This window comes from Arctopsyche grandis, chromosome 5 (assembly GCF_051622035.1).
Source record: "Arctopsyche grandis isolate Sample6627 chromosome 5, ASM5162203v2, whole genome shotgun sequence".
Taxonomy (NCBI): Eukaryota; Metazoa; Arthropoda; class Insecta; order Trichoptera; family Hydropsychidae; genus Arctopsyche; species Arctopsyche grandis.
The window spans coordinates 29461441-29533529 of record NC_135359.1 but is presented as its reverse complement, the minus strand read 5'-3'; the positions used below and the strand labels follow the sequence as shown (position 1 = coordinate 29533529).

The 72089-nt window shown below is 33.0% G+C and overlaps 3 protein-coding genes across 6 annotated transcripts; 2 read left to right on the top strand and 1 right to left on the bottom strand.

Annotated features, from left to right (window-relative positions):
* The first annotated feature begins 23232 nt into the window (after positions 1-23232).
* On the top strand, positions 23233-61456 carry LOC143911589 (uncharacterized). Its single transcript, XM_077430543.1, has 4 exons — positions 23233-23459; positions 53582-53668; positions 53762-58091; positions 58836-61456. The coding sequence occupies exons 2-4, from the start codon at positions 53592-53594 to the stop codon at positions 59706-59708; spliced, it is 5280 nt and encodes a 1759-aa protein (XP_077286669.1). The 5' UTR covers positions 23233-23459; positions 53582-53591; the 3' UTR covers positions 59709-61456.
* On the bottom strand, positions 61445-64019 carry LOC143911590 (dnaJ homolog subfamily C member 21-like). 2 transcript variants are annotated; one of them, XM_077430545.1, is made up of 7 exons: positions 63720-64019; positions 63458-63602; positions 63239-63386; positions 62944-63158; positions 62670-62873; positions 62304-62594; positions 61445-62235 (listed from the first exon to the last, which is right to left on the bottom strand). In XM_077430545.1, exons 1-7 carry the CDS (start codon positions 63908-63910, stop codon positions 61627-61629), a joined length of 1803 nt encoding a protein of 600 aa, XP_077286671.1. In that variant the 5' UTR covers positions 63911-64019; the 3' UTR covers positions 61445-61626. The 2 variants fall into 2 exon arrangements, with proteins under 2 accessions (XP_077286671.1, XP_077286672.1); XM_077430546.1 differs by having other exon boundaries at positions 62304-62591; positions 63720-64003.
* Positions 64020-64758: 739 nt separating this feature from the next.
* Positions 64759-68685, top strand: LOC143911541 (uncharacterized). Of its 3 annotated transcripts, XM_077430449.1 has the most exons (4): positions 64921-65121; positions 65271-65390; positions 65469-65582; positions 66295-68684. In XM_077430449.1, exons 1-4 carry the CDS (start codon positions 64999-65001, stop codon positions 67420-67422), a joined length of 1485 nt encoding a protein of 494 aa, XP_077286575.1. In that variant the 5' UTR covers positions 64921-64998; the 3' UTR covers positions 67423-68684. The 3 variants fall into 3 exon arrangements, with proteins under 3 accessions (XP_077286571.1, XP_077286572.1, XP_077286575.1); XM_077430445.1 differs by having other exon boundaries at positions 64759-65121; positions 65271-65582; positions 66295-68685; XM_077430446.1 differs by having other exon boundaries at positions 64837-65121; positions 65271-65564.
* The last annotated feature ends 3404 nt before the right edge of the window (positions 68686-72089 follow it).

The following is a 72089-nucleotide window of genomic DNA, read 5'->3' as shown; positions in this document are numbered from 1 at the left end:
AGTAACACTGACGCAATTACACCGAGGCGATCTCATTACCGATTGTGAAATTGGTTTAATTTGATTCGCAGCATCATTTCCAATTATTTTTTATTTTATAATGCACAAGTCTCCCCCCGACTCTGCTCTTTCGTTTTTTAATTTATTATTTAGCCGTTTTTGCATGGGAAATTCGTGTGGAAATTGTACCGTTCAATTCGAACTGTCGAATTGAACCGTGACGATCTGTGCAAACTGTTTGATGTTTATGCCTAATTTATTTTTACATCACTCTCTGATCGGTCTGCTGGAGATCGTGGATCACGGACCTTGATCTTCAGAAGCCGTGCTTTTAATAATTTTTATGCCTTGTGTCAACGGTTCGTACACTTTCCGGTGAATAAATAATTTATAGCCGTTGTAATGTGATACGCCCGAAAAGCCCCCCAACTGGTCGTTTCGATGTTACAATATTTTTAAATATCGCATTAACGGGTTTTCTTTTAAATTTATCGATAATAAATCGACTGAAACTTTTAAAATACATATTACTCACTCTTTTATATATTTACATATGTATTCTGCATTAATATAATATACATATGTAATGCTTATGGCGATATTATAAAAATCTTGCCATTTCTTCATACATACATATTATATATACATAAGTGGTTCAATAAAAATTTCAAAAATTAATTAATTTCTTTTTGTTACCTGTTAATATTTTTAAGACGAGTTGAAAAATTGGAGATGGGACATGAACTTGAAATATATCATATCATACAAGTGCATTACCGGTTTACCAATTAACCGTTAAATCATCAAAATTTTGACGTCAGTAATTATCGGTAAATTGGAAAATTTATCGGTTATTATTTTATCACGAATTAAGTAATACATATATATACAGACATATTATTGCATTCAAAATCATAATTTTTTTTAAAACCAGCATGCATGGAAAAGTATGGAGGAGCATTGGTGAAAAATATGCAAAGCAGTATTTATTTATTTATTTATTGAAAAATCAACAGGCCTCAGATGTAGAAATCCATAAAAATAAATAATAAATATAAAAAAATAGCATCTCAGCTCAATTAAAGATTTTTTACAAAATACATAATATATCTAGTACATATATAGACAAACAAATGAAAAAGAAAAGGATGAAAACTAAAATATGACTAAATAGTGCATAATTATACATAAAGTGATATAATATAATTGAATAAAGAATATATAATAGAAATGGATCAATCAATCAAGACTCCCCTGATGGCACTCCTGAATTGATGTAAGGAAATACCGAATAGATCAACCTAATTCAGCTCCCCGTTAAGAATACGATAAACACGCTGTAGATAGGAATATTTTAGGGAATTTGTATTGAAAGGATCAAGTGAAAAGAGTGCAACGTGTCTAGAACAGTGGCGTAGCCAGGATTTTGTCAAGGGGGGGGGTTTTGACAAGAAAAAAGGCAAGATAATTTATATTTAATTAATATAAAATCACAACATATAAAAAAAAAGTAAATACGTAATAAACATATGGTATGAACAAAATTCAAATAAAATAAAAATAATGAATACTTTAAAAAAGTACGAAATTCACAGATCCAATCTTCGCGTATTTATCTAATATTTTTTCTGCACTAAAATTTTTATCCCTATGATTATCTAATAAAGCAAGTGCATTTAGTCGATTTTCCGACATCGTATTTCTTAAATATGTTTTTAGTCATCGTAGTGTGGAGAAGCTCCATTCACTTGTGGCTGTTGTCACCGGAAGTGTTGCTAGAAATTTTAGAAGTATGTAAATATTGAAGGATTTCAAATTACAATTGCAGCTAGTGCGTTTTTTGGTCGATTTTCACTAGTACTTATATATTGCCACCACATTTCCAACTCTCCAGTTAGAATGCAAGGTCCACAAAATATGTCTTGGTTGTAAATTTCCCCCGAAGTCTTTATCTTATTTTTTAAAACACTTGATGGTTGAGAGCTTTTTCCATCAGGAAGCAAACATTGGAAATTTTCAAGTACATATACATATGTTTACGTCCTAAAAATCTGTCATGGATTTGGGATAGAAAACTATCCAAAAATGATACAAACGATCAATTGCGACAGGTGTGGGATATTTTGCTGCCGACTGCACTCCGCCAAGGGGGGGGGGGGGGTCCAGACCCCCTGGACCCCCCCCCCCCTCCTTCGCTACGCCACTGGTCTAGAATACCTAACTGGGATCCTGAAACCAACTGGTTACTCAATAAATCGGAACAATCAATGAAACCATTTAGGAGCTTAAAAAAGAATGTAGCATCAGTACCTTTTTCCTTCCTATACCCATTCTACTGTTTCCGACATTTTAAAAATCCTTTCTTTTAACAATCTTTCTGTCAGGCGACGACATACTGATGCTATATTCTTTAAGCTCATAAATGGTTTCCTTGATTGTTCTGATTTACTGAATAAGGTTAATTTCAGAATCCCAGTTCGGTACTCTAGACGCGTTGCACTCTTTTCACATGATCCTTTCAATACTAATTCCCAAAAATATTTTTATCTGCAGCGCGTTTATCGTATGTTTAACGGAGAGCTGAATGAGGTTGATCTATTTGGTATTTCCCTACAATTCAGGTCTAACATCAAGAGAATCTTGACCGATTGATTCATTTCTTCTCCTATTCTATTTTTCCAATATTTCCAATATTTTTATACTTTATTTTAGTTATGTAATGTGCTATTTAATCATATTATAGCTTTCATTATTTTCCTTTTCATTTGTTTATTTTGTATTTACCTTTTTCATTTGTTTTATATTTGTAAATTTCAATTTCTTCTTATATTCTATTTTATAACCTTTTCCAAATATTTTAATACTATAGTTTAATTATGCAATGTTCTACATATTTTGTCATGCCTTTATTCTTTACTTTTTAATTTGTTTTCCTTATATTTATCTTTTTCATTTTTGTAAAAATCTATTATTGGACTCGGATGTTACATATATTATTTATTTACTATTTGTTTTTTTATACATATCTATGTACATCCTGTCTGTTGATTTTTCAATTAATAAAATAAAATAAAATCAGTGAGTCGTCGCCTCACTGATGAAGTATGACGCCTTTATCCAAGAAACTTAAATAAAATTTCAAACTGATCGAATATACATATGTACATACGACGTGGAAGTTCATAATGTCAATGATGATTTCAAAGATCATCCAGTAAAATGGATCGTGAATCATATTCGCCAATGGAATCCGAGAGTCGCACTACAGTGCGGCGATCCACCTGACACTGTAGTGCTAATAAATTCCTCGGATAGATAAGGCGCTGGGCATCATCAGGTGTGTGTTGAGGTCATTGTCACGGTGATGTACGTAAGATGGGTGTACGTCAGTGACCGATGCTGGTGGGTCGGCCTTCACGGACCGACCGCGACCGGTTAATGACGCCAACCAACACATAACTATTATATTATATATATACATATCCACTCTTGTCCGTAATATCTCTATACTATTCTTTGCTGTTGCACTTAAACGTTACGTGTGCATGCACTCGTTTCCTTCCTGGACCTTTCCGACTCGTCGTCGTGCTGATTATTATCATCGTCATCGGATGTGGTTTACATTGGTCGTCGACGAGTGACTTTGATCTCGTGGCATTGCCGTTTAGCGGTGTTCCTCTTTGACGTATTGAATTTCCTGTTCTGTGCTTCTCATACTATTTTGTTTTGACTAGTGCATACATATGTTGTCTTCAGTGGTGTAGTGCTAAATAAAAAAGAATCAGGGTGGTGATTAATTTTTAATACCCCCCCCCCCCTCCCTCTTTCATCACTTAAAAAATATGTATACTAATACTGGTAGTTCAAATATTCATAAAAACAAATATTCTTGTTGAAATTATGATGTTTTTCATATCTTCTAGAAACTTCATAACTAAAAGAAAACAAAAATATAGAAAATATACTGGAAAGAAGAATTACAAAAATCTAAGTTTAAGAAAGACTTCTATGTAGCTTGTTTTTAAAAATATTATGGTTTTCAGAATGTACTACATTGTTGGGAAGATTATTCCAAACTTTAACCACTCTGTTTGTAAAGAAGGAATCTCTGATCAATTTATTCAATTTTTTTTTTTGGAGTCTGATAGTGTGACTTCTAAGATGAGTGTTTTCATTGAATGTAATGAGTAGAGGCCGGATAGCCAAGGGGCCGCGTATTGTTCAAATGTTGTAAATGCATTTTTAAAGGTTTGCCGAACCTTTTTTACAAAGGATTTACAACAATGGAACAATGAGCGGCACCTTGGCTATCCGGCCTCTAGTAATGAGTTCGGACAAGACAATTATGATGATTATTTACTATTTTAGACTTCGATTAATTATTCTCGTCTCAAGTGTTATTAATATTAGCCAAAATATTTTTTAATTTTACTCATAAAACAATTTTGATATCAATCAAAGTGCCAGGGCGGCGACCTGCCCCGACCTGGCCCGACTACACCACTGGTTGTCTTGTTGAACGGTCAGAAGCTGCTGGAAATCTTCGAAGCTTGGAATATTCCTTATGTGAATTATATGTTGTACCCGTTGATATTTCATCGGGTGTTTTTGGAAAGGGATTGATACATTTTTTATTTTATTTTACATAGATAATATATACCAGGAAGGCTTTACGGGAAGACCCCAATGCGTCTTCCTGGACAATTAATTACAAACAATGTAGCATTTTATTATTACATAAATCACTGTATTTCAAGAAGCTGAAGAACACGAAATTAACAATTAATTAATTAATTAATCCATTGAGACATCTATGTATGTATTTAGATTTGTATATAATTCTTACAAATTGTACGTACAATAAATACAGAAGATTTGTGACAACAGGAAAGATGATTTTTTTGCCAATTTTGAGGAACCGTTTCGACAATGATCAGATAAAATTGGAAAACTCTGATATAAGAAACGATCGATTCGAAGTCATAAATACCCCCAAATCTAACCAGCAGTATAGCGGATCGAACCCACTGATCACTTGGTGCTAAACATACACGCTACCATTGAGCCATACTGCTAGCTAGCATGAAGCATACCCGAAGCTGTTGTCGCTAGCTAATTTTGATGATTTAATCAGAATGTTAGCTCACCAGATCATTATTTTTACTTTATCTATGTTTTTTTTTTAATTTACAATCTATTCTTTCCAGAAATCAATGAGAAATCATAACTAAATGGTAGTTTTTTTTATTATTATTACATTCTGTTATTTTCTACTTAACTATGAATTGAAAGGTGTTTGTAAGGTGGCTGTGGTACGTTCTTCGGATTGAAAGTTTTGTAAACTGTACTAAAATGCAAATGAGGTGACCCAAAAGTTTTTGAAAATTGGCGAGAGCAAATAGCAAATATTAGCGATAGATATTGAGACCTCGATTCACCTGGCTAGAAAGATTTCTAAAAAAGAAGTTAAAAGGAAGAAGTTCAATGAAGTGAGAACTTGTGGAAATTTAGCGAAGAAACATGGATATGTATATCAGAGGTGGTGTAAAATAAGTGTTATTTTAAAATAAAAACGAATCAAAACGAAAATGATTCATATAACATATTATTTGAGACATTGTACCTATTATTTTGTTTTTGTTCTATGTGTGTATTACGTAGTAGACATTTGCATCATAAAAAATATATATATGATATTAAAATCTTTATATAATCCAAAAACACACGTGTTTCACACTATTTTCTCAATTTGGAAATAACGTTATGCTAATTTCGAACTTGTGAAAATTTACCCACAAATACTACTTCATGAATGAGACGAGATGTCTACTTCCGAACCGTTGTGAAAATTTCCTATCCAAAAACACACACACACACACTGTCTAATTTTGAACTCCCGAAATTATAAACAATTAAAAACAGACATTACAAAACGCTCTATTGTTGGCGCGTTTTGACTTGGCAGAAATTTCCAGATCGATAACGATAACGAAACGTATCGACGGACGATGCGACGATTTTTTCCCGTCATTTCTAAAAGACGATTATTAGATCACACGTGATATAACGGTGAAAATTGTGGAAAAATCGATCGCGCAACGTTGAAATGTGTCGCAGACATTTTCCCATATGATAGCGATTTTTTTTATATAACTCGCCTAGCCGCGTAATAGTGAGCTTCCACTTTTGTTTTCTTCAGTTCTAATGTGTCAATCGTAACGGTATAATGATTTTCTAAGTGCCCGACATCCGTGCTAATTTTCCGAATAAAAATAACAACATACTTTTGAGAAAATATGCGTGTAAATCGGCTGAAAAGTGAAGCGTGCGCATTTGCGGTAAAATCTCCGAATAAACATGCACGGTAAAAGTCCCGATTTACGCCGCAAATTTCACCGGAGAATATCAACTATTCTTAATTCAGAACATTTTTTGGCAATCTGTTAATGGAAACATCTAAAAAAAACATCTGGCTATTATAATATGTGATTTATATTTTGTAAATCAATTCGAAGTATTTTATTTTGATTTTTTTAGTCAAAAAGCATACGATTGTCCATATCACCGTTACCTTAGGGAAAATAGTCACTACATTGTTCTGCAACTGTTCTTTACTTACAAGACTTTTTAAATAAATATAAAGAACTATAATGATTACAATATATTGAAATACGTAGCTGAAATCTAAACCATTTTTTAGATAATCTTCTATTCAGAAATAATTCGGAAATGTTGACGCTTCAAATGAAGATACCTTCTCTAGTATAGTTATTTTATTTATTTATTTAGTAGCAAATTGCTAATGAATATGTAACAAATTAAAAAAGTAACAAATATAATATAACACAATTAAGAAAACTATAATTAATAGCCATAACATAATATTATATACATAATGCCTGAAAATGAAGTCCTGAAGCTAAAGCTTTGATGTTTGAAATCATGCTCATTTTAAATCAAAACTTAAAAGAAAAATTTGTGAGGATTGGCTCACTGATGAATATATGTACATACAGTTACCTAATATAGTAAATTATTTTCAATATATTTGATTATAGAATCCGTTAGGTTGACATCTCACCTCAAAAATAACTGAATTTTAACTATCAAAGTGCGGTTAATTTAGTCTAACTAGTATACATAGTTAACGATCGTTTTTCTGTTACATAGAATGCGCACCGTATGAATTTCGAGATGTATTCGAGATATTTCTCCAATTTCTGTTAAGTTTTAGCTCGTTAAAATCGATCGGTTAGCGCCGATTCCGTTATAAACGGCGCGTTATGTTAATATGATTAAATAAACAAAATAATCGAACACCGTGATGCCAGATTTACGATGTTCTAACACGCGTCATTAAACATTCTAATTTCGAACGAACAATGGCCGCGTTATATAAATTATAATTGCTCAATCATGCTAATTATATAATTACGAATAGCGTGATTTACAATTTATAAAAATAATTTAAAAAATAAATCTACGTGTGTAATAAATCAGAGAGGAATGATATTAAAAAAGCTACCTCTTGTTTTCATATGTATGTACATACATTGTATGTAGGTACATATATAATATGTATATTACGAATTAAAATTAATTCTAAAAAAAACGAGTATTGATGCAATGATTGTGAAATAAAATTCTTCTTAAAACAATCATCTGTAATAAACTTTTCGAAACGAAAATTATTTCATGATTGAAAAATAATTTGCCTACAAAAAAGATGATTTCTTAATTTCCTCAGCATAACCTAAAACATGATTATTTTGTACTGAATCTTATTACAAAACTTAAATAAATGTATCCTATATATAATATTACACATTAATACGACATGATAACATTTTGGCATTACATGAAGAACCTGATGTACCACAATGGTCTACATAAGAAAACAAGAAAAAAATACAATAAATAATAATAAAAAAATCCAAAAGCAGAAAAATATGCCAAAAAAATAAAACATAAAAATGAACACAAGAAAAAAAACATAGATAAAGTAATAAACAGTAAAAAATATCAAATAAACGGAATATACATATATGTAGTATGGAATGTCTTGCATCCATAGCCAGCACAAATATATATATATATATATTTTTGAAGATTGGTTTTTAAATTGGCAATAATTTTTTCAACAACAATTAATTTTACAGTTGATAGCTGATTTGTTCTCAGTTTGGGTTTTCATTTTACCATAAGTAAACATTTATCAGAACAACACACAACATTTATTCGAAAATCATGGCTCAGTTCGCGAAACTTACCATGCGCCGATAAGCTAGAGACGATGGACGACTTGGAAGCCTTCGCCGCGTTATTGCCGATATACGGCCCGAGCTGAGAGAAAAGGTGGTAGAAAATTGGATTTCCAGATTGCGCTTTTTTTAACCAGCAGCCAGCAGTATGGCTCGGTGGTTGCCGGTATGTTGCCAGGTTCGATCCCGTGCTAATCTTTAATACTGCTAGTCAGACTTGGATATTTGTGACTTCAAGTCGATCATTTCTTATCAGAGTTTGCCAATTTATCTGATTTCATTGTTGAAACAGTTCCTCCATCAAATTGGCTAAAATCATCTCACCCTATATAAAATAAAATAAAAAAAATGTATGTCACAGTGAAATTATTACAGCAGTGAAATTATAATTACACTGACATTTCAGTGAAATCATATCAAATTACATTTTCACTGGGTATAGTTATATTTTCACTACGGAAATTACATATTCACTGGCCCCTATTAGTGAAATTATAATTTTTATATACTTAAGTTAGGGTTGGTAATATGACTCTCGCGTGATACATTAGCCTTAGAATTACAAATTCACTGAATTTGCAATTATATTGTTACATCCGTAAGTGAATTTGCAATTATATTGTTACATCCGTACTCACTTCTTGAGTCAGTGAAATTATAACCTCACTAGTGAAATTATAATTTCACTGGCAGTAAAAGTTTCACTATACATATTTATCAAATATTATATGTATATGTATGTTTAAAGAAACTTCGTAGAAATTTAGTACAAAAATACAAAGTAAAAGAAAAATACTTGCCAATTATTTCTCATTTTCAACATATACATACATAGCTACATGCAATTAAATTGCAGATTTACGGCATCTTAAAACGAAACGACTTTCTGAAGCATCTCGAAATATAGGTCTCGAAATTGGCGCATACCACTTTTGCGCGAGTTCGCCGAAATCGTTCAGTAGGACAGGACAACCCTTTCGGCGCTTCCTCCGCGACCTCATAATTATTATTTAACCAAAACCCGGTCTCGATTTACAGACTCGTCCGATAAAGACCGAAACTCGTTTAACACGACGAAAAAACGAGAAAACAACACGTAACCGGTAATAGGCACGTTATAATGTTTGTGTTTTGTAATAATATATGTGGACTCGCGAATGTAAATTAAAAGCACAAGATGCACTCCCGCCGAGCACGACGGAAAGGGTTAATCCCATCGGGATCGTAAATTGCCTGCATACATACACCTGTACACACCTGTGTTCGATTAATCGTCTCACGTGTAAAGTTTTATTCATTGGTAATTTATAAACACCAACAGTCGTTCGTTACTCGTCTGACTGTCATTTAGTACTTGCTTTATATTCCAAAGCTCTTATTGAACATTTAAATACATCGATAACTGATCAATTTCTATTAATTTATTAAAAATAGAAACATGCAGTATTTCAATATTTTTACATTGCACCAAAATATTTTATACATATTTATTTATTTATTTATTCGTCCAATATATAATAGCCATAGGTGACACTACAGGTTGCCCCAGGTGGCACCTATGATCAAACTTTTGTACATGAGTACCAAATACCATCATTACACGTAATGATTATACACAAAATATGAGTTGAAAACTGTGTGCGACAACCCTTGAAACTCAACTCTTCCATTGCGGAAGCAATAGTACAACAGTACATAGGTGATCCTCTTCCCAACTCATCGAGCGAAACGAAGGGGTTAATGACAATGCGCCTCAATATTGCTGCTGTTTCACTCGTCATCGTGAATACTCGAAAAATTAAAATTTTCAAATGAACTAATTAAATGCTATATACATATGTATAAATATTACAAGGTTTTTTTTTTTGAGATGATAAAGTTTATTTTTACTTTTATATTTACCATGGATCCTTTCAGGTTTGCCCCAAAGCGATACCTATGGCCAAATTTGTATATGTTTACATTATATAACTAATTAACAGCATAGATTAGTGGTGAGCATGTAATGTTTTCAAACCAAGTAGTCGTGGGTTCAATCCCTCCTATGCTGCTGGCCAGACCTTAGATGTGACTCCAGGTCGATCATTTCCTATCAGAGTTTGCCGATTTATCTGATTTCAATGAAATGATTCCGAACGAAACAGCAGCATAGCTCGGACGTTAAGCTTCTGCTTACCGTCAAGAAGGTGCCGGGTTCTATCCCTGAATGAAAATTAATTTTTCAGAGTATGCTGTTGGTCAGACCTGGATTTGTGACTCCAGGTTGATCGTTTCTTATCAGAGTTTGCCAATTTTCTCTGATTTCATTGTTGAAACGGTTCCCGGAAAAAAAATTGGCTAAAAATCCTTCCTACCTACTATGTCACCACTATTTGAAATTTGATTGATGTACAATAAAAATTTATGTACAATTCATAGATGTCTCGTTAATTTGCGAGTTTTTTCAGTGTATCGTAATTCAACGACTTATAATAAAAATGCTGCATTTGTATTTGTAATTGGCCAGGAAGGCGCATTGGGATTTACCTGTAAGGCCTTCCTGGTATATAGTATGTAAAATAAAAAAAATAAAAAAATAAATAAATTGACAACCTGTCCTGTCTCTCGCAAAAATACGAGTTTATAGCATCTCAAATTTGCTGATATATAAAATTCTGTAAAATTTTTTGTCAAATTTATCAATAGATGTCTCTATGATGCTCTGTAAAAATTGTTTATCAGTGTTTGTAATTGGTTAGAAAGGCATATTGGGTTTACCTACTAGGCCTTTCTGGTATATATGTACATATGTATAAAAAATATATATTTAACCCCACGCTAGAGGAATTTAATCATTAAAAACGCATCTTTCAGATCGATGCGATGACGGATGATTTTCATTGAAGAGGCCAATACATTGGCAACCTTGACTCATTTCTCAGAAATTTCAAGTTTTTCGTCATCTTGAATTTGCTAATTTGTAAAAAAGCTGCAAAAATGCAAATTTATCAAAAATTAGTCAAATTTATCTATAGATGTCTTTATGATCCTCTGTAAAAATTACTTTATAATTTTTTTATTGCTGTTTATAATTGACCAAGTAGGCGCATTGGGGTTTACCTGCTAGGTCTTCTTAATATATGTACATATGTATATCTAAAAATAAAATAAGATACAAATTTATAACATTGTTATAGTAAATTTTAAATTATATTCAAATAATAGTGACAAATGAGGAACCGTTTCAACAATAAAATCAGATAAATTGACAAACTCTGATAGGAAACGATCAACCTGCAGTCACATACATACATATATCCACAGTTTGACCAACAGCACCGGGCCATGGATTGAACACATGACCTCCAACTTGATAGCGTTATACGCTACCCACTGAGCTATGTTGCTGATTTTTTTTTGTACAACCTATATTGAATCGAAGAATTACAATTAGACATAATTTCTCTACACAGGCTGATATAATGGTATCAATGACCTCATTACTCACCGACCAAAGCCCGTGCGAAATTAATAATAGTCTATCATTTATTTGCACAGAGCCTTAGAAAATCAACCATTACACCTGCATACATAATCTCGACGATGATGAATGACCAATCAAAAGCTGTAAAATTCGGAATGCGTAAGATTGTTCTTCTAATTGCAAATTACACTGAACTTGAACCGACATTAGCGATTCGACGCGATCAATTTATGTACCGTCGAAACGTTCGCAGTTTTTTCCCCGCCAACACAGACACGATCATCTTTCGATGGAAAAACAGACAAAATTGCAAGGGGAGGGTGGGCGTGTAAAAAATTGATTGGCACGTGTGTCAGGAAGTGTCGGAAATAGACACGAAGGTGTTTCGGTCGCCACGTGAGAACATTGTCAACTTTGAACGGGAAGGGGGCGCGAGCGTTTCAAAACTTCGAGAGCCTTGGGAAACCGCGAGCCGCGTGACGTACGAGAACTAATTATTGTGGCCGAAGAACAATAAGAAGACACCGCAAAGATTGATTATTATATTATATCAATATTATGTACGAGGTGGTTGTAGGGCAGATGTGCGTAACCGTCCAATGACGAAACATGTGAAAAATATTGATATTGCGACGTAGATTTGATTTTTAAATGCTTTTTATTACTACTAAATTGTGTTCACAATACATCTTATATCTATTTTAATAACTACTAATCTACTGATCATTTTCTATTTTAAAATTTTAATTTAATTTTGTTAGTAATCATAGTATTATATTATTCTAATGTTAATCTACAGCATAATAGGAAAAAGAGCTCAAAAACCTATTTACAATTCTTATAAATGCTCATAATACATCTAATACATAATACTAATTAAAGACTCTCTAAAGTCAATGACCTAAAGAAATTGTGTTTAGGTATTCTGTGTTTATACCTGAAGGGTATAGACATTTTGTTGCAATCACCGAGACTCTTCACACGTGTGTTAGTATGGTTATTAGTGATTCTGTCATAGAATCTACTGGTTAGTTTGTTAGTAATGTCTGTAACAAACGGAATATTATATATGGCATGTAGTTTTTTCAAGTTAGTATATATGGGTGTATTATGAATTATTTTGTATTACTTGGAGCTTGGAAAGGTTAGTATTCTTTATTAGTATAATTTCTTTATTATATTATTATTAAATAATTACGTCTTAAGAATGTTACAACACATTGCATGAATGCGTTGAATGCGACTATAATATAAAGTCTTTATTAAGATGACTGAGGCATGTTCTGCGTATGTATTACAAATATAATATATAAATTAGAAATGGCCGAGTATTTTCGAGTAAAATAATGTAGCATAGAGAAATGTAGTCATTGAAAAATGAAAACTAATGTATGTATTTATCTAATCCATTCTCAGCAAATTAATTACAGTACATAATAAAAAAATTAATAACGCTTAATTTAATTTTAAAAAATTTGGTTGTAGACATTCGTTACGAATTTCACTAAAAATAAAAATCATTGTTTTATAAAGTACAAAATCATAGCGATTGTTGTTATTATTTGTGAATCTTTTGATTTGCCATGATCCGTTCACATACTTTCGGATTGTTCGGAACCGTTTAACCCGACTTCTCAGGTAGATCAGAATTCGTAACTCGACTTCCGTGCCTTCACCGTTATTCAATCAATGATGAAACTGAATAAATCGCGGATCGATTACAGTTTTAAACAACTTTCATACAATAAGGATACGATGCAGTACTTGCTAATGCAAATTTATAATATATATATAGGTATTAAACGCATACATTAGAAGTCCCTATATTACATATATTAACGAGGAGATTGTGGGATTTTAATACGACACGCAATTTAAGTTAATTTAAAAACTTTAATAAAAAGTATTTTATATATAATCCTAGTCAGTGTTTTAAAGTCGGAAAATGTATGCTTAAAGTACATATAACATAAATTATTATTTTTAAATGGTGATACTCTATATTCAAATTAGCAAAATTTTTAAATTTATTTCTTGAGATTATTTCATACATATCCGATTATTATTGTTCTTACCTTTTATTAATTTATACCTCCTGCCCGCGCAGTTCTTTATCGGATGGCTCCTATTCCATGAGCTATCCGACTTCATAATGAACGTTGCTGCCTTCATAATGAGCGTTATCAGATATTATTTTAGCCTATTTTTCTGGTAACCTGCGTTCAGAAATTATTGGTGCTGACTCTCGATGCCAGACATTTACAATTTTTCTCTTTATATTTAACTATTATTATATGTTTTGTGACTACTTCTATTATTTTTGAACTTTTACTGCTATTGTTTTTTTTAATATTTTTTTTAATAATTATTATATATTTTTCTCTGTTATATTTTCAACCATTGTGGTTCATTAAGAATTCATGTAATGTCATAATCGTCCAAACTTAAAATAAATTAATAAATGTCATTATTCTGTTCCTTTAAAATATCTATGCCAAATAAGTAATAAAATACCCTTGTAAGATTTCATTTCATAAAAATTATACACGATTTTTTTAAGTATTATAAAGCACTACATCCTCTACATATGTTTAAAGGTTAAAAATATGAAGAGAATTTTGAATTTTTTAAAAAAATCTTAATTTTTCTTATAAGGGATTTTTTAAATAAAATATTGTATATATATATATATATATATATTACATACATACATAAGTACTATATTCAAAATTTAGATCTATAGTAATGGCTACTAGTCCAGTGATCATTGTCCATTTTACATCTTGTTATTTTTTATAGTATTACTAACTGAACCCGAAATGCGTTGCAATGCCACAATAACACATGCAATTCCTGTTCCCGTTGCATTCCCGTTCCCGTTCTCGTTCCCGTTCCCATTTGTCGAACAATGGTGGGATGCGCAACAATAGTCATAGTCCATTTGTTTGCCACCAAATTTCGTCCACCCGTTTCGACGCCGGCTTGCCGTTTCCACGAAATGGTATGAAAGTATTACTTTTAATTTAGAGAATCAACCTTTATTTTGTTTTTCTAAGAAATCCTTTAATTTATTGAACTGAAATTTTATATCTAGAGTTTTAAGTTTAATACCAAGTTATGTATAAAAGTTCGTAAGCATCCATCAACCGGAAGTGGCAGTTTAATCTTGTTCAATTTTTTCTTCCACTATTATTTTCGACCCCTTTAACATGTGTGCTTTTCACGTAAAAATTGAAGTATAATTGCTGTATTAATGTGATGAAAATAAAAAAAAATCACTAAATATGAATTCCGGGATTTTTTCCTCTTAGAAAAGTCAAAAATGTTGTGACTACGATTCTTTCCACGCCCTGAACATATTTAGCTGAAAATTTATATTTGTATTCTTTTTTGGTCGGAATTCGTAAGCCGGAAGTAGAAGTTTTGTCTTGTGTAAGTTTTCCTACATTTATGTTTAATTTGTATTGAAAATTCTCATGGCCGGTATGAGTGAACGTGTATGTACATACATATGTTGGTTATCGAATTTTGTTTTTTATCCTTCTTATATTCCTCAAATACGTAGATAAAGTTGTAGATTGGTCACATCTGATTTTTTTACATAGAGTAAATGTAATTGAAGTTTTTTTATATTAAGTGGATTGTTTCGATGAATAATTACTAGACAAACTATTACAAACTATTTGTAAAAAACGAATCAATGAATCAAAGCAATGTTTTTTTACTTTATTTAATTACATTTTCGGATGTGTTTTATTTAATCTTAGAAATTTATGGATGCGAACCGAAAATTTAAAGAATGTAGCCAATCTCCCAAAATGAGTACGCCAATATGGAAGTATTTTTTGCGTGAAACATCGGGAGAGTTTGCAAAATGCAATTGAATTTTTTTTTTCTTATAGTACATTTGAAATCCCGGTGATCCCGGGATCGGAAATTCCCAGCACCGCAATCCAGGTGCTGAAGTAGCCTTCCGAGATTGGAAGCACTAAATTATGTACATATTACTTTTAACAGAAGGCTACATATAACTAATGTTGACGATCTACATATAATACATAAAACAAATAGTGCTATTATCTATAGAGTAATTGATTGGGTTCTTTTGTAGTCTAAATCAACAAAAAAACGTAATTGAAAGTTTAATGTTGATATTTCACATATGTAAGTTAAAAGAAAAAATGTCTCCCAAATGTTAAAGTCGCTCACGCGTGTCTTTGGCATATTAGTGAAAGTGTGAAGTTCTGGGTCACACACTGGCACTTGGACTCTGGTGCTTTCGTCCTATTCAAAAGTTTGACACAGTTTGAGAGGAATTCTGGCAGGGCGTATGTCCAATTTTACGCATGACTCTTTTCTAGAGAAGAAAATTCAAAACGGACAACCTCAAACGTTGTTTTAATAAACGAGTTGGGAAAAAGTGCGGTGGCAGCCTAACGACTTGCACAATGAACGCGTTCCAAAAATGCCTTTTTTTCCTTTACTCGTTTTGTTTTTTGTAGTGCAATTCAATGCATTCGACGACACGTTTGCATACATATTCAGACAGGAGGGGGCCTCCGTGTGCATTGTTGCAGCTTTTCACACGAAACTATCAAACTTCAATGTATGTAAGTTGGCCAAGCGAAGGTCAAATTTTGACGCGCAATCTGATCTAATTACTCTCACGTGGCTAGAATCAGAAGAAAAATCCAACAGTTACTACCAAAATTGCACGGAAGCTCTAATTTTTTCATCTGCGAAATTTCACATACCTACATACATATGTAAAATAAATATTTTGAACACTTACATACTTTTCAGTATAAAAAAAAACAGATTTTTCCATTTACATACCATGTGATGGAATGAATTGAGATGATTTCATTATCGATAGTTTTTTTTTAATACGGATGAAATAAACTATGGAGTAATATAATTTGGAAGTAATCCTAAATTTAGAGTTCACATTCTTTGGAGATAGAAAAAAATAAAGTAAAAATATATTATCGTCCAAATTTTGAAAAAAAACTCATTGACAGTATTTTTTTGTTTACTTCTACCAGAGTTCAAACTTAGTACTTCTCAATTGTAATATTTTGATTTTTAAAAGCTTTTTAATGTTCATGTATTATAATATTTTAATATTTTGTTCACAATGCATCTTAAGTCTATTTTGATAGCCACTGATGAGGAGTATCAAATGTTTGAATTATTCGAATATCGAATAGTATGCTTTAAAATATTTAGATAACGTTTTAGAAAAGTCAAAATATAAACAAAAAAAATCACAGAATCCTAATCTGATATATCCAATTGAATTAAATGTGATGTAGGTCGAAAATATAAAATATTTTATTTTAGTTTATTTATATATTTATGCCAGGAAAGCCTAACAGGTAAACCCAATCACAAAAAAAGTAGTAATCATAGAATAAATGAGAAAAAAAGTACATGTACATATACAGAAACATTTCTAAAAATACACATACACATACATATGTATATTTACTTACTTATATAAATACACAAATACACATAAATATTATATATATATATAAATCAAAATAAATTCGTATAAAAAGTATTCTAATCTACAATCTCAACTATAAGAAAATATTTAAAATTCAGCACACTTCCAGTTAACCCTTTTAAACGAAATCAAAAAATAGTGTGGCCAGAACACTATCCTAATAAACATGTTTCAATAGAAAATACTCAATATAATGTAGTATTAACAGTGGGAAAAAATCCCAAGTGAAAATACGTAATTTTGACTTTTGATTTGAACTGGACGACTACTTAGAGAGATTTGAAAGCTGAAAAGTACTACAAATGAAAGATAAAATACCCGACTGTAGATTCCAATATTCATTTTGAACAGAAAATTAACAGATTTTGAGAAATCGACCGAACAACACCAAGATATAGAAAAATCGCGCGATTTAAAAAACACATATATCTCCGAATCTCGAGCCAGTCAACACTTTTTATTACCAGATTCGTGTTTACTGGGCATAGATCTATAAGAAAAGTCATATCCCGTCTCTGAAACATTTTAAAAGTCGTCATTTGTCGAACAGTGTTATTTAAATATGACACACCTTAAAATTACATTAAAAATGTGAAAAAGTAATAAAACAATTATATATTATTTTGGTAGTCTAGGAAAAGTTAAACGGCGATTTGTCATTATATGAATAGTTATGTCAATAAATAAAACAATAATTCTTGAACATATGTACATACATACAAACGAATAGTTTTTTTTTTAAATAATCCATACATGGTATGTATTTGTATACAAGTTAAAATAATTGAGGTTAAATATCGAATAAGAGAACTTAAGTTTTATATGAAAATATTACAGTTAAAGTTTATATGAGAATAAAAAGGGTGAAAAGCATAAAAAAAATCCCATACATTAATTGCACCCAATAATTATATTAAAGCGAATTATATTTAACATGGAAATGAGCTTTCGCTGTGAAAATACATTAATTACACAGGCATGTAAGTGCATATAAACAGTTATTTTGTTAATTTGGTTCTCAAACTCAAACAGACAATTAACGGAAATTATAAATTTCGTGTAAGCCACTTCACATGGCTCACAATACTTCACGAAAGTCGAGTATGACCTTATAATCGAGTAGAATATTCGGCACATTCGTTAGATTCAACTATTGCATTCCGTTTTTTTTTTTTTTGGTACTTGTATGTTGAACTCTACGGAAAATTACGTAGCGCGTCTTTTGCGCGTTTTAATGTCAAATAGTTGAAGCAAAAAAAAACCACGGTTAATTGTTTTGAAATTTACTCTACAATACGGTGTGTTGAAAATTAGTGTGCACGACATTACTTTTTTGAGCACGAAAACGTTTCGGTTTCGTATACACAATTTGTTCTAATATTTCGTTGGGCAACAGTAATCGTTGTGACACTGGTGCATTTGAACTTGTTTGAATTTAATTTGCCTCACAGCTTCCTAAATTATTTTCAATCTATGTAGTAAGCATCGTGTTATATCATTTTATATGGCGTTTAAATTAATTAAGTTCGATGATTCGCATGTACATATGATTCAATAAAGTTTCACATTAAATGTCTGCATCTATCATATAAAAAATAAATAAAAAAAGTAGCATACATATGTACATATAATATAATACAGTGTACTCTCGATTACCCGGGTGCGGATTATCCATGCTTGAAAATTATTAGTTATTTTTTTTTAATTAATTAAATTTTGTTCTTTTATGATACTGAGACGCACCGATTGATTGCGACCATAAAAATCCGTGTTATTTGAAAAAAATTATACATATGTCACACAGAAATGTTTTTCATTCCCTTTTTAAATGTATTTTACTATTCAATTCTTTCAGTCGCTTTTGATCATCGAAGAAGTGCGTGTATTCGGAGCAGATTTTTTCGAACATACGTATGATTAATTATTATCAATTACTTTGTGTGTGAAATTATTTTCTTTTGCTATTAACTCGAAAATATTTCAGATTTACATACCTGTTCGAAATATATTTTAACAAAAAAATAAGTTAGAGGCGTTCACGAGAGATTGTGATAGTTCTTCAGGTCCTTCGAAATGAAAAAGTATGAAAATGTCAAGATACTAAGATTTGGATGCAGTTTTTCCATGAAAAATATATTATATTATAGTTTTCCATTAAAAATATTATACTATGCTCATAAATTATTATATTTTATAGTCGGTATTGTTACTTCGAGTACATAAATTAAGTTGAATATAAAATATTTCATAGTTTTAAAGTTGAATATAAAATGTTTAATAAATTGATATACCTATGTATGTATACCTGTTTAAATAATTAATAAATAATTCTTAATCTTTGCATAGCAAACTCGTCGCATTGGAACAATCTTTTAGACGAGTATGCATGATTGATTGAATAAATAACATATAATAAAGTACGATTTTCAATGCATTCAAAAGATTTTCAAAGTACAAAAGTACATATTTTCAAAGACTGGATAAAATAATAAGACTCATAAGTAGCTTTTTGACATCAAAAACTAAATGAATGTAAGTTATATTTGCATGATATATACATAATTCCATCATTAATGGGGTTCTTCTCATAATTTGATAGTTTTAAGTGAAAATTTCAATGGTTTTGAAGAATTTTATTCGATTTTATCGACCGCTTCCGACTTTCAAAGGGAACATGATCCAGAAATAGCAATGATTAGTATTAATATTTGAAACTAGTCAAATTGATAAATCGATTTTACTGCACTAATCGGAATTGACGAAGTTAAAAGACATTTTCTTTGACTACAATATATTATATGATAAGAAAAGTGGACTCAATTTACAATACGATCATGAATCTAACAACCTTACAATCAGATCTGTCTAAATCTCTCCAACCGTATCAACAATTACCATCATCATCATCATTATCACCATCATCACTTAAATTTTGCCTACATGCAACATCGACTGCTTTAAGTCACACTCATTCATCTCGCGCATTTGGATTCAACTGTAAAATTTAATGTGTAAAAAATAACTTTACAGTTTTTCATTTGCGTATGTATATTTATTTATGAAAACGTATCGGGGTAACCTTTGTATAAAGGCCACATAAGCATATGCTAAAATTAAAATAAAATATGACTTCATACATTTGTTTTAAGCCAGTCGTATATTGTATACGTAAGTATTTATACTCTACTTTGCTTTCTTCTGCATTCTCTTGGGTATCTCCCTTGTCCGTTTCATACTCAATATTCCACCCACACTTACATGTACATGTGTACTGTTCATTGCCTTTTCGCAATTTACTACATGCTAAATATATTCAGAGATAATCGATGTGAATTCATAATAAACCAAATAATTCTTAGTCGGTACGTATGCTTTAAGACTGCACTGAATATATGTAAAGACCTAATCAATATTTACTAAGTTTGACCAACTGCATTTGAATATGATAAAGATTTTTGCTGAAAATTTAAGTAATAAATAAGAATAAATTAAGTATGTCAGAGCATATTGAATTTCAATTTATATACAATATTAAATTTCAATTATTGTTGTAAATACATAGAATAAATATCAATTTAAAAGACTTTTTGTCACCAGTTAGCGTTTGCGTTCTGTGGTATTGAAAGTAAATTTTAATAGAAGTTTATATTATTGTTATATTATTATTATTATATTTTAAATATTTTTAGACTATCCATGATGGAATTTGTAAAATCGAGAAAAGGAAAAGAAAAAGAGATTAAAATACAATTTTTATTATTGATTACTGATTTTTATTGTTGGTTATTGATTGTTTATAAAAAATCTGATATATGTATTATAAATATCTGTATTTTTCTGGCTGAAATAAATTAGCATTGATACTGACTTTTTATTAAAGATACCGTCAATTTTTATAAAATGCTAGCTGAACCCGGCATGCGCTGCAATGCCACAATAACGCATGCAATTTCAGTTCCCGTTCCCGTTCCCGTTCCCGTTCCCGTTCCCGTTCCCGTTCCCGTTTCCGTTCCCGTTCCCGTTCCCGTTCCCGTTCCCGTTCCCGTTCCCATTCCCGTTCCCGTTCCTGTTCTCGTTTCAAGTGATGGTTGGAGCTCAACTAACGTGTCTTCAACGGGTTGGAGCTCAACTAACGTGTCATCATAAACCAACTGGTAACGTGGTTACCAACGAACACATTTCCTTGACTACACAATGGCGCTTCAAACTTTCGCATCGGTAGAATCGCAATTACCAATATTATTATTAAGAGGTTTTTTTTCACAGTAAGCGTCCCGGACATGCATTTAACAAATCCTGATAGTGCCATCGTAATCAGTTGAGTGGTTTAGGAGCCTAAACGAGACAGAGAAAAACAAACAGACATTCAATTTTATATACATATATGTATGTATAGATTTTTATCCTTGACGGGATTACAGACATTACTAACAAACTAACCAGTAGATTCTAAGACAGAATCACTGATAACTAGAGGTAGGACCGGAAGCGTGCCGTTTATTGTTCAATTGTTGTAAATGCTTTGTAAAAAAGGTTCGGCAAACCTTTAACAATACATTTACAACATTTGAACAATAAACGGCCCCCTCAGGGTCCGGGCTTTACTAATAACCATACTAACACACTTGTGAAGAATGAGATGGGCACCTCACATTCAAGCAGCGAAATGCAAGGCGATGCGGGGTATATCCTCAATATACCCAATATTTAATCGCCATAGTTCTCTATCAACACAAAATAAAATGAAACTATATCGCGCGCTCATATTATCATTATTAACCTATGCTTCACCTATATGGAATAACGCCTCGAATACTAACCTTTCCAAGCTTCAAATAATACAAAATAAATCCCTAAAAATAATTTATAACGCACCCATATACATATGTATACTAACTTGAAAAAAATTCATGCCATAAATAATATTCCGTTAGTTATAGACATTATTAAAAAACTAGCCAGTAGATTCTATGACAGAATCACTAATAACCATACTAACACACTTTTGAAGAGTCTCGGTGATTACAACAAAATATGTATATACCCTTCAGGCATAAACACAGATTGTCTGAACACAATCAGCTTTAAATCGTCGACTTTAGAGAGTCTTTAATTAATATTATGTATTCGATGCATTATGAGCATTTATAAGAATTGTAAATAAGGTTTTTGAGCTCTTTTTCCTATTATGCTGTACATTAACATTAGAATAATATAATACTATGATTACTAACAAAATTAAATTAAAATTGTAAAATAGAAAATTATCAGTAGATCATTTGCTATCAAAATAGATATAAGTTGTATTGTGAACATGATTTAGTAATAATAAAAAGCATTTAAAAATCAAAATCAATCTATACCATTCAGGTATAACACACAATCTATACCAATCGGTCATCGACTTAAGAGAGTCTTTAATTAGTATTATATATTAGATGTATTATGAGCATTTATAAGAATTGTAAATAGGTTTTTGAGCTATTTTTCCTATTATGCTGTACATTAACATTAGTATAATATAATATTATGATTACTAACCAAATTAAATTAAATTGTAAAATATAAAATGATCAGTAGATCAGTTGCTATCAAAATAGATATAAGATGTATTGTGAACATGATTTAGTAATAATAAAAAGCATTTAAAAACCGTTTGACCGGGGGGTATGTGTCCAGGGGGTAAGTGTCCTAAAGCCATACAATATGAAGTCCCTGCATTCAATATATTTGGAGAAATTAAATGAAACATAAGTAGTGGACGCTCGCTATCCATCACAGTGTGGCAAGTGTTAACCTACATATAGAGCACGTATGTATGTTGGATCGAATTACATACATATACGATTCGATTGATTGGTCGACCTTTGAATGGGCTGTAGGAGTGTGTCGCGAGGGGTGCCACATCGAGCCGGTTGACCCGCTCTTCGCGGGTCGATCCTCAAAGCGTGGCGCGCGTCCGCCAGTGGGTGGGTGGGTGGGGGGGAGTGGTAGGAGAAGGCACAGAGGCTGAGTGGACCTCGGAGCCGTCGACCGACAAACAGTTAACGACCAGAAGCCGAACCGGCTTGGGCGACGCGCGACGCTCCCGGAACTTTATTACCGCACCGCGATTCACGAAAAACCACCCTCGCCAACCCCCCGAGTGAAAAGTCGCGCGATAGTGAAGTTTCGTCGGAAAAATAGCAGGGGTCGAAACAATTGCGGTTCGCAATCGCAACAGGTGAGACACATTTCCACAACCCGCGACCTGAAAGCTCGCCGCAATCTGAAACACATACACACGCTAAAAACCTCCGCCGCTTAATGTGATCGGACGATTCAAATTTTGTAATAAACTACGGGCGATATATATATATATATATATGAAAGTATATGCACCAAATTGAGTGAAAATTTTGCAAATATAATCAAATAAACACTTTACTTTCTTCCGAAATTGAATGAAAATTATGCAATTTTTTTAATTTTATTTATTTATTAACATTTCATTTGATGAAATAAACGTTTTTTAAACAAAATTTAATGTTGCATATGTCATACATTTAATGTGCATATAAAAAGCTTAATGATTGAACAAATTTTCAGCAGCGAATTTAATTTATTAAAATTTGAATTGATTTTTAAATGCTTTTTATTACTACTAAATTATGTTCACATTACATCTTATATCTATTTTAATAGCTACTGATCTACTGATCATTTTCCTTTTTACAATTTTGATTTAATTTTGTTAGTAATCATAGTATTATATTATTATAATGTTAATGGTACAGCATAATAGAAAAAAGAGCTCAAAAACCTATTTACAATTCTTATAAATGCTCATAATACATCTAATACATAATTGAACGAAAATTATGCAATTTTTTTTTAATTTTATTTATTTATTAACATTTCATTTGATGAAATAAACGTTTTTTAAACAAAATTTAATATTGCATATGTCATACATTTAATGTGCATATAAAAAGCTTAATGATTGAACAAATTTTCAGCAGCGAATTTAATAAATTTGATTTATTAAAATTTGAATAGATTTTTAAATGCTTTTTATTACTACTAAATTATGTTCACATTACATCTTATATCTATTTTAATAGCTACTGATCTACTGATCATTTTCCTTTTTACAATTTTGATTTAATTTTGTTAGTAATCACAGTATTATATTATTCTAATGTTAATGTACAGCATAATAGGAAAAAGAGCTCAAAAACCTATTTACAATTCCTCTATTTACAATCTTAAAATTTAAATCAAAACCTCTTTATATATGTATTTTGTCAAATATGACTGAAATGATCTGATTAATGTTTGCAATATTTATATGTATGTTAATTCTGAATGAAAAAAATATTTTTCTCTATATATTTATTTATTTATTTACTAGTGGTTTTACCCGGCTTCGCTCGGTATTTGTAATATAAACAGCTTAAACATGGCAAAACAATCTACTATTAAACATTCATTTGTTTTTTTTATTAAATTTATTTTAATCGAAAAAAATAATATTCAACAATATCGATATCATCGTATAGAAACTTTAATTCTTTTTCGATGTTCCCTACAAACCTTACATACATACATACAAAGTTACAAAGTCTCTTTCGAAATTATATATTACATTTACATATTAGCCACAGTGACATTACATAATACTCTAACGCGTCACTGTGACCAGACATACATATGTATAAGCATAATACAAATACGATGTATAAGAAAATTAGCTAGAAATCTATATTATATATAATATTTTTATAAAAATCATATTCAAATAGTGGTGACATAGTGGTTAGGACGGTTTATGCCAATTTGATGGAGGAAACGCTTCAACAATGAAATAGGATACGATCGACTTGCCGTCACAAATATCCAAGTCTGACCAGCAGCATTAAAGATTTTACTCGGAATATTAATTTTTCAATCGCTGTCAGCTCACGAGATCGAACCCGGCGCCCTCTCGGTGCTTAGTATCAACAAAATAACCGAGCCACGCTGCTGGCTGTCATAATACGTCAGTGATTATGTTTAATATTTAATTTTATTATACCACTAGTGTACTATACTCGGTATTTGTCATACAAACCGCTTAAACTTGGCCAATCTAATTGTAAACATTTTATTTTATTAAATTTATTTGAATATTCATTTGTTTGTCTACGAACCAACAATAGTTACATACAAAGTCTCTTTCGAATTTGTATATTAGATTACATAGTATATTTTAAGCTTTCTGATAAAAATCAATTTGGAATATACAGTCAATGTATATTTTATTTATTTATTTATTTAATATATGTACTTGGGGGAGACGGCAAAGCCGATAGACCCAAGGAGTTTGATTTATACATATATGTAAATTAAATGAGAAAAAAATTAAAATACATTCAAAATGACAATATTAAAATATAAATAAGAGATAAAAAAAAAGTAAACAAGAAACAGAAATAAGATATTGGGAAAGAAGCATTACAGATATCTTTTAAGTTTAGGAAATTCATCAAGCTTATTCTTAAAAATATTAAGGTTATCAGAAATTACAATTTCATTGGGAAGTCTATTCCAAGCTGAAACCTCTCGGTTTGAAAAGAAGGAATCTCTTATCAATTTATTAGATTTTTCTTTTTGAGTCTAAGCGAGTGACCTCTGAGGTGATTGTTTTCGTTGAATTTAAAAAGATTGGACATATGACATTTATAATGATTATTTAGTATTTTCAACTCTTCGATTAAGTCGCCTCTTATTCTTCTCGTCTCCAGTGTAGTGAGATTTATATTTATATGTATATTTATAAACAATTACAATTCGACAGTTTGAGTTTGTATTAAAATTTGAAGCGACGAAAATTCTGCATCACAACTCATGCCTCTAATACCAGAACTGACGCGTTCATAATTGCACATTTCAAAATATCGATATGTTAATTCACTTACGAAACTTGTTATTAAGCATCAACAGATTCACCATATCGAACGCCTCGGCAAAACCATAAACAATTTTGATATACAAACATCGTTCAAATGTCAAACGAAAACCCGAAGCCAAATAACCGTTACACATTATTACACTGCAATGGCAATCGGTCAACATGGGTAATACATTGTTTGACCATGAAAAGAGAACGCATTCGCGACAATATCCTTTTCTGACTCCTGTCACCGGTAGTTTCTTTATGCAAATGCCAAATATTCTCGATCGCCATTATCGAGCACGTCTCTCTTTGAAATTATGTCGTATCGGAATCAAAATCACCCACTCGGCATTTCGCCCACGTATCGCGCAAATTTAGACTTTTAATATTCAGGCTGTATCGTCGGCTATATATATATACATATATATTCGACACGCTTTTGGGACACGCTGTACGTAATCAATGCCATACGGATATTACGGAGATTCAAGAGCACTATCTCATCTCTTCGAATGCGTGTAGTGTCTGTGTGTGACAACGGTAAACGATGAGGAAGAAAAAAATAAATATATATATATATATATATATGTATATACACACACATCGATAAAACGCAACCATAATTGGAAATTACATACCACAATGTAACGGTCGATGTAAATATTTCCATAAATTAACAAAAATTTATGTTCCATTATAATCGAAATGAGGCGAACCGTACGAGTTCTAACGCGCGTTTAAATTTGGCAATGTATGTTTGTATGTACTTCACCGTGTTTTTTCTCTTCTTTCGTAAAGAGTGCGATACGCATCTGGATTTGTATATTGTGAAAATTGAGAACGACCCCAGTGTATATAATAGAGTGTGTGAAAAGAAATTAAAAATGCATTTTCTCGCCACATTCTATTTAGCCACATCGTACACGTTCATATGTATGATGCAACGTGTTACGGCTGTGTGAAAAATATGATACTAATAAGTGATATATTGTATTCTTTTATTATTTAATAGTCGCAATTTGCGACGGGTTTCAATTGCAAAAACATCGTATCGAAGATGAGTGGGGTTCTATTATTACAAAACAACCATAATATCTCGTCATACGACAGTTGCTATTAATAAATTTTAGCCATTAAAAAACATCATCTTTTTCTTTGAAAACTTTTAATTAAAATTTTTTACGTTTTTCGTAATAACTATGTATTTGGTTTTCAAAGCTATACATACACCCTATATTTCTTGTATTCCTAGAATGAACTACAAGAAATTTATTTTAATAGATTTCGTATGATTTAGAAAAGGGGTACATCGTAAAAAAATACATTTATACATTTCTACGTTCCAAAGTATGATTGTCTATCACAAATATCTGAATATGATTTATGTACAAGTGTAAATACATAGATATTTCTATGGATTAATTCATTGATTAATTAATAGTTAATTTCGTGTTCTTCCGCCTCTCAAAATACAACAATGTAAGTAATAAAAATGTTGCAATGTTGCATTGGGGTCTTCCTGTTAAGCCTTCCTGGTATCTAAATATGTAAAATAAAATTAAAGGAAAAATTAAAGATCAAATTTCAAAGGAACTAAGAAAGAAGTTTAGAACTTTGTATTCTGAGCACAACAAGGAGATATAGGAAACGGAATAGATGGATGAGAAATATGACAAAGGTAGTTGATATAGTAGAGAGGGTGAAGAGATTGAAAAGGTAATGAATTGAATGGACGAAAGGTGGACAAAAGAAGTGCTGGAATAGTACCCGAGAGAATGTAAAAGGGTGAATGGAAAGCCGCAAGGAATATGTGCGGGGTGAGATGGATGAGAGTTGCGCAAAATAGACGAATGGACACGTGTTGGAGGGGCCTTCATCCAGTAGTGATATTGGTGAATGGCCCTAAATGATGATGATGATATGGAGTACTTAATTACAAACCTCTTACATAACATTGCCCGTACAATCGATTTAAAAAAAAATCATACGTGATTAAGAAATTGTCTGTATATCATTCCCAGATCTAATTTAGTGCATGAATGTAATTCGCCAATCATATTTTATGTAAACAATATGCCTATCATGCACTACATAAGTGGTTAACATTTACAATCAGATTTCGCGGTTTATATATATGTATATTGATTCGTAAAATTGAAAGTGGTACAATTATAGTCTTAAAACTCTTCTTTTTTAGTATTGGATTTAAAAGAACAAGCCCACTCTTATACAATGGCATTGTAAACTGGTCCTGTTTAATGCGGATACTGCTCTATAAGTCGTTGCAAACTTTACGATCGTCTGAAGATCAAAAGTGATGTCTGTAGCTATCCGAAATTGTCGGCTTCGTTTCGCCTCCGTCTTTTATATTATGTATGTTCGAATATTTTTAAATGATTTTGTAGGTGTGTGTATGTGGCGTTTGAGATAATGGAGGTGTGTGCATGCATATTGGTCGAAAATCGTTTGTGTTTGAAAATAATTGTGTAGAAGCGGAAATGGTGTTAAGGTTAAGAACCTCGCGCACAAAAAAATACTTACGATTTTATTCTGCTTTAAACCTGTTCTTAGTGACGATCGACTTCATAGATGATGTATGTACTTGTATAGCAGGTGCCGCATTGCTATGAAATATTCATATTAAAATGCACCGATGTACAATTCGAACAGGGGTGTGGATGTGGCGGTTTTTGACGATGGCAAAAAGTGAGCAAGAATATAAAAAGAAAAGAAAACAAGTGTACTGAAAATAAATTGCTACAGCGAAATACTAATAGATTGAATGGTGTAAAAAAATTGACAAGTACTAGTTCATTGTAAAAAACGCTATACGAAACTTGTTCATACGTAAATATATACATATGTATATAATCGTACATTCAAACAATATTATCTATATTTATAATAATCTAAAACTATTCTAATTGCAAAATGAATTTACATCTACATATACATAAGTATGCATATGTATAAAATCTCAAATTTGTTTATATGTATATTTAGACTTGACATATGTAGGCTAATCAGTAAAAATGTTTATATTTTTAAAATATTTAGCATTAACAAATGAATAACTGATAATTACTTATAATATATTTAAATATACATACATATATAATGCTTTGAAATGAGATATGTAAAAATATACATATTATTTTTTTATTTTATAATTTTACTTTAAATGTGATTCTATATGTATAGTGATATAAAAAATAAAAGCAGGAAAGCTCCTGATGTGTCTATAATATTTTATGAAGTAATTTTTATTTTATTGTATTCTATTTTATTTCATAGAAAATATGTAGAACACTTAAACAGATACAATACAATTAATCAATATATTATACATAAGAATTTCATACAATGCAAATTTCGCAGCATTTATAATCAAATTGGCGAACCTCAAGACGCTGAATAATTTGAGATTAGCAAGAGTGATAGGTAGGAGAAGCCAATTTTACAGGAACTGTTTAAATGAAAACAGAAAAATTGGCAAAATTTGATAACAAACGATCGACCTGTAGTCTCAAATCAAGGTCTGGCCTGCAGAGAGATTCTAGTGGGACTCGAACCCGTGACCACTCTGCTTGAAAGCATAATTTGCTAACCATTAGTCAACGCTGCTGGTTATAATATGAATATTATATAAAAGATTCCTTTGATTATCTTTTTTTTCTTAAATGAAAAATTAATATAATCATTAAATTTCTCTTATCAAAATCATTCAATTTTTAACGTATTTTATTGTACGCAATTCTAATAAATATTTATATTTAATTTTTTCAGCTGAAAATTGAATATCAAGGTCGCATAATAGGGGTTGATGAACGGCACAAAAGAGTTGATTTACAGCTTATTTTTTTCATCAATGATTAATTGTATTTGTCTAACAGTCGATAAAAACTACATATGCACGTACATAGTTTGATGTATCTTTTTTATATCATGTACATAAATAGTTTCTAAAAATTCATATGTATATATGTATATGCAGCATTCTGTGAGTCCAATGCACTCAAATAAGTATGGAACACTGTATGCTCATGTAAATAAGAAGAGATATGACGCGGAATACATGGGTGAGTAGTTTATACAGTGGAAAAATTGAAGACATTAAAATGGCATTGCTGTATCACATTGCTAAAAGAATGTATAATAGATGGATGAAAGAAGTTCTTGAATGGTACCCAAAAGAGTGTAAAGGTGTATATTTTGTCATGCCTTTATTCTTTACTTTTTAATTTGTTTTCCTTATATTTATCTTTTTCATTTTTGTAAAAATCTATTATTTGACTCGGATGTTACATATATTATTTATTTACTTTTTGTTTTTTTTATACCTATCTCTGTACATCCTGTCTGTTGATTTTTCAATTAATAAAATAAAAATAAATAAATAAAAATAAAGGTGGCCACAGGGAGATGGGTAGATGAAATTATAAAAATCTGTGGGATGAGATGAATGAGAGTTGCTTAAAAACAAAAACGAGTGGAAGGTTGTTGCAGAGGCTTTAAATGATGATAATAATATAAAAAGTAAGCCTTCTAAATATTCAAATAAAATTATAAACGTACGTACAATAGTTAAATTTCTGGTCATATAAAACTCTGCATACAATGATGAGAATCAACCGAATTGAATTCCTTCAATTCTAATTGCATGCGCTTTAAAGGTGATTTACTTTGAATGAAACGTACGGAATCCTTGCGAATTTTCATTGAACAATACATACATATATTCGTATTTGCCGTACTATTGAATTAAGATTTCATTGTATTATACAAATTTATACATATATGTATGTACATATATTAGAATAGAATTCTTTGGCCTTTCGCTACATAACAGTACATATTTCGCGTACTGAAATCACCAGCTTAGATATGTACGTACTCGCGTCTAACGAAGAAATGTGTTGTAGAATCCCTACACCCACCCACACTTACATATATAAATATGAAGAACAAGATTATGTCGGCATTCCTCCAGTTCCTTGGCTACAAATGGGATACGGAGATGTTGCTGATCATTGACCTTTCGATTTCATTGCCTTCGAGTGCCCAACACCATACGATGATGACTAATATGTTCTACGTAGCCGTTGCACCGACACCTTACGCAACACGGTTCAACCACCATTAAATTACACACATATTTGTTCACATTATGTACATACATATATATATCTTCTAATGGGCCCTCGTCATGGAGAAGAATGGATGCGTGAGATTTGCGGCAAACTGGCTGTAAAATGGCTCATTTCATCGGTCGTTGAATTTAAGAGTCGCTCGCTCGAAGATGTCCAGTTGTTACCGCAAAACGAGTATTGCGTGCGCATCCATAACCGACAACATGTTAAATTTTAACCCCTTTCTGACGGTTAAGGCTCTCCGAGTTCACCGTTTCGTTACTTGGAGCTGTAGCGTGATATCCTACACGATTTTTTTTATATTTTATTAGCGCGTCGTAAATTTGTGGAATGATATCCGATGGTCGGTTTTATTTTAATATAGAAGCGGTTTTATATGATGGAATTAATTTAATGAACATTTTTATATTAGGGTTGAAATATGGACGAGATTGGCAGTATTAAAATATTTATCTAAAACTTGATCGTGCGAGATTGTGGCTAGAATTACATCACAGTAACTTTATTTTACTTTTATATATCCCCTCATCATATTCGAATGGGAATCTTTCTCTTTTCTTCTGCAGTGAAACTTATCTTGAAAAGTACATAAACAATTATACATATAATATATACTATGGAATATCAAACCGGAGAATTTTTACCCCTTCTGATCACTCCTTGAATTCTAAAAGCTCTAAATATCGATCATTTTTGAAAAATTAATTAAAAATCTTAAACGTTCATACATACATATGTTACGAAGTGTGTGATTCAAACTATATTAAAAGTTAAAAATAATAATTATATTTTCACAATAGGGTTTTCCTATAACTGCTAGCTAGATTTAAATCAATTCAATCAAAATTGAAATCATCAAATCATTGTCTTTTTCCACTTTTCTCTAGTTCTAGAGTAATAATAAAAACGCTCTTCTAAAGTAGGATTGCCAGATGATAATTTGATAAAGGAGGGCAGATGGGTCTAAAAAGGAAGATTTTCTGTAAAAAAAGGAGGACATTCAGAAATTAAACGAATTTTTTATATTATTTTACTTTATTTTAATAATATTTAGCTGAGCTGCCAATTTTGGAAAGAAGTTCTTTTTTTTTTAACAAATAATTATAAAAATCTTCATATGTCATATTTTTAAAGTTGTATTGTGTAAGAATTAAAGATTTAACTGACTGCACACTTATTCTATTCCTCTCTTTGCTCCACTGAGTATTAATCAGTGAAAAAACTCTTTCCACATTTGCGTTATGTGCGCTTATACAAAAATAAAACTCGCAGATCTTGAGCAGTTCTGAGAAACATTCAACACTTTTGAAGTAGATTGTCCACTACTCGTGCAACTTCAAATCATAATATGCTTCATCTTCATCTGATTTTGATTTAAGAAATGAAATCAAGTTACAAAATTGATCGTGTAGCTTAACATCGCCAATCTCTACACCTCTGATGCTCAAGAACTCAATGCGTGAAACTAAAGCATCATAAATAATTCCCGCCCGATGTTTAGCAAAAAGGAGGACTTACAGTAGGTAAGGGAGGACAAAACACGGAAAAGGAGGACATGTCCTCCTTTTGGATACCATCTGGCAACCCTATTCTCAAGAGACTTTGCTAAATTAACATAACAGTACAATGCATTCAAAATTGAATCATTCGAGACCACGTTGAAGAGTGCAATAAAGATGCAGTACCTACTGTTTAAACCCTACATCAATTTATTTAAATATGTTACAAATGCACTCCATTAACCAAAAGATCACTCTAAATTTCAAATCGCACGTGCACATCAAGTAAATTGATAGTTTGGACTTCTTATATATAGCTCCGAGCGTCAAGCATCAATCAAACGTGCGCCTAATGGATTAATTAAAATAATGTGCACTGCATATATATAGCACGTACAAAAAATTCGAATGGATCGGCATTTGACACACTTCGAAGGGCTGAGAGAGCAAGAATCGGCACAGTGGTGCTCGTGGGTTATTTTCGGCCCAGGCATGCACCTGTCAATGGTTCGTCTTGAGAGGTCGTCGCGTAACGGTAAACCGAATGTATGTGTGTATATTATATTTGTAAAAACAGCAACAGCACCCACGTCTCGTTTGAACCCTCTCAATGGACCGTTTCAATCGCGGACCGGTCGTTAACAATCGGAAGATCCGCGTACGACGAGAGCCCGCTTGGCCCCGATTTACGAAAACGAAAGTAATTGTGGCCGACGCGCGTTATATCGTTAAATTATCACGCTAAATATAAACGTTACGATCGCCGATGTAAACGTGCCATATGCGGAATACTTTCAGGGCTATGGATGTCCCTATATATTTTGAATGTTTCCGGAGTCTTCTTTTTTGGATGCTTGCTGAAACGAGAAAATTTGGATTAAAAGTATGTTTTAACCATTGAAGGACTTGTACGAGTGTTCCGAACCGGGGTTGAGTAAGAAAATACAGATTTTTTCAATACAAATGGGTTCAATATATATCTTATTAATCATTTTATACATCAACATAAAAAAAGTTTTAGTACTATAGCATGTTTTTGACTATTTTTATATTAAAAAATAACGAGAAACATCGACATGCAAACTTACATAGGTAAGGCCAACAGGCGACTGCATGACTCAATGGCGATTTGGATTTGAGGCTTAGCCTCAATCTCAATCTCACTGATCTGAGGCTGCTGTACAATGCCCTGGTGAGAAGTATCATGGAGTACGACTCTTTGATCTGGAGTCCTTCGGCCAAAACTCAATCTATTAAACCTTTGAAGGACGGAGGGTCGAGTAAGACCCCAGTATTTTACAGTTTTTATCAATACAAATGGGTTCAATATATACCTAATTAATAATTTTATACATCAACATAAAAAAGTTTTAGCATGTCTTTGACTATTTTTGTATTAAAAAATAACTATTGAAGAGTATTCAGAGGTAAGTGGAGTCAGGTCGAGGTACAAGAAAACACGCAGGCAGGTTCCAAGTCTTTATTGCTGCTCGTCCGGTGGAGGTCAGGATCCGAATGCCCCCGATCGAGAGCGTACCATTCTTATATCATAGAGCGCTCAGCGCATACACGTATTATCATTGGTCAAGGAGTCTGGTGCAGCCATTGGCCGCAACGTCCGACTCCACCATTGGTCGGCGTCACCATGACGTCACCGGTCTACGGGGCGTCTCTCTATGTAACGTTACACTATAAACATCGACATGCAAATGTACATCGGTAAGGCCAACAGGCGACTGTATGACTCAATAGCCACGCGCCAAAAGCGACGAAAACAATATCTTACGAAAATATAGCTGTCTCTTTCTCTCGCATTGATTCATCGATCGACAAGAATATGCAAGTGAACAGTGAAAAACATGACTTATCGCTACCGCCTTTAAATCATACTTTAGAACGTAGATATTTATGAATGTATTTTTTACGATGTACCCCTTTTCTAAATCATACGAAATCTATTAAAATAAATTTCTTGTCGGTCATTCTAGGAATACAAGAAATATAGGGTGTATAGCTTTGAAAATCACATAGTTATTACGAAAAACGTAAAAATTGGGGCACTTGCATACCCCACTTCGGTGAGGGAGGATTAAAGCTTCAAAGTTGTCATAAATAAAATAAACTGAACGAATATCTTTCCAAGAATAGTAATCCTTTTGAATAATAATCGATTATCTGGTGGCAGCATATTCCTGACCAAGCTATTCACTCCTCTTGTCTTATAATATTTGTATGTGCCTTGAAGTAATGTAATCTAATAAAACTGATTCATGTGATCAATCAGATTGAAAATCTTAATTTTTTTTAGGAAACAATAGAATGTGCAAGTCCTTCTTGAAAAGGCACTGAAATCGAAGCTGTAGATTCGGAGTCAAATACTATTATTCCCACTTCATAATAAATATGAATCCAAAAATTAAAATGTGCTATGCAAATAGTGGCTATGTCATAATTCTTGTAGAAGAGTGTGCGGTAATAAAAGCCGGGAAAGGTATATATGTATATATGTATGTATTGGAATCCGAGTCAAAATTTTGAAGACTACAAAGTTTGTTTGATTTTCCATGAAGAAAAGCTCTAAAATTTCATTGCGCTTAAAGGAAACATCGACGCAAACGTATTAATCAAACCCATAATTTCCGATCAAAAGATTGTTTATTTTACATTATTAATAAAATAAATATTGCATCATTAAAGAAGATGTCTAAAAATTATCATTACATAATAATTATCGGTTATTCAAACGCGCGAGACCAATTAGCCGCGTTGAATATTCAACAACGCACAAAACCAGTTCATGGATTTTTCAAAGTCACGAGAATACTTTGTACTTTCGTTTGCATTGTATTATTTTTTTAAATGTAAATGTTCTAAAACATTTTTTTATCCGTTTGTAACAATAGCGTACATCTCATTTAATGCAAAAAATTTACATTAAACATCGTAATTGTTTAATCGTTGTGTTAAATGGAATCTGAAAAAAAATAATTTAAAATTAAATTATATTGGAATAAGAAAAATAATCAAACATCAAATTTTATATGAGGATACATGGAAGGTGATTCAATAGTTAGTATTTTATTGCATGAAACGAGTCGGAATCTTAGAGGTCGCTAGGAAATATTCAACCTTAGAATTATTTATCGACATAAAATTTTTGAATGAATAAATAGTTATTATAGCATTATGAATATCAAGATTTTTACAGCTGTTAATATAAAGTACATTTTTATTTAATAGTATTTCTTAATTAAATAAAATTAAACATTTATCTAATTATTTTTAATAAAATAAATTTGACTAACTATTATATAACGACTCTAAAAATTGATATCAAATACTTTAAAACCATTTATAGCACGCCCATATATATTAAACTAACATGAAAATAATACAGTTCCAAAATATCATTCCGTTAGTCTTAGATATTTATAACAAATTAATCAGGAGTTTCTATAAACCAATCACTAACAACCATATTAATCAACTTGTGAAAAGTCTCGACGATTTCAATGTGATATCTTTACCATTCAGGAATGAAAACAAACTATCAAAATACTATTTATTTACTTTAGATCGTCGACTTAAAATAGTTTTTAGTAAAATATATAATAGTTACAGTCGGAGTGTGTTTTCAGTTGTAATATACTCCAACTGGCGTTTTAGGTCTTTTTTATTCGAATACAATTCAACTAGTATATAAGTTATATCTCTACAAGCACAAATACACTTTCAACAATGTGCGCCAGTTGAATTTTGACAGCTCTGATGTTTTTACGAATGCTTAAGAAATCAATAATGCGTTAATATTTGCTAGGTATTACGAATAAAGGTAATGAGTGCCGAATTACGATAACTCTAAGAATGTGTTCAAAGCAAAAATGTGACTTTCCAACTCAATTTACTAATCGAGTGACGTTTTCACGAAAACCTAACCTCTCCATTAGACCTGGTACCAACTTATAATTGAACTGAATTTTCAGTTGTAATATCTTATGACCAGTTGGAATGTTATTCACCATATGAATCAACTTACGTGGTTTAGACGGAATATATTCCAACTTGTCAAAATATAATACAGCTGAAAATATAGGTCAACTATGTATAACAGTAGTTGGTACCAGGTTAGATAAAATATATTCCAACCAATCAAAATATAGCCAGCAGTATCAGTGGTTGCGTTTATGTTCAGCACAGCAAGAGATTATTGGGTTCGATCCCGGGCTAATCTTTAATACTGCTGGTTAGACTTGGATATTTGTGACTCCAAGTCAATCGTTATTATCAATTTGAAAAATTTATATACAAGTCTAAATCCATAGATGTCTCAATGGATTAATTAATTAATTAATTAATCAATTGTTAATTTCGTGTTCTTCAACCTCTCAAAATACAGTGAATTATGTAATAAAAATGCTGCCTTGTTTGTAATTAATTGTCCAGGAAGGCGCATTGGGGTCTTCCTGTTAAGCTTTCCTGGTATATATCTATGTAAAATAAAATAAAATATTACAGCTGAAAATACATACATATATTCCAACTAGTCAAAATATATTATCGTTCGTTACAGACATTACTAACAAACTAACCAGTAGATTCTATGACAGAATCACTAATAACCATACTAACACACTTGTGAAGAGTCTCGATGATTCCAACAAAATGTCTATACCCTTCAGGTATAAACACAGATTACCTAAACAAAATCTGCTTTAGATCGTCGACTTTAGAGAGTCTTTAATTAATATTATGTATTAGATGTATTATGAGCATTTATAAGAATTCTAAATAGGTTTTTGAGCTATTTTTTTTATTATGATGTACATTAACATTATAATAATATAATACTATGATTACTAACAAAATTAAATTAAAATTGTAAAATAGAAAATGATCAGTAGATCAGTAGCTTTTAAAATAGATATAAGATGTATTGTGAACGTGATTTCGTAATAATAAAAAGCATTTAAAAATCAAACACAAATTATTACAAACAATTATTACACAAATTTATTATTTTGTACCATTAACATTATAATAATATAATACTATGATTACAAACAAAATTAAATTAAAATTGTAAAATAGAAAATGATCAGTAGACCAGTAGCTATTAAAATAGATATAAGATGTATTGTGAACGTGATTTCGTAATAATAAGAAGCATTTAAAAATCAAAACATGTATTATAGCTGGAAGATACACTTCAACTGTAACATATGCACAATAACATGAAACAAAATACACTGCAACAAAAACTTATATTATACAGTCAAATAACACTTTCGAATATTTGCATCCATTCGATACACGAGGAAAATGTTGAATCGATATTGATTCAGGTCGGTCAAAGGGGGCGCACACTTTCCACAGGTCTGGTCCGCTTTTCATCGACTTTTCAAAACGAAGTTTGCATAACTGCTAAGGCCCGGCGATCGAATTAGCATACATTTGCGCTGCATCCATTAAACTTATGGCGATATGCACCTCACGCCCATTATAATGCAAAGCGCCATCGCTTCGATAATCCAACCGCAATAGAAGAAAAGCTCAGACAATAAAACGTTTCACGGTACGTACGTACATATATTTCAATGACAACAAACACACCGGGCTAAGTATTTGGCGCATTCAAACAACGCGTCGCTCGACTGCTTTTCGTGTCAACCGTGTCAGAGAAATGCCTCGGTTCGGAAATGGATCAAACCTCAACACGAGCAGTATATACATACATAAGTAGCCCTCAAGTGTGTATTATTCAAATGTTTAATTATTATTCAACATTGATCATTAATCAACGTCCGCCACGTTAGAGGCGAATTCAAACGCAATCGTTTAAATTCAAACCGGCATTATCAAATCATTTCGCCGGCAAACGTGAGAATCGGACTGCGGCAATGTGCACTTTTAATTAGCGTTCGAAAAATTTTGCGAAACTTTTTTTTTTGTATCCGTGCCGCAAGTATGGGTCACTTTTTCGCGTAAAATGTGATTTTGCGAAAAAAAATTAAAACCGCTATGATTCAACGAGCTCGTCCCCGATGACGCGAAAAGCGTGCGATTTGTGTTAAGTGACCTCGTTCGCTGCGTTTTGACAAATCGCAGCTTGTCCTCTTATAAATATTGATTTTTACTTTATCTATGTATAATAGATGACGTTTTGTGATCATGCGAAAATTCCAATTCGAGATTTTGACTGATTCGAACTCGGAATCGATCACTGATCACGTTTTCATGATCTAGAAAAATGTGTGTGTCTGTGTATTTTGAGGATTTTTTGAACACGGTTAGTCCTATCGAACTGAAACTTAGTATCGGTTACTGAAATTCTTATCGAAACGACGTAAGAATTTCACTATTGTGACCTGGAGTCACAAATTCAAGGTCTGGCCAGCAGAAACCTGTGGGATTTGAACCCGTTACCACTGCTCAAAGCATTATATTCTAAGTCTATTCTTCTGACGGGCACTGTTTTCGTTGTTTGAAATGGTCGATGATTTATTGAAATGTGCTCTGATGACTCTATAAGGTGTTCACCTTATTGTTGATGATTGGATTTGTATTTAAATTGAATGGACCGAAACGGAAAATGTCAGAATTTGGAGTTTGCGTGGGTTCAAATTAAAGTTCGACTTTTTTGTGATTCACAATTACTATACTATACTAAACGTGGATGACGATATTGTTTTTATATCTATATGGTAAAATTATTCAAATCACCGATATTATATAGCCTACTTATATTGTGAATAACTGTAATTCTGTCAAAAGAAACTGTGGCTGAAAAATCAGTACTAGACGACACATAAAAATAAAATGGCGTCAGAGTTGAATTAAAAAAAATTTCTACTTCGGTTCTGAATCATTTCTGATAGTGAAATTTACTAGAATTCAATTGAAAAATAATTCGATTTGATGTTGAATATAACCAGTGACGTGGACTAGTGGTTAGCATATTATGCTTTCGAGCAGAGTGGTCACGGGTTCGAGTCCCACTAGAGACCCGCTGCCGGCCAGACCGTGGTTTGTGACTCCAGGTCGATCGTTTCTTATCAGATTTTGCTAATTTATCTGATTTCATTTTAACGATTCAACGAATTACCATATTTCTCGCAAAGAAATTTGAGTTTTCAGCATCTCGAATTTACTGAATTATAAAATCCAAAAATGTTTGTTAAATACATATATCCATAGATGTCTCTATGATGCTGTGTAAAATTAATCTATAAATTGTTAATCGATGTTTATAACTGACCAGGAAGGCGCATTGGGGCTCACCTGTTAGGCCTTCGTGTAATCAAGTTCGTTCAAATATTCATACAAAATTATTCTTAAAGGTTTAATATTGTATATTTCGGAAAGAAAAATCGACGCGACTTATCCATTAGACCATAACATATGTACAAACGAGTCAATTCGTGACTCACATGTGAGTCACTGAAGAATAAGGGGCTTAACACAAGCTTTTAATTAGTAATAAATATAATGATAACTACTTAATATTACAAAATATATGTAAATATATTTAGCCAACAGTACCACTTAATGTTTCAGCACCAAGTGATCAGTGAGTTCGATCCGCCATACAACTGGTTAGATTTGGGGATATTTTTGACTCCAAATCAATCATTTCTTATCAGAGTTTGCTCGGTTCCTCAAAATGGGCAAAAAAATCATCTTTCCAGCTGTCACAAATCTTCTGTATTTATTGTGTGTATAATTTGTAAAAATTATGTACAAAATCTAAATCCATAGATGTCTCAATGGATTAATTCTGTAATTAATTAATTAATTAATTCTTATTTCGTGTTCATCTTCTGGAAATACAGTGATTTATTTAATAATAAAATGCTGCATTGTTTGTAATTAATTGTCCAGGAAGGCGCATTGGGTTCTTCCTGTCAAGCCTTCCTGGTATATATCTATGTAAAAAAAATGTAAGTTCGTGTTTTGAGTGCTTTATTTGAAATTTAGTCCAAAGGTTAAATCGGTGATTTCCAACCACTTCAGTTTTGCAATTTACTCTTAAAACACTTCTATTCATAACTGGTTGTCATGCATTAATTTCAACAGTATAAATTACAAATCAACGACATATATAAAACAATTGGTTTGATAAATTTTAATGTACTTTTGTGTCATGTATGAGTTAGGTAAATTTTATGAAATTTTCCTTGAATAAAAAAATGTTACGATTAAACCATGAAAAGCTCATTCAATTCATTGTACATAGATTGATAAATTTTCTAGTACTAGTGTTACGCTTATTAGTACGTCTAGTTTCAGCGTATCTGTTATGGTTGAAGTGTATCTTCCAGTTGTAATATATTTTGACTAATTAGAATATATTTTGAAGCTGAAAGGGTCTGTTGGGCCTGACGGTGTGCCCCCTGACGTATTAAAGGCATGCTGTAATTCGCTCTTAGAGCCTCTTCAGTTTATTTTTAACCTTATTCTGGATTCTGGTAATTATCCTGAAAAATGGAAATTATCTAGAGTCATTCCCATTCATAAAAGTGGCTCTAAAAATGAGGTTGAAAATTACAGACCTATTGCTATCATCTCGGCTATTCCCAAAATTTTCGATAATATCCTTCACCGTTTGATTCTTTTGCAGTTCAAAAGATTGTTGTGTGATGAGCAGCATGGTTTTTCACCATGTCGTTCCACTACCACTAATCTTGCCTGCTTTTCATATTATACCATGTCTAAAGTTGACCGTGGACAACAAGTTGATGTAGCCTACTTTGACTTTCGAAAAGCATTTGATCTTGTCAACAATGACGCTCTTATGATCAGATTAGCTGAAGTGGGCTTTTCTCCACGTCTTCTTAAACTCTTTGCTTCTTATCTTAGTGATAGGAAGCAATTTGTTAGATATGGTATTTATGAATCTCCTTCATTTTTTACGCGATCTGGTGTAACTCAGGGGTCCACCTTAGGCCCTTTACTATTTACAATAGTCATTAATAACCTCCCAAAAGTACTACGCAATGCTTCATGTCTCTTGTTTGCTGACGACGTTAAACTATTCTTTGCTGTTAAGGATGAGAGGCAAGCCTCTCTCCTTCAAGCTGATATTAACGCTGTTTTAGAGTTCAGTTCCAGTTTAGGGCTTGAACTGAATACTAGTAAATGTGCTATTATGAGTTATGGACGTGCGAATTCGCTCTATTGTCACGGATATTCCATTGGATCCGTATTGTTGAAGCGCGTGGAATCAATGGTCGACTTGGGTATCACTTTTGATCCTCAATTCACCTTTCACAACCACATCAAGACAATCGCTGACGTTTCCTTTCGTCGACTTGGATTTGTCTTGAGATATGCTAGATTATTCTCCAACCCCTTGTCTTCTCGCTTGCTTTTCAACTCGCTTGTTAGAAGTAAGCTAGAGTATAATGCAATTGTGTGGAATCCGCACGAAGCAAACTACTCTCTTATTATAGAAAAAGTGCAAAAAGCATTTCTTCGTTTTCTTTATAAGAAAGAGTATGGGTACTACCCATATCTCTATCCTACTCCTTTCCTTTTGGGCATGCTTGGGTATAATTCCCTTGAACTTCGGAGAAACTTCTCGTTAATTCGTTTCGTTCTCCAGCTATTGCGTGGTAATACGTCATGCCCGTTGTTGCTGGAACAGTTGGGACTTTATGTCCCTAATAATTATGTGCGTGGTAGACATCATCATTTAATGGTTGTACCTGCTGCTCGCACAGTTCTTTTTCGAATGGCTCCTATTCCAAGAGCTATTCGACTTCTCAATGAAATCGTTGCTGCTGTCCCTGAATGTGATATTTTCCACCTTGGGGAGCGTAGATTGTCGGATATTATCTTAACATATTTATCTGGTAACCTGCGCTCATCATTACTTTCTTAATTTGAATGTGATGAATGAGTGGAATCTTAATCTACTCTCTTCCATTTGGGCCTCGCTGTGATTTTATTTTTTATTCATATTTTGTTTTATTTTATTTTATTTTTTCTTTCTCTTTTGTACATTTTTATATACTATTTTAATTTTGATCAGTGTAAACAAAGAATGGGATTTATGGATTTTATTTTTAATTTTTACACTTTTGTTATTTTTTTTTTTCTCTCTGAATGATGTATTATTTTCCTTTTGTTACTTTTTTTGTAATTTTATTTTACCATGTTTTCTGCTTTTGCTTTTTTCCTTTATTTACAGTTTACTTGTTTTTATATCATGTTTTTATATATTTTTCAAATGTAGGCCATTGTGGCGCATTAGGTTCTTCCTGTAATGCCACAATGGTCCAAAACTATTAAATAAATAAATAAATAAATAAATAAATATTCTATCTAACCTGGTACCAACTACTGGTATAGTTGAAGTGTATTTTCAGTTGTAATATAGTTTGACTAATTGCGATATTTTCCATCTAACCTGGTAGCAACTACCGTTATAGTTGTAGTGTATTTTTAGTTGTAATATATTTTGACTAGTTGGAATATATGTATTCCGTCTAATCCACGTAAGTTGATTCATACTACGAGTTACATTCCAACTGGTCATAATATATTAAAACTGAAAATACACTTCAACTATAAGTTGGTACCGGGTTATATGGAGAGGTTAGGCTTTCGTAAAAACGTCAATCTTCTAATAATTTGAGTTGGAAAGTCACATTTTTGTTTTGAACTCATTTTTAGAGTTATCATAATTCAGTAATCGTTACCTTTATTTGTAATACCTAGCGAATATCAACGCATAATTGAATTCGAAAGCATCAGAACTGTCAAAACTCAACTGTTATATTATATAACAACTGGTGCACATTATTGAAAGTGTATTTGCGCTCGTAGAGATATTTAATTTTATTTTAAATAGATATACATATATGTATATACCAGGAAAGCCTAAAACCTAGTAGCATGTTTTTGACTATTTTTGTATTAAAAAATAACGACAAGTATCAACAAGCAAACGCACATAGGTAAGGCCAACAGGCGACTGCAAGACTCAATAGCCACGCGCCAAAAGCGACAAAAACAATAGCTTATGAAAATATAACTGTCTTTTTCTCTCGCATTGATTCATCGATCAACAAGAATATGCAAGCGAACAGTCAAAAACATAACTTATCGCTACCGCCTTTAAAGCTATACTTTGGAACGTAAAAATGTATAAATGTATATTTTTACGATGTACCCCTTTTCTAAATCATGCAAAATCTATTAAAATAAATTTCTTGTAGTTCATTCTAGGAATACAAGAAATATAGGGTGTATGGATTTGAAAACCACATACATACGTAGTTATTACTAAAAATGTAAAAAATGGGGCAGTTGCATACCCCACTTCGGTGAGGGAGAGTAAAATGTAAAAAAAAAACATTCGATCGTTCAAAAACATAATAAGCATTTAAAACACCAACAAAAAAACCGTTTACAGTACTTAAAAACATCATAATAACATAACAACAATTGATTACGGTCATTGTTATAATAATTTGACACTAACGACGTCCAATCCCGAGCCAGCTTAATTAGCGAACAATTTAATAACACTCGTACATTTTACGAATACATTCTACAAAACGAAAAATAATACACACGTCATTTTTTATTACGATAACAAACAAATGAAAAACCTAGTACGTATAACTATCGCATAATCATCGTTCGTGTGAAACTATTACATTTCCGACGTGCCATTGTATCTGCGCGGCTAATTTTTCCGGCTAATTTTCGCGATGTAAATTCGGCCGTCTCGAATTCAAATTCACCCGAATTATACGGCAATTTTCCATTGCTGAAACACGACCGACTTTGGCCAGATTGGGGGTTCGTGATGAAAATTAAACACCGGTTCAAACCCAACTCGCAGCATCCGTGTCGTAATCGCTTCGAATTCGCCTCGAAATTTGCCAATTTTCAGACTTTTCACGATTTCCTCCGTTTGCAAAACGACCGTATAAGGGTTCCGTTTGTGGATTCTGATTCGATTTATTCGTTTTGTGTTTGATTTTTGATTTTTAAATGCTTTTTATTATTACGAAATTATGTTCACAATACATCTTATATCTATTTTAATAGCTACTACTATTTCAATATCGATTCAACATTTTCCTCGTGTATCGAATGGATGCAAATATTCGAAAGTGTTATTTGACTGTATAATATAAGTTTTTGTTGCAGTGTATTTTGTTTCATGTTATTGTGCATATGTTACAGTTGAAGTGTATCTTCCAGCTATAATACATGTTTTGATTTTTAAATGCTTCTTATTATTACTAAAACATGCTCACAATACATCTTATATCTATTTTAATAGCTACTGATCTATTGATCATTTTCTATTTTACAATTTAATTTGATTTTGTTTGTAATCATAGTATTATATTATTCTAATGTTAATGCATAGCATAATAGGAAAAAGAGCTCAAAAACCTATTTACAATTCTTATAAATGCTCATAATACATCTAATACATAATATTAATTAAAGACTCTCTAAAGTCGATGACCTAAAGCAGATTGTGCTTAGATAATCTGTGTTTATACCTGAAGCGTATAGATATTTTGTTGTAATCACCGAGACTCTTCACAAGTGTGTTAGTATGGTTATTAGTGATTCTTTCATAGAATCTACTGGTTAGTTTGTTAGTAATGTCTGTAACAAACGGAATATTATATATGGCATGCAGTTTTTTCAAGTTAGTATATATGGGTGTATTATAAATTATTTTTAGGGATTTATTTTGTATTACTTAGAGCTTGGAAAGGTTAGTATTTGAGGCGTTATTCCATACAGGTGAATCATACGTTAATAATGGTAGTATGAGCGCGCGATATAATTTTATTTTATTTTGAGTTGATAAAGAACTATGGCGATTAATTATTGGATATATTGAGGATATACCCCGCATCGCCTTGCATTTTAGTTGTGTTTGCGTTCGGCGAATACAAAAGATTCGGTGTGTCGTTTTGCAAGAAGAAAAGGGAACGCGCTCGTTTCGGAACGAGTGAAATTGAGCTATATAAATTATATTATGTGAACGGCCATTGTCTTATCATGGTTTTTAATTATCTCCTGAGTAACGTACGTACGGAATGGCGTATTTAATTGTCCATTGCTCTTTTCAGCGGCCGATTTGGCAACAGGCGATATTAAGAAAGTTTGATTGATCTGGTGCGAAATGTCATATTATCGCAATGCAATGCTCTATTTTGATTAATTCACTGCGATTTAACGATCGTTAGAAGGTTGTATTCCTTGGGAAAGAAGTGCATGCATATTAACGTGTGAATGCTTCGAGACGATACTATAGGTAGACATTCCTGCTCGTAAATCGTGTTATCGTAATTAATAGTTTAAGCTATTGTCGTGTATAGGTAGTATCGGATATTATTCAATTTATTATGCAAAGTTATTAAGATCGCGGTTTTAAAATCATTTACCTCTATTCTTGCAGGAATAGATCTGATAACAATGTCACATTCATATCATTTGATCTCTACATACTAAATAACTATGTAGTCCTTATAATCATTATTTATTTATTTAAAGTTTGGACCATTGTAGCATTACGGGAATTTCTTATGCGCCACAATGGTCAAAAATATAACAGAAAAGAAAAGAAACAAAATAATAACTAAAGAAATTAGACATAACAAAAACAAAAAATATATATACACAAACAACTAATAATAATAATAATTACAAATTATAAAAAATACCACAAAGAAGGGAATGTCTTATAAAAGAAAAAAGAGAAAGAAAAATAAATATAAACATATGTATGTACATATATACACAGACAAAAATACATTTATACATAATCATAAAAAACAATAGCAATTATAATAGCAGATACATATGTAAAAATATCAAATATAAAATATAACATAAGGAATGCCTTGAACCTACAGCCAGTTCCAATAAATAAGAACCAACTGCAAATACAAAACATCCCTGTGAGGCTCAAATGGAAGAGAGTTAATCAAAATTCCACTCATAAATCACAATCTCAAAAAACAATGATGAGCGCAGACTACCAGATAAATGGGTTGGAGTAATATCCGACAATATACGCTCACTAAGGTGGAAAATATCACATTCAGTCTCGACAGCAACCATTTCATTAAGAAGTCGAATAGCTCTTGGAATAGGAGCCATTAAAAAAAGAACTGTGCGGGTAAAAGGTATATATATGTACTTCCTTATAAATATGGTGCTCTTCTCTTATTAATATTAATTAAATAACAATATTTTCCGTAGCTTCGATTCATATTGTTGCGTAGGGGTGGGTGGAGGATCCAAAGAAAAGGCCAAAGTCGCTTCACAGCATTTATTGGGTGATTAAAAAGATCCACGCACTGTCAGTGCTCCGTCCATAATGCCTTGGTATGCCTAAGTACCTGCTTATAAGGGGCAGGTCGCTCAGTGCATCTTCCTCGATACGTTTGTTTACCTATTGTTATAGTCACGTACCAGATATGCAGTCCCACGGTCTCGCGCTGTCAGTTCTGAGAACTCAGGGAAGTGACCGAATGCCGTTACCGACCACTAAGTCCATTGGGGGTCTCCATTGTTAGCCGATAGCACTTACGCCTGGTGATAATCCTTGAAAACCAATTATAGCGGCGGCTCCTTTTAGCATATGCTACAATATGTTTGTTCATTGTCTTACTTCAGATTTGTACTGCTTAAGCCCTTATCCTTCTCCAATTCTTCCTACACCTGCCTCGATTATACTAAGCAACAAAAAAATTACGTTATATATACATTTTTTTGCGATTTTTTACTATAAATGCAACGTTGCTGTGCTCAAATTGAGTATTGTAATCAATAATTAGATGTTTTTTCTATTGATTGTGATTTTTTATTTGTTTAAAATACATATAATTAATTATCTAGCGAATTTTGAAAGTCGATAATATATTAATTATTACGCATTTTTTTCCCGTGCAGTATGTATTTATTTGGCCTTTTTCTATCTCAATGTTTTTTTATCTAATCGTACTAATTTAAGCGGTAAATGATTTTACATACTCAATTTTAGCATAACAATACTTGTTTTTGAGTAAAAACAGCAAGAGCCAAAAAAACTGTAAAAAATTTTCATTTTTCTAAACGCTCATATTTCATAAACGAGAGCATATCAACCAAAATCATTGTCATATTCGAATACAGTGGTTCGATTCTATTGCTTCAAATACTTATCATTAATTATCTAGCGAATTTTAAAAGTCAAATATATATTATATATAAGTTTTTCATCTCGTTTATACATAAGGATTGGTTTTCTTAATTTTTTTTAACTATATTCGAGCGGTAAATGATTTTATATTATTAAAATATATATGTATGTATAATTCAAATCATAAAACATACAATAATTCAAATATTTTTTATAAATAAATAATATTATAATTGTAATTGTTTGAACAGCATCTATTTGTGATTTTTTTATAAAATCAAATCCTCGACTAAAATAATTGCACTTAAAGAAAGAACCAGTATGTTAAAATGATATTTAATTCATTATTATATAGATACCTAAAATAAAAAAAACCACTTATTGATTCAGGTATTTTGCTTATTATGTAAAAATTATGTCCCTGTGTTTTTATCAGATTGGATTAAAAAAAAGAGCTTTTATGTTACAAGAAATAATTGAGATGTATGCAAAAATACATCGTCAATCTTTAGAAGTGCTTTTACCGCTATTCATTTTGTATCGTTTTGATTTTTTTCGTTTCACGAAAATGTAAAAAGTTGTGCGAATTATTTTGTAGTACACATTACCCTGAATTACTTATGATGTTTTTAGATGACCGACTTAAAATAGCCCTAGTTTCGTTGTGACAGAATAAATAATTTAAAAATTGTATAATATATGATTGGTTAATAAAATCGTATGAAATTTAGGCAACGTATAGATATATTTGGTATATTTAAAGAACTTCCAATCCATTATTTAAAGGATAGGCCATTCGAAATTTTGAATTATTTTAAAAATTCCGTATTGGATACTTGTAGGTGTATTTCTGTTATTTTTTTTTTATTTATTTCATTTCTCGAAGGTTATTTTAATCGATTTGTCAAAAACAAAAAAATAAAGCGTTTACGACACGCACTAAATTTGAATACCCGTTTACCTTAAAATCCAGTTCAGTTCGTCATTACACGAATAGGTACGAGAGATTATATTACACTTTTTATTACTACCTTCATTCGCTCTCACTATCATTGTATTTTTATTCCGATTAGATAACACGACTGTGTCATTAAAGCAAATAAACGACTGTGTGCATCCATGCACTTAAATTTTAATCGTTCAACTTGCAGGTTTTATAATACTCAATTTAAACGTTAATAGGAAGTTGTAGAAAGTCAAAGCCACTATACATAAGTTATCATTTTTTTCTATGTTCAAAACGGAAAGTTTGACCTTTTACTTTCGATAATTGAAACACGTTCATAAAAAAAAATAAAAAATCATTGGAACCAAACATGTAATTATACTTATAGATCAGATGAAAGGATAATAATTTTATAAATAACGGAATAAATAAGGATGAGCTATTTTTACATAATTACATAACTTCTTACGATTACAATTCAGGGAAAAATTTGCCTCTTATCCAATCGTTTTTATACCTTGCCATATTGCTCATTTTGGTCATCAATATAAGTAAATGGATCCTCCGCCATTACAATGGTGCAAAAATATCGAGTAATACGCGTTTGATATCTGCCCGGCGAGATAGTCGTTGACGTTTATCCATCGTTTGCTTATTAGTTTTAAACATAGATGGCGGTAGTAAAATAAAATTATTGTTTTTATTCAAAATAATAATTTTATATACAAATTATAGAAGAGGTATGTTTTAAAAAACTTTTTTTTACTAGCCTCTTCTTACTTCACTTTTTTAACGATTTACATTTCCTAGTACAGATGATATAATAGATTAATTATTTATTATTAACCCTTTGAAGGCTGGCCAACGCCAATCGGCGTTTTGCTGACGATTGGCGATTGGAAGTCCATAGGCCTGCGAAACGCCGATAGGCGTTGTAAATTTTGTATGTAAAAAATAAACAAGCATACTACGTGCTAAGCCTTTAAAGGTAGCATTGAAAAAAAAATGCATTGAACATGGGTCGTGTAATCCGTGTCATTCATTTGTCAACGTTTAAAAAGACTCGCTTACACCGGAATTTCTGAATTTATAAGCATAGCCGAATTACCCGGAAATTCCTCACTGCTGAGTATTTTAGATTGTGGCTTGGAATTTAGATTGTGAGCATTACATTTTAACAACAATGAAGAAGATGGAACTAGTTTTGGAAAAATACGTTCATTAATGGACTTATTTTGTTTATTTTATATTGTTGCAAGATATGTATATTAGAGAGTCTAAACACGCATTTACAAAACTCGAAATCCTCGGCGGTAATTATCTAGGGTAGTGATCTAGGGTTTGTTCGGATTAGCTACAATTTTTATACCTACTTTCCATTGAATATCTCAATATTTCTAGTTGGAAATGTTGGCGAAATTTTCAGCGTGACGGGCTTTCAACAGAAAAGATGCCAGCACTCAAAGGGTTACCGGAATTCGTTCAATAAGAAAGGATTTTCCGACTTTTACCAGGCTGTAAGTCCGGAACTTCCCAATCATTTACACAAAGATATCGCAATCTAAAAATGATGTAGTTTTACAATTAAAAAAACTTCGGAACGTATTACTTTGTATGTGAAAAACACCAAGTAATAATGTTTAAACTTAAATACATGTAATAAATTTGAATAGTATGACTAAATCACTATGTATGTTTACATACATACATTGTAGTTACGCAATTAACAACATTTATATTTGTAGTAGTGAAAGGACCCGGCTGTATACGGGATAAATACGTATGCAATATATGAATATTTTATTTTATATTAATTAATCGTGCACACTCGCCTAACAGATTGCAAAAAAATACATGAATTACAGAAGAAAAAAAATACATGACATTAAAAATTCCCACAATAAATAAAAATATAACAGCCAAGTCAACAGTTAACAATTAAAATTGTCAACTATTAACTGCTCTAGTTGGTCGCGACCCCCCGTAACCGAGGAAGCGGTGTAGCGAATGAAAAGAGATATGACAAATGTCAATGGCACCATCCAGTGAATTTAGGAAACAGAGGCCTCGAGGGATCAGTTCTTGCCAGAGGAATATGAAATAGGGGACGATGGCGGGGTCCAGATCAATCTCTGCCAGAATAGTCTAGCATGCGATAAAGCCTCTAAATATAAAAAAAAAAAACAAGAACTTGATGAGGACAACATTCCTCCTATGTATGTTCAAGAGAAATGTAGCCAACCATGACAAATCTTGAAGGAAATAAATATGGATAATTCCCATATTGCTCCTTATAAAGAAGCTGGAGAAAGCGTCTTTGAATAAGTTCAAGTTAAACCCTCCCTCCCCGAAGTGGGGTATGCAAATGCCTTAATTTTTACAGCTATACACCCTATATTTCTTGTATTCCTAAAATGAATTACAAAAAATGAATTTTAATAGATTTTGTATGATTTAGAAAAGGGGTACATCGTAAAAAAAATACATTTATACATTTCTACGTTCCAAAGTATGCTTTAAACAAGTCATGTTTTTGACGGTTCGCTTGCATATTCTTATTGATCGATGAATCAATGGGAGAGAAAGAGACAGCTATAGTTTTGTAAGCTATTGTTTTCGTCACTTTTGGCGCGTGGCTATTGAGTTATGCCGTCGCCTGTTGGCCTTACCTATGTGCGTTTGCGTGTTGATGCTTGTCGTTATTTTTTAATACAAAATAGTCAAAAACATGTTATAGGACTAAAACTTTTTTATGTTAATGTATAAAATGATTAATAAGATATACATATATTGAACCCATTTGTATTGATAAAAGCTGTAAAATACTGGGGTCTTACTCGACCCCATTTCGGGAAACTCGTTCAATCTCGACCCTCCGTCCTTCAAAGGTTAATAGATTGAGTTTTGGCTCAAGGACTCCAGATCGAAGAGGCGTACTCCATGATACTTCTCACCGGGGCATTGTACGGGTCTACGTGACGAGACAGAATGTTAAATGACAGAAAACGCAAATATCGGAAGGCAAAGATCTAAAATCGAAAGATCTTAAGTCGAAACATAAAAAAAAATGGTGCATGGTAAACGGTACATACTCACTTAATTTGCGCGAGCAGGATACAACAGGAACAAGAGGAACATGCATTTCCTCCCGTATTCTGCGCGCGCACATTAATACGGGAGGAAAAGCCTGTTCCTCTTGTTCCTATTGTATCCTGCTCGCGCAAATTAAGTGAGTATGTACTGTTTACCATGCACTATTTTTTTTTGATCTTTCGGCTTAAGATCTTTCGATTTTCGATCTTTGCCTTCCGATATTTGCATTTTCTGTCATTTAACATTCTGTCTCGTCACGGAGACCGGCATTGTACATATAGCAGCCTCAGAGCAGTGGGTTTGGGATTGAGGCTAAGCCTCAAATGCAAATCGCCAATTCATTCTGACCCAATATTATCTTATTGTATTTTATCTCCGGGTATCATTTGTAGCGCAGAGCAATGATTAACTGCTTTGCGCATGCGCAGTAGGGCGCTCCTATACAGTATAGTACATCAACGCGCATCGAATCAGTACGAGAAGTGCATGCGGTTGACAGTTGCAAATTTCTTTGAAATTTTATATACATATCTATATAGATTGAATTTTCGACGGTTTTTGATTGTTCCGTTCTGAAATTGGGTCCGGTCCGTGTGAACGCCGCGACCGAGCCGATGCAAAGTCCGAATCAAAAGTCATCAATCAATCGAATAAAAGATTCGAGACGCTAACGACGTCAGCGTAATTTGCCGCTTATTATGATCGCGATACGTAATAATAAAGCGTAACTGTTACGACGCGGTGTGTGAATTATAAGGACCCGTACCGTTAAACGATCGCCTTATTAGTTATTACGGACTGGCCATTCGTTCATCTCGTGTATTTGTTCGGTTTATCCACACATTTCGCAATATCAGACCATAATATCTGATGACTTGTAAATAATCACCGACTAGACGATGAAAGCAGCGGTTTTCCACGGCGTGGGTAATCTTGATGAATTCGACTCGAGATACAGCTATTGGGTCATCCCGTAAGCTCGTGCGTATTTTCACAATGAGGCTTATGTAGTTGCAAAAAACCGAATGTGCCTGTGTTTTTTTTGCATTTAGAATGGTATTTTCTCAACATTGGACTGGGATAGAGAGGCTATGTAACGTAGATTGACAGTACCAAACTGCTGGAAAATGCTCTGGACAGCACATTGCATGTCTGTATGTTTATAGAAAGACTTTTGGCCTAGCACTAGGCACTGATACTTATTCAAAGGAAGATGGAGGAGGATCTCAAAAGAGTTTCAGATTCGCCCTATTTTATACCTACATATGTACAAACAGGCTCAGCCCAAGGGTATATGGCACCCCTAGGTAGATCGGTTAAAACGCAACCTCCCCTTTTAATTTTTAAAGAATACGTTTTATAAATGGTACATGTTTAAGAAAAATATATAATATTAAGAAAAAGAAAACAATTTTTTAGTCCAAATAGGCAAGTTTTATGTTCCATATATTTATTTAAGTTCATATTCAAATTTCGAGACGAGATTTCTCGATCACAACCTCTAGTTCGGACCTCTCTTGCTCTTTCAGTTAATTTAATAATTTTACTACATAATAGTATTTTTTTTATTACAGAATCAATAAAATGGGGTGCGGTGTAACACTCAAGCTGCTGATATTCATCTTATCGATGAATTTATCAATTGGGAGAGCTGCTGAAAGGTAAAAATAATTATTCTTACTTATAAAAAGTTGCTATTATTCTATTGAGTCATTATATTTATTATTTTAATGTACATATATTCAATTCTTTAGGGAGCAGGACGTGGGATATGTAGCAGATCCAGTCGGAAACCCACTATCGAAACCTTCAAGACTACCAGCAGCGGTGGGCAGCCCTTCACATTTGATTCGTCCAGATAGATACGAATTCTACACTTTCGACGAGACGGGAGAACTCATCAAGAGATTGATGACCCTTGCTGAAATACAAGCCATCATAGCCACTGGAGACGGAGACGATGGTCATATGCTCACCATAGCTCAAACCGACTCTTCCAAACCGCCTGTTACCTTCAATTTCCAACCCCCGACACATGTCAAGGTGCACACCATCGTCAATAGCGTTCAAAATGTGCTCAAAGCTGAGATGGAAGCTCACAAGACAAATCCGACTAAGCCCATAATGTTTGACACTCCAGACGTATCGTCTTCTTGGAGTATGATTCTTCCAGCTATCTTTGGTAACACTGGAGGCAGCATAGCTCCAGATAGTATGATTTCGTCACATCTAGAACCAGAAACTGACGTCATTCACGTCCAAAATGGTTTGGAAGACGATGACGAGATGTTTGATGAAGCAGAGGAAGAATATGTGACTACTATAGCGCCAATGCATCGCGAGGAAGAAGTTACAGCAGCATCTCAATCTCCAGCACCGCAAACTAAAAAGACAACGCAATACCCAACATATGAAAGAATTAGCTCAACTGCTAAGATTCCACAGTATGAAGACTCGATCACGTCTGAAACTAAAACTTCAGAGTTCAACATACCCACAACTGTGAAAATATCAACACTTTCTTTCAGCTCCAGTGAAGTACCTACTTCAGTAAAGCCTGTCGCGTACATTTTAGACGAAAAGATAACTGAAAAATCGACCGAAACTCCTACTAAATACGTACCCATATTACAAGCAAGTCCAATACGCTTGACAACTACTGACAAAAGTGTCATAACTTCAACCACTCAAAAGGAAACTGACAATTACTCCAAAATAGAATCAATAACTGATCAAGCAATTAAAAGCACAGCTGCTACCACCACCACCAGCACCACAACAACAACTACTACTTCGACCACACCAAAAACAGTCACAACAACCAATATTGAACCGATTAAGCAAAGTACTATAATTCCGGTCACAATTCAAAACAAAGCTACTACAACTGTTCGACCGACTTCAACTACCACACCAAAAAAAGAAAAAGTGGAAGAAAATCGAGTAAACAGTACAGTATCCATTAAAAATGTTACTAAAATCCAAGACATTAAAGAAGTGCCAAAAGTAAACGCAACAACTGAGTCTAAAAAACCAGAGAAAATAGTGATGATACCCGTAAAGGTGGACAGTGATGGGTCTAGAATTCCTATTTTTAATATGAGTGATATAATAAATAAAATAGCTATGGATTTAAACAACGATAACAGTAGTGCAGTGTATATCAGACATACAACGACATCCACTGAATTACCCAAAACAACAACAACAACAACAACAACAACAACATCAACGACAACGACGACAACACAAAAGCCAACGACGACAACACAAAAGCCAACGACGACAACACAAAAGCCAACAACGACAACACAAAAGCCAACAACGACAACACAAAAACCAACGACGACTACACAAAAACCAACAACGACAACAGAAAAACAAACAACGACAACAGAAAAACAAACTACGACAGCTAAAATAACGACTTCTGCTCCAACCGAAGCAACAAAACTTAAAGAAGAGGAAAATACTGAAAAGGTAACAGTCAAAGCAACCGAATCAACAACATTGAAATCCAACATTAAATTATCTCCCACAACTGAAAAATTGGTATCAACTCATAGACCGATAGTAGAAGAAGAATTAGCTTTCATAAAAATACTACCAATACTTATAAACAGTACGAGCGATATTGCTGCAGCTGATTCATCAACAGAATCTACAGTTCAACCCAATAAAACAACTCTTGAAAGCGAGAGCACGTATATGGACGATGATTATCTCGAACTTACGAATCCGACAACTATATCTGATTATTCAGACGCAACGAAACCCGATTTTGACGAATTATCTGGATCTATAACTGATTTGATATCTCAAATCGTCGAAGATTCAAATCCTACCCATATTCCAGTAACAGATAAAGTTGTAACGAGAATACAGTATTCGTCAACAACCACTTTGCCAACAACTTCACCTGCACCGATCCAAAGAACCAAAGCAACAACGACAACCACTGAAGCACCCGTTAAGCTAGAAACGAAGACTGTTGGGACAACGACAGAAGCATTTACTGAAAAACCTTCACCACTTGTCCAAGAATTCGTAGAAATTGATGGAACAAAACTAGAAGAGAATCCTAAAAATTCATCGTTGTTGATCATCGTTGAAGATTTCGATGATTCGTCGCAAAGTGGATCCTCAGAGGAAAAAATAACAACTGAAGACATCGTTCCGACTACTTATAGACCGGTACCATTGTATGTAAGGAGCACGAAACCCCCTACACCCAATACCCGAGCTACGACTAGTGCACCGTTGATCAAGATCCAACCAAATAATCAAAAAGAAAATATAACATATGTAAAGATTGAAAATATTAAGGCGACAACACCAGCTCCTGAGATCCTAACTACGATTCCACCCACAGAAGAGGAGGAAGAAGAGTTTGAAGAAGATGTCGAACTTGTCACAGGTGATACGTTCATAGATTATGATACAGCAACTGACACAAACGAAGCCGACGATGCGGAATTAATGGCAATGATAAATCAAGTCAGTCAAATGTACCAAATTCCATCTGATTCGCAGACAAAGTCTGAAGAGCAAGCCGTAAATAAAAAGACAGCGTATAAAAAAACCGATGTACCATTTGAAAGTACTTTAGTGCAAGTGACAACTGAAAAAAGAACAAGCGGTGAAGAAAGTGCAAACTTTCAGGAAGTAAACATAACAAATAAGTCAAACTTGACGGAACTTTCTCAAAACAAAGTAAAGGTACAAATTCAAAGCAAAATATCTATCGACGAAGAACTTGAATCCAAAAACAATTCAAGTTTAATTGAAGAAAAACACAATTTAACAGATGTTTCTCAAAAAGTACTGGCAAATAATGAAACGGTTATGATCAAACAAAACGAAAGCAATGATAACAAAACATTAACTATTGATAACTATGATAAAGTGAATATTACTATACCAGAGGATACAGAGAAAATTGCTGAAACTACTCCGCAAGTAGAAGTATTTGAAGAGATTTCTCAAAGTAGTGAGAAGTTAGCAGTTGAAAATCAAACAGCTTCAAATGAGCATATAAATATTTCAAGTACAACAGAAAAAGCAGACCTAGTTTCAACTACAAGACTACCCACAACCTTAAACGACTTAAAGAGTACCACTGTAACGACAAAATATGACAACCCAACAACCCAGCAAATAGTAAAAACAACTGAAAGATACATTTCAACACCTGAAGTTTCTCGTAACACTGAACAATTGCCAAGTACGACAACAGCCAAAACTATTGACACGACTTTGTCAAGCCCAAAACTAGACCACATAGTTCCAGTTATCGTCACAGAAACCAGAGTGAACTCAGTAGAAGCGTTCTCCGATGCTAAAAATGACACTTGGGAACCACTACCGACTGTTGCATCGTCTTCAGAAAGCACCACAACCACTACACATCACAAAGTAAACCAGAACATACCACAGAAGATAAACACCATAGTGACACATTCACAGAATATAATCGAAAGAGTGCCAACACCCGATTCAAAACACGAATATCATCAGGCTGAAGGTTTGGAAAAGACCACGGCAGCTCTCGGGAAGGATGTGTACGAGTTCTCTCAGCTTTGTAATGAGTTGGCGTTCAAATATTGGGAATCGGTATCTTCCAATGGGGTAGATGCCAAGAGAAGTTTAGTGGTGTCTCCATTCGCCGTCACTTCTTTGCTCGCTATGATGTTCTTGGGTGCTCGAGGAGCCACTTCTGGAGAGATGAATGACATACTCAAACTAGACGATATGGTTACGTTCAACCCTCACATCGTTTTCAAAAACGTGACGGAATCTATTGAAGTGTCTAAGAAAGCAGGAGTTGCGACTTCAGCATTTGTTCGAGAATTGTACAGCGACAAGGCAAAGGGACGACTTCTCAGTTTTTACAAGGATCGAGTTCAGCAGTTCTACAGCGGCCATGTTGAGGAGATTAACTTTAATTCTATTGGTGACATTGTCAGGAGAAGAACCAACTTGCTTGTTAAGAGGCAGACCTGGGGCAAAATTCCAGAGTATATTAAGGGGAACAATATGATGATGAGACCACCACTGTCCGTGTTTTCGGCAAACGTATTCCAAGTGAGTATTTTTTATACATTTAACCCTTTGAATGCTGACCAACGCCGATCGGCGTTTTGCCAACAAGTCCATGAGCTTAAAATACGCCGATGAGCGTTGTATTCTGAGTATGTAAAAAATAAACAAAAATACTACCCCCTAAGCCTCTCCAGGTAGCATTGAACATGGGTCGTGCAATCCGTGTCAATGTTTATAAAGACTGGTTTACACCGGAATTTCTGAATTTATAAACATGGCAGAAATTCTAAATGCTGAGTATTTAAGATTGTGACTTGGCATTTAGATTGTGAGCATTAAATTTTAATAACAATGAAAAGATGAAACTAGTTTTGGAAAAATACATTCATTAATAGACTTCTTTTTTTTATTTTATATTGTTGCAAGATATATTAGAGAGCCTAAACACATCTTTACAAAACTCGAAATCCTTTTTTGTGTTTGGTCAAAATTTTTATACCCGATTTCCATTGGATTTCTAAATGATTCTAGTTGGAAATGTGGGCGAAATTTTCAGCGTGGCGGGCTTTCAACATAAATGACATCAGCACTCAAAGGGTTAAACTATGGCATAATTTTAAATCCACGTTTTAGGATTCGTATTACTCACCAGCTGACATATTTCAAAACTTTTTCTATTTCAAATGTTATATACGAAAGACCATTCTGAATAGTATCAGTCAATTCAGTACCCATCTAATTAAAGATCAATAGTGAACAACCAATAATAATGTATACTTGTTTTAGACCGATTGCTCAGCTGCATCAACCGAAGGACGAAATGGAGAAATGTACTTCGTAGTCTCACCATCAATCAGACAACGCAGACTTGTACCAGTACCAGCCGTGTTATACAGCGACAACTTCTTAGCAGGCTATGTACCAGAAATAGACGCCACTGTAGCAGCCATAGGTGGTGGTGAACAAATCGTCAGCACAATCCTGATCATGCCGGGACAGCAAGGAAGCACAGCACACGGGGACGACATAGTAGACTTACAGAGAAGAATAATAGAAACGTCATTCAAAGACAACACATGGTCGAAACTACTGAGATCCTTAACACCCAGACCCGGCTTGGAATTGCAAATCCCTAGATTCTCGCATCGATCCGTCGAGAATGGTTCCTACGCCCTACAGAGGATGGGTCTGAGAGATCTCTTCACACCTGACAAAGCTGATCTGAGGGGACTCAACGGACAGTCGAACGATTTGTATCTATCAGATATGACACTGGTGAATACCTTCACGACTTGCGGTGAAGGGTATGTAGCCGAGCAGCATCACGTCGAGGTGTATCCAGGAGAGGCGAACAAGGCTCAAAGAAGGCTGTGGAGGACACCTCACAGACCCGTCATCCAGGATATATTCAATGCTCCTGTGATGACGGAGCTGCTTGAAGAGCCGAGGGACTACCAACGAGCTTTCCACGATCCACTCCACGACAGCAGTTACTTGTCGATGCCGTTGCATCTCAGACCACGTCAAGCGAGACTGCCCGAGGCTATCCAGGAAGCACCAAAGCTCAAATTCGACAGACCGTTCATGTTCTTTGTGCGACACAATCCTACCGGTTTAATTTTACACATGGGACGGTATAATCCGAGACTGTTGCCGTAGACGTAACTGGACTCTTATTATAAATGGCCAGACAACCCAGGACGAGTCTCGCTCAGCCTCCTCCAAGAACTTCTATTTTCTTCTATATCTAGGGCAATCAGTTCATCAGACATTGTTTTGACTTGGTACCATTGCTATTCGATGGCTGAGGATTGTGTGTCCACGCTAGTTGCTCTGGACTTATGTAGTCGTATTCGTTCTTGGAAGATGCTGTATAACTCCTGGTTGTTTCTTACAAGCTAATAACTGAACTATACTATAACATATACAAAGCGGTGCAGAAAGATTGTATATATTTTTCATTGAAATTAATATTATACAATAACACATGGACTTGTTCGATATGGTGTTACAAAAAAAAAATCGATTTGTAAGTGGGTGCTTAAGTTTAAATGATATTTTTTTTTAACAAATTTAGTCTAAGACAATTTTAAGAAATTTGTTTTTTTGAATTAACGTTTGAGTGAATCATTCAAGACTGTGAATATTTAAAAAAGTAAATTTCTTAAATACTATTAAAACCGTGCCAAATTGGTATCAAAAGTTTGGATCTGGTGAAGGGATGAACAAAGTGGTTATTGTATGTACGACTGATTTTATATTTTATCATTGTATTTAATTCTCATTGCTATCCTTTTATTATAAAGGAACTTAGACAAGATGCAAGTCAAGCCGGTGGGCCCGCGCGCGGTACAATTCGCGCAAGTCCTAAGGGCGAAATCACACAGGAAGGAACGCGGCACGTCGTTTTTTTTAGATACTTTTAAACATGCGAAAAAATGTGGCATGCCTGGCACACATTTAAGGCACACCCGGCACATACCGTCCCAAAATCACCCCCTGGAGTGTTTTCGGTAAGATTTTATCCTTGCTTGACAGTGATCGATAACGGTGTATCCCATATTTGAAGAAATGTAGGAGAACCCCACAGTGGGGAGCCAAGCACACGACGTGCCGTTCTTCTCTGTGTGATTTCGCCCTAAGACGTGTATTTTCTAAAAATTTTCAAAATCTCTACTTGCATTGTGTGTAAGGTCCTTAAATAAAAGAAAAATTGTTAAATTGTTGCCAAAATAAATCTCATTTTTTTGATCTTTGATCTCTTTAAAAAAAAATCAATATTAAAAACTTATAAAATATGTACGCCGTTGATTATAAAAGTGAACTAAATCAATCACTTCCTATTAAATTTCAATCCAATGATTTTTTCAAAACATTTAAGAGGTCACTCTCATGATCAGACGACTCGATGATTGTAAATATGACTTTTATACTTATTGATATTATATAATGATAAATATGTATATGTAGTTTTAAGTGTATATGTAAATTTTCCTTGTGTTTGTGTGAATGTGTGTGTGTGTTTTAATAGAAATGTTGTTGTTATCAATAATAACATAAATTGTAATTTATTATTATCGATCGAGTTGGATAAAGAATTTCGATTATTTATTATTTTTTCAGTTCATTTTCATACAAATAATAAATATTATAAAAATATCTAAACATGACGAACTGATATAACTATTAGATTTTGTTATTAGTTTTATTTTCCCAGTTTTATATTATAATGATTGAATAAGTATTCGCCTGAGTAACTCTAAACTATATGTGTTTGACGCTGTGAAGTTAATATGTGTCTGATTTGTGGTGATTTTTTTTCGTTTAACTAATTTAATGTATGATAAATTAAATCTATAAGAAATATTGTTATATCTAATAAAATACAATAAAGAAACTTGTTAAGTAATAATGGTGTACCGATTTTTATTTGAAAGCTTAGGATTTATAATAATAATAATAAATAGTAATACTACTGTAGCTAAGTTACATATATCACAATTCATCGAAGGATCAGAATTTGCTGCAAAGTCATATTTATACTGTCGATATGAATATCAGAGATGCACAAATTTGTTTACTTCTGTTTAGATTTCTTCTTTTGAGTTTTATTGCTGATGGCCGTGAAGGAGTCGGGTAGATAAATTTGATGGCCCGTCTTCTTCAGATGATCGAAGAGCTTATTCTTGGATACGAATTCGTTTTTGCACGTTGCACAACAATGTGACGTGTCTAAGTTGGATAGGTCAATGTTGATTTGAACGGAGGCCTTTTTGTTCAGGATTTTTTTATCTTTCTTCTTAGATTTGGTGGTGGCATTATTCGTTTTATCGCCGTTTTCTTTAACACCACCGTCATTTGTGACTAGTTTATTGTTATTATCTTTAATTTCAACGTCTATACTACTCGTCTCGACAGTATTAGCTGGCAAATCTGGGTTAATTTCAGTTGATTTTTCGTCTTTCGTATCATTGGACGTGTTTTCTGAGATTTTTGTTACATTGTCTACTTTTTTTGAACAATTTGTACTTTTTGATAGATTATCTGCTTTTTTTGACCGCCTTGCTTTCCTACTTCGTAAGTTTAAATCTAAATCAGCTATCGCCGTCTCTTCGTCGTCGCTGTCGGAATTTTGGGTGATGATTTTCTGTTTTTTATTCTTCTTTTTCTTATTTTTGGGTGACTTCTGAAAAGTGAACAAAATAGTTATACACAAATAAACATTGCAACAAATTGATTTGTGATTAATCTTACCAGTATTATTTCCTCTTCGACTTCACTATCAGATCTACCCGATTCGACATCATCAGATTTAGAACTTTTATTAGATTTAGATTTAGAACTCTCGTCTCCGGACATTCCTATATCAGTTTCTAACTCTAAATTCATCACATTATCTTTGTGCTTTTTACTTTTTTCGTGATTTTCGAACGATTTCACATTTTTAAATAATTTATTACACGCCATACAATAGAGATTTTGTAAATTCGAATTCATAAAGTCATTGTCGATCAACTCTTGCACTTCCTTTGCACCAGATTTCTTCTGAAAATGAAAATTATCGCTTCAAGTTTAATACATATGGGTATAGGCTGCATATTAACATAACATTATATTCACCTCAGCATTTTCATCTTCACTGGATTCTGTTACATAGTTTTCTTCATCGGAATCGCCAAATTCTTCAACGAAATGCTTTTCAATCTCTTCCAACTGTGCTTGAAAATTTTCCATAGTGTACACTCCTATATCTTTGTGCCGTTTCTTAGCCTCTTCCATTTCTTGTTGACGCTGAATAAGCTTTTCTCTGCGGTTTACTTCAACCTAACCACACAATAATTGATTATAGCATTATTTATATTTACTTTGACTCATTTTCAAATAAATTAAGAACCTTTTTCTTGTTTTCTAAAGCTTTTTCTTCTTTAAGTTTGGCTTGTGCAATCACTCGCTTGTCACGTTTACGAACAAAATTCACCAACTGCCTTATCTCTTCGTTTCTTTCTTTGCGCGCCTTCTGTCTAATTTTATTATTTTCTTTTTCTAATAATTTAAGAATTTTCCTATTATCTGCCTCTCTAATATCATATTTATCCAGCCATACATAACCTGAATGGAAAATCATAAAAAATAACATACAGACTTTATATCAAATGAAAACCCAACTTATATAAACGATCAATTCTCACTTTTAGACGTAGAGAACGACAACCAATACGTATAAAACGATTGAAGAGTTTCATAATCGGTATCAGACTTTCCAAATGTAGGTATTTTAGAAATATCTTCTGGGTCGTCTAAATAATCCACCTCTTCAGCAGCCAGCTTTTTAAATACCTAAAAAAGAGAAAGAATTAAGCCAAGTCGTACAAAAACGAACATTATACGTATACATTGAACTAAGTTACCTCAGTATAGACGGCATAGAAACCTTTATCGTCGTCGCCGAATCCCTTAAAGCAAGACGCTGTAAAGTACGGTATCAAATCTAAGCTATCGTCATTGAATTCCGTTCCGGCACCTCTCAACAATTGCTCGCGATGAGAGTCATACCTGAGTATATGCAGAAAGTAAGGTTATGTTTCATATGAAGAAAGTAATTGAGAATATAAGGTTACGTAAATATAATATGAACGAAAGGATGTCTCGGTTCAATATACCAATACTGACCAGGCTCGCTCTTGTGGATCGGACAAGACTTCGTACGCATTTTGGACTACTTGAAACTGCTCTTTGGCCTCGTCCAAGTTGTTGAGATTCTTATCGGGATGCCATTTGAGGGCCAATTTCCTGTAAGATGATTTGATTTCTGCAGCTTCAGCCTCTCGACTAACATCCAGGACTTCGTAGTAGCACCGCATCGTGATATGATGCGTGTGTCAATTGATGTATCGCGAGCACGAGGCTCGTGTTGGCTGCCAGATGATAGCTGTCAAAACTCGTCGACTAAATACAAGCTAAATCGACCATGTTCGATGTAGATACATTTTATTTAGGCTTCTTGGTTTGTCTAAAAATGCAAGGATAGGAAGTTTTATAATTATATTTGGCTAGAAATAAATCCTTCTGTGAAATTTGGAACAGAAAAAATCAAATTTGTCCAATCCATGAAATAGAAAATAAAAAGAGAAAACCTATGTATAAAGAAAGGGGTTCGGTGATTATTTCGCAAGCGATCTTGCGCAAGTCACTAAAATCTCGATCACGGAACATCTGGCACCCTGAAATACGATGAAGTTCTGAAAATTGACTCTGTTTTGAAAGGCAAATGGATTATTACGCACATAGGCGGATCCAGAAAGTAGTCAAGGAGGGGGTCATTTTAAAATTGAACATAAAAAAAAATTAAAACTTATATGATTTTAGATTAACATTACGATGTAAATAATAGTAGATATAATACTTACATTGTACTGATTTTTTTAAATAAAACTATTATGGTGAAAAAACCCATATGAAATATGAAAAATTTACAATATATATGAAATTAAATTCGTCCCAAGGGGGAGGGGGGCATGCACCCTTGTCACCTCCCTTGGATCCGCCTATGATTATGCACAAAAGACAATCTTTGCCATGAGAATCGCGAATATGGAATATTTAGCACTCAAGTTCTTGTTAGTAAGATAGTTCTCGATAGGGTTCGGTGATTACTAGTCAAATGTGAACCGGTCACAGGAAAACCGGTCGCTCTAGATCGGTCACACGTGATCACCCGTCACACTAAAACTGATTGACCGATTTTAGGGTGTGACCAGTTTTCTCGTGACCAGTTTTAGGATGTGACCAGTTTTAGTGTGACGGGTGATCACGTGTGACCGATCTAGAGCGACCGGTTGTCCTGTGACTGGTTCACATATGACTAGTAGTCCGTTTACCGGTTAAGTTCAATGGCATTAAACGCAGTGCTGGCGTCCTTACATCTAATGTTGCTTAAAGGTCAAACGGAATGGTTAAGTTTGAAGTTATGGAGTGCTGGCTTTGCTTGCGAGTCGTTTCACCAGATTCTTCAATTCAAATTTTGGATTCTCCGGAACTGTTGGAACGCATCTGGAGTTGCTGTCGTCTGCAGGTCAGTCGCTTTTATCTGATATTTTTGACACTGACAGATCCCCCAATACATTTGACAGCTGTAATAACAATATTGTTATCATCAAACTAAGCCTAACAAAACTCTCATAGAATAACTAATTCTTATTTTGATTAATATTTCTTTTACAGGCAATAAAATACGATGATCTTTCTCCTAGAATATGCTTACCTTGTGAATCCACCTTGGGATTGTTCACTGATTTTAAAAGTAATTGTAAGCAAAGTGATGCCGAAGCGAGACAAAGACCGGTTCAAAGCTCAAATCCTATTAAAGTGGAAGAAGTTTTACTCGATGATTTAATTTGGGGAGAATCTTCTGGTTTACAGACTAAGAATAATCAGTTTGAAGATAAACAATCTATTCATTTCAATCAAGATGAACAGATGCATAGGCCTTCACTATGCAAAGAACAGGATGTCAACGTAAATAGAAATTTAATGGTAATGTATCATACAAACACTGTTTAACACTTTGCCCGCGGCAATAAATATAGCGAACAAGCCCTGTACGCGGCGGCACCTTTTTCGCGAATTTGGCAATCGAGTTTTCGACCTTAAATACAGATTTTAATATTTACTCAAGTAACCAGATATGTTAATTAACACGTAAAGTATTATTTTAAACAATAAAATTCATAATATACATCGTAGTTTTGGATAAATTGTCAAATAATCATTCTTCTCAATTGTATGAAGACGTGACGTCACATAAACGAGGTTTCAGTATGGTTCCACAAAAAACTAATTTTTACTGATCTATATTCATTTTAAGCAAATTGAATAGATGGCATTCAACTCTCAAGTAATATATTCAACCAATTTTGAACCATAAACAGTTGAAATAGGCGCATATAAGGCTCAAAATCCCGTGCAAAGTTCAGAAATTCTATGGAAGACAGCCGCGCTACAGACTTGTCGCCCAAAGCTTCCATAGAAGACGGCCGCGGGCAAACGGTTAATACATTTTACAAATATTGTCCACATAATTTTTTTGACCGTGGTCCATTGCTTCAGATCCATTGCTTAACTGTGGTATAAATGATTTCATATTATTATTTCAATGTGGCAAAATTTATTCCAATACTAAAAGTTACTCTTTTTATAGCTTGTATTATATGTAATTGACTTTTCAATCATTTGTTTCATTTTACAGATCAATGTCAACAAAACAGGTTCTGAACAATCTTCAGAATGTAAATTGACAAATAAAATTAACATTTCACAAAGTGGATTGGAGGCACATCAAATTGTGGAAAAGCCTTTTAAATGTGACGTCTGTTCTAAATGTTTTGCCGCTGATGTAAATTTACAACGGCACATGCATTATCACAACGGAGAAAGAGATTTCAAATGCGACATGTGTTTGAAGTCTTTTGTAAGGTTTTGTGAATTGACAAAACACTTGAGATTTCACAAAGATGGAAAACCGTTCAAATGCGAAATCTGTTCGAAGAGTTTCCGAAATAAAACAGTTTTAAATTGTCATATGAAAAACCACGCCGAGGACAAACCTTTCAAGTGTAAAATGTGTTCAAAATCGTACACACGCCAACGAGACTTGATAGTGCATATGAAAAACCACGATGCGGAATCGTCTTTGATGTGTAAAATTTGTTTTAAATGCTTCCGAACCAACTGCAGACTTCAAACTCATTTGAAATATCACAACGGAGATAAATCTTTCAAGTGTGAGATGTGTGCGGAGAGTTTCGTCGAAAAACGCACTTTAAATTATCATATGAAACAGCACAACGATGAGAAACCTTTCGAGTGTGAAACCTGTTCGAAACGCTTCGGTAGGAATTCGGAATTGACGAAGCACATGCTATATCACACCGGAGTGAAACCTTTCAAATGTGAAATATGCTCGAAATGCTTCGTACGAAATAATAATTTAACATCGCATATGAAATATCACATCGGAAGAAAGGATTTCAAATGCGAGTTCTGTGCAAAGACTTTTGTTGCAAAAGGTGATTTAAATAGTCACATTATGGTTCATACTGGGGAACGACCTTTCAAATGTGTAACCTGTGAAAAACGTTTTCAAAGGAATAGCGAATTGACGCGGCATATGATCACACACACCGGGGAACTGCCGTTCAAATGCGAAATTTGTATGAAATCTTATTTATTGAATAAAAGTTTACAAATACATATGATGCATCATAAAGGGGAGAAGCCTTTCAAGTGTGATTTTTGTTCGAAATGTTTTATAACGAAAGGTAAATTAATAACACATATAAAATCTCACACGGGAGAGTGTGAGATTCAAATGTGAGATCTGCTCGAAAACTTTTCCAGAAAAGTCAGGTTTGAATGAAAAATCACGACGGAAAGAAAAGGATTTTAAAGATTGAAAGGATTGAAAATACCGACCCTAACAATCTAATCACAAATGAATAGGGCCAACCCTAACATAACCTAACCTAACCTGACCCTTAACCGTTTGCCCGTGGCCGTCTTCTATGGAAGCTTTGGGCGACAAGTCTGTAGCGCGGCTGTCTTCCATAGAATTTCTGAACTTTGCACGGGATTTTGAGGCTTATATGCGCCTATTTCAACTGTTTTAAGGTTCAAAATTGGTTTAATGTATTACTGAGAGTTGAATGCCATCTATTCAATTTGCTTAAAATGAATAAAGACCAGTAAAAATTAGTTTTTTGTGGAACCATACTGAAACCTCGTTTATGTGACGTCACGTCTTCATACAATTGAGAAGAATGATTATTTGACAATTAATCCAAAACTACGATATATATTATGAATTTTATTGTTTAAAATAATACTTTATGTGTTAATTAACATATCTGGTTACTTGAGTAAATATTAAAATCTGTATTTAAGGTCGAAAACTCGATTGCTAAATTCGCGAAAAAGGTGCCGCCGCGTACAGGGCTTGTTCGCTATATTTATTGCCGCCTACAAAGGGTTAAATATGAAGCGTGCTGAAAATGCTTCGCTAGGAATAGTGATTTAACAAATCATGTAAAAATTCACAGTATGGACAAACCTTTTAAATGTGATATTTGTTCGCTTATAATGCTATGAACAGAGTGGTCACGGGTTCAAATCCCACTGGTTTCTGATGGCCAGACCTTGAATTTGTGACTCCGGGTCGATCGTTTCCTATCAGATTTTATCAATTTATCTGATTTTCATTGAAACAGTTCCAAAAAATTTGCAGCCTTACCCATTTTCTCGCAAAATCTCGATTTTGTATGAAATGATGAATTGTATAAAATGATTTTTCTTATATCTTGGATTTGTGACTCCAAGTCGATCATTTTTTATTGCTTTAAAATTGATTATCTAGCGAATTTTAAAAGTCAAAAATATACTTTATACCCATTTTTTTCCCGTGATGCAATGAGCTTATTTCGCAAATTTTTCAAAGTAAATTGATCCGATTGTATTCCGTGCGATGTAGCGTATTACATCAATTATTTATTCGTAAGGGCCCCTCTATTCTTATTACATCACTCTGGGTATATGTCTTTAAAATTTCAATAATGTGTAATAAATATGATTGTTTGAAATTCTAAATTTTGTTTTATTAAATTCTTATTTTATAATAAATATTGTTAACTTAGAAAGCATTTTTTTAGGTTATAAAACGATTATGATTATATTCTTTATTTTCTCCAAAAAATTATGGTCACTATAGACCAGAACACTGGTCAAACGCACATCAATATCCTAGTCTATAACATTGTTTTCACATTTTAGAAATCTGATGACTTTATTTTGATTATGATATTAATAAATTATTAAAAATTGTGAAGTGTTTTTTTCGTTGACTCCATATTTTGCTTATGGGTTCGAATTATGAGGGAAAATTTCCCTTTAAAAAAGTATTATTTGATAATGTATATATTTATTATTGGTAAACGGACTACTAGTCATATGTGAACCAGTCACAGGACAACCGGTCGCTCTAGATCGGTCACACCCGAAAATTAGTCACAAAAAAACTGGTCACACCCAAAAATTCGACTTTTTAATTTTTGGGTGTGAACAGTTTTAGTGTGACGGGTGATCACGTGTGACCGATCCAGGGCGACCGGTTGTCCTGTGACCGGTTCACATTTGACTAGTAATCACCGAACCTTTATTATTATGTATTTGATAATGATGTTTTTTTTGTGCCTTATTTGAGTACAAACTTTCATCAATAGATTGAAAATTAATAGCCAGAACATTTATATATTCTGGTCGTCAAATATAATGATCACAACTGAATTTCCTGGCATTATTTAGCTGGTTGAAAGTTGGAAAAAAGGAAATAAAATTGTGTTCATACTTGCCGCACTGTGATGGATAGCGAGTGACCAGGCTTATATTTTATTTTATTCCTCCAAATATTCTGAATGCAGGGTCTTCATATTTTAAGAATTCCTCATGAATACTTTAATGATTCGAATTAGGCCATTATAAAATAAAAACATTGATCAATACCAACAGAAATAAATATTTTCGCGGGAAGCCCCTTGCACACGTGCCTCTCAGATGCGAGAGAGAGGGGTAATTCAGCACGCACCGCGCTCGACGGCCAGTGTGAGAATGATATCCGCCTTGGAATAAAGGCTCTGCTTCAGCCGTTATTTTTTTCATTTCTTGCATTTATTTTATATTATTTGACGTTTAATACTTTATTATAGCTATTATAACTTAAAACACACATTTTTAACTGGACGCTTGGCGTCCAACACAGTAGCTACCGGAATTTTTTAGCACAGTAAGGCAAATGTTAAAGAAAATATAGCCAGGCTCGGTGGTTGCGTTTATGTTTTGAACCAAGAGGTAACCGGGTTCGATCCTGTGCTTATCCTTAATACTGCTGGCCAGACTTGGATATTTAGGCTCCAAGTCGATCGTTTCCTATCAGAGTTTGCCAATTTATCTGATTTCATTGTGGAAATAGTTCCACCATCAAATTGACAAAAATCATCCTACCCGCCATGTAAAAAATTATCTACAAGTCTAAGTCTATAGATTTCTCTATGGATTAATTAATTGTTGATTAGGTGTTTTTCACCGTCTCGAAATACAGCGATTTATGTAATAAAAAATGCTGCAATGTTTGTAATTAATTGTCTAGGAAGGCGCATTAGGGTTTACCTGTTTTTCTAAACACCATTAGAAAAAACTTTTGCCTTTGGCGCTCTAATCTAAAATTTTGAATGGCTTTTGGCGCTCTAATTTTAAATTTTAAAGCGCCTTTGATGCATCGTGCGGCGCCCTAACTTATTATGTTAGGCCTTCCTGGTATAAATAAAATAAAATAAAAATAAAATTTGGCGCCCTTGGGCCCCGCCCGACCCAGCCCCCCCCCCCCAAAACCGGCACTGATGTTAGGTCTTCCTGGTATATATCTATGTAGAAATAAAATAAGGTATTTCTTTCTATGTAATTCTTTATTGATCATAAAATTAAGCAGGTGGGAATTATAAATAAAACAGCACAATATATTTAAATATTCTTTTTAATTTCTAAGCAATTTATTTGAGAATTATTTACCAAGATCCTGTGATGGACTTAATATCCTGTGAGGCCAAGCTGTAGGCATTTGGGATTAAAATAATTTATAATAAACAGCTTGCAATAAATTCACTACACTTAAGTATACAAATTACCGTATATCGATAATAATATGTATATTATTTAGATGTCTAGATTATTATTTGTAATTTGAAAAAAATATATATATGCAAGCGGTCAGCGATCAATAATTATCAACGCATATATGTTATAAAATTTTATCAATTCGTACTTTTTTCAGATATTGTAAATTTGTGCTTATATGCGTACTGAATCTTCAGACTGACCGCTGCATTACAAACGTGAACTTCGATGATAAGATTTTAATCGAGATAATAATAATAATAATAAGTAAATTTGCAATATATATATATAATATAAATAAAATAAAATATATGTATATATTAATGTGTAGATATAGAAAAGTGTTTATCATAATCATAAATATTGTTATGCAGAGTGACAGATTCCGTCTAATGATTTAATTCGTTTTTGATATGTACATACATTGTTTTTCTTCTGATTTGAAATCAAATTAGATTTTCTGATTTCAATTGTTTATCAAATTGAGCTTTTTTCGGTATAACAATGTTTATAATTGAATAAACACAAACGTGGACATTAATTATAATATAAATGTATATTAAAAAAAATAATATATGTATATAATATCACATAAAATGTACCAGTATTAGTCGGTGTAAATAATATGTCGAATTTTATTTTAATAATAATTCAAATGTTTCATATATGTAGGTTTTTACATTCCAAATTGACCCTTTTTCATTCCAAATTATGACTCTTTTTCCAGGGGCGTCATTTCAGCTTTTCCCAGGGGGGGGGCAACATTTTTTAATCAATAAGGAATGACTTTATAGGGGGAGGGGGGTGCAATATATTTAAAAAATGAGTGTATATGAATTTTAACCATTTCTTTAAATCATTTTTTTATTTATATATTTTTATCAATAAAATTAATAGTAAAATAATTTGTTCTAAAGAATTTCAATAGTCTGTTTTTGTTGGTTTAGTATTTTAATTCAAATTAATAATAATACATTAAACAGCTTGGATAGTCCTGTTTAAATCTAGGGGGGCGGCTGCCCACCCCAGCCCCTCCAAATGACACCCCAGCCTTTTCCATTTCAAATTAAATCTTTTTCATTTAAAATTGACCCTTTTCCATTTCAAATTGACATTGAAAAGGAGTCAATGGTCAATTTGAAATGAAAGAGGTTTAATTCGAAATGAAAAAGGGTCAATTTGAAATGAAAATGGGTATAATAATACATTAAACAACTTGGATAGTCCCGCTCAAATCTAGGGGGGGCAGCTGCCCACCACAGCCCCCCCAAATGACGCCCCTACTTTTTTAATTTCAAATTAAATCATTTTCATTTCAAATTG

Coding starts and splice junctions, on each gene's coding strand:
- LOC143911589 (XM_077430543.1), top strand. CDS start 53,592: ATGGGGTGCGGTGTAACACTCAAGCTGCTGATATTCATCTTATCGATG. Junction 53,669..53,761: donor ATTGGGAGAGCTGCTGAAAG/GTAAAAATAATT, acceptor TCAATTCTTTAG/GGAGCAGGACGTGGGATATG. Junction 58,092..58,835: donor TTTCGGCAAACGTATTCCAA/GTGAGTATTTTT, acceptor TACTTGTTTTAG/ACCGATTGCTCAGCTGCATC.
- LOC143911541 (XM_077430445.1), top strand. CDS start 64,999: ATGGTTAAGTTTGAAGTTATGGAGTGCTGGCTTTGCTTGCGAGTCGTT. Junction 65,122..65,270: donor GGAGTTGCTGTCGTCTGCAG/GTCAGTCGCTTT, acceptor TTTCTTTTACAG/GCAATAAAATACGATGATCT. Junction 65,583..66,294: donor ACGTAAATAGAAATTTAATG/GTAATGTATCAT, acceptor TTCATTTTACAG/ATCAATGTCAACAAAACAGG.
- LOC143911590 (XM_077430545.1), bottom strand. CDS start 63,910: ATGCGGTGCTACTACGAAGTCCTGGATGTTAGTCGAGAGGCTGAAGCT. Junction 63,603..63,719: donor GATCCACAAGAGCGAGCCTG/GTCAGTATTGGT, acceptor GCATATACTCAG/GTATGACTCTCATCGCGAGC. Junction 62,595..62,669: donor GTGAAGATGAAAATGCTGAG/GTGAATATAATG, acceptor TTTCATTTTCAG/AAGAAATCTGGTGCAAAGGA.